Below are 71,405 nucleotides of genomic sequence, written 5' to 3'. Positions count from 1 at the left end.
TCTGGTCTGTCATTATGGCAGTACCATGGTTACCATCATGACTTGTGTTTCCATGGTCTGTCGTTATGGCAATACCATGGTTACCATCATGACTGGTGTTTCCATGGCCTGTTGTTATGGCAACGCCATGGTTACCATCATGACTTGTGTTTCCATGGTCTGTCGTTATGGCAATACCATGGTTACCATCATGACTGGTGTTTCCAAGGCCTGTTGTTATGGCAACGCCATGGTTACCATCATGACTGGTGTTTCCATGGTCTGTCGTTATGGCAATACCATGGTTACCATCATGACTTTTGTTTCCATGGTCTGTTGTTATGGCAATACCATGGTATTGCCATCATGACTGGTGTTTCCATGGTCTGTTGTTATGGCAATACAATGGTTACCATCATGACTGGGGTTTCCATGGTCTGTCGTTATGGCAATACCATGGTTACCATCATGACTTTGTTTCCATGGTCTGTTGTTATGGCAATACCATGGTTACCATTATTAGTGACTGGTGGGTCTATGGTCTGTTGTTATGGCAATACCATGGTTACCATCATGACTGGTGTTTCCATGGTCTGTCGTTATGGCAATACCATGGTTACCATCATGACTGGTGTTTCCATGGTCTGTTGTTATGGCAATACCATGGTTACCATCATGAGTGACTGGTGTTTCCATGGTCTGTTGTTATGGCAATACCATGGTTACCATCATGACTGGCGTTTCTATGGTCTGTCGTTATGGCAATACCATGGTTACCATCATGAGTGACTGGTGTTTCCATGGTCTGTCGTTATGGCAATACCATGGTTACCACCTTAACTACTGTTGTTATGGTAATTTTAATAACAGTAAAAGTCTAATATAACATGTCAGTGCGGTACCATGTCGTTTCTTATCTAATACTGTCATCTGACACAAATGTTTCCATGGCAACCAGGTGCTTCAGCCTGCCGTTGTGAATTGGTATCCACTTATCCTGAAACACACTCGAACACATCATCTGATGAAAGGCTTTTAAAGAGTGTGTTAGTCTCTCAGCGCTGTATGATGTTTATTTATTGATAAACACCGGAGGCACTGAGTGTGTGTGTGTGTGTGTGTGCGCACAGCAGATCCAGTTACTCTCACTGACCTTGTGCTTTTTCCACTGCAGATAGTCTGTTGTTGATTGGACACAGATAATACTGCATGTTCACTGAGAACAGAGAGTGTGTGTGTGTGTTTGAGACAGTGATCTGTAGCCTAACGTGTGTAATCCACTTATGCTATTACAACATTACACACACAAACACACGTTCAATTGTTTGTTGAGCTGTTAAATGCAACTAAGAGCATTTCTGCATTTCATAAAACAGACACACAGACCATAAACTCACTCCTCGTGATGCTAGTCATCTGAAATGCTTCTATAATGGCTCAAGATATTCCCGCAGATGTTTCTCAGTGTCTGATTGTTCTTTAACACACTTACATTTGTCCTGTCTGTGGCATCACAATTTCACGATTCAGTCCCATATTAATTTTAAATATATATATATATATATATATTAATGAGATAATTATGTTTCCGCTCCAGTTTATTATTGAAATGTAGAGATTAAAAAGTGGCTGGTGGTTTATTCAAACATTAAATAAAAATCATCAACAGATTAAATATAAATATAATGAATATGCTGTAAAATGCTCGAGTTAATGGATATTGTGTGTGTGTGTGTTTGACTCCCAGCTACAAGTTCAAAAGTACATCATTTATTTGAAATACACTGAACAAAATTATAAACGCAACACTTTTGTTTTTGCCCCCATTTTTCATGAGCTGAACTCAAAGATCGAAGACTTTTTCTGTGTACACAAAATGCCTATTTCTCTCGAACTGGGATTGTTTCAGCTTCCAGAAATTGTGTACAGATCTTTGCAACATGGGGCTGTGTGAATTATCTCGAAGTGCTCACTAACACAGATTTAGACAGATTTGAGAACAATATTTGAGAGAAATAGGCTTTTTGTGTACATACAGGTGCTGGTCATATAATTAGAATATCATCAAAAAGTTGATTTATTTCACTAATTCCATTCAAAAAGTGAAACTTGTATATTATATTCATTCATTACACACAGACTGATATATTTCAAATGTTTATTTCTTTAAATGTTGATTATTACTGACAAATAAGGAAAATCCCAAATTCAGTATCTCAGAAAATTTGAATATTGTGAAAAGGTTCAATATTGAAGACACCTGGTGCCACACTCTAATCAGCTAATTAACTCAAAACACCTGTAAATGGTCTCTCAGTCTAGTTCTGTAGGCTACACAATCATGGGGTAGACTGCTGACTCGACAGCTGTCCAAAAGACGACCACTGGCACCTTGCACAAGGAGGGCAAGACACAAAAGGTCATTGCAAAAGAGGCTGGCTGTTCCTGGAGAGGATTGTAAAACAAAACCCATTCAAAAATGTGGGGGAGATTCACAAAGAGTGGACTGCAGCTGGAGTCAGTGCTTCAAGAACCACTAAAAAAAAAAGGACTTGACTTCTGCTGAGTGGTCCACAGTTATGCTCTTTGGAATCCACGTTGCTTGAGGTCCAGTGTAGTTTCCACAGTCAGTGATGGTTTGGGGTGCCATGTCATCTGCTGGTGTTGGTTCACTGTGTTTTCTGAGGTCAAAGACTACGGCCGTATACCAGGAAGTTTTAGAGCACTTCATGCTTCCTGCTGCTGACCAACTTTATGGAGATGCATTTACATTTATTCATTTAGCTGACGCTTTTTATTCAACGCGACTTAAAATTGCTATATATGTCAGAGGTCGCGCACCTCTGGAGCAACTACGGGTTAAGTGTCTTGCTCTGGGACACATTGGTGTCTCACAGTGGATTCGAACCCGGGTCTCTCACACCAAAGACATGTGTCTTATCCACTGCGCCAACAGACTGATCGACTCCATGCCACGCCGCATTGCTGCAGTCATTCAGGGGAAAGGAGCCCCAACTGAGTATTGAGTGCTGTACATGCTCATACTTTACAGTTGGCCAAGATTTCTAAAAATCCTTTCTTTGTATTGGTCTTAAGTTATATTCTAATTTTCTGAGATACTGAATTTGGGATTTTCCTTATTTGTCAGTAATAATCATCAAAATTAATAGAAACAAACATTTGAAATATATCAGTCTGTGTGTAATGAATTAATGTAATATACAAGTTTCACTTTTTGAATGGAATTAGTGAAATAAATCAACTTTTTGATGATATTCTAATTATATGATCAGCACCTGTAGAAAAAGTCTTAGATCTTTGAGTCCAGCTCAAAAACAAAAGTGTTGTGTTTATAATTTTGTTCAGTGTAGACTTGTAACATTGTAACAATTATAAATGTGTTTACTGTCACTTTTGATCAATTTTATGTATCCCTGATGAACAAAATTATTAATTTCATAAATGAAGATATAGTGATGAAGGCATCAGGTTTGCAGTGTGTGTGTGTGTGTGTAACTCACAGCTGATCTGAACTCATGTTCAAACACGTGTTTATGTTCACGATCTGTTCTGTGCATTTCAGGACTGTTTTGAAGATGCTTTTGATCGCATTCCAGTGTGAGTAAAACACAGATCATCCGTCAGATTGCTGCTGGTCTCACTGTGTGTGTGTGTGTGTGTGAGAGAGAGAGAGAGAGAGAGAGAGGGCGTAAGTGAATGTGAGGTGAGTGAGTGTGTGTGTGTGTGTGTGTGTGTGTGAGAGAGAGAGAGAGAGTGGGCGTAAGTGAATGTGAGGTGAGTGAGTGTGTGTGTGTGTGTGTGTGTGTGTAAGTGAATGTGAGGCGAGTGAGAGTGTGTGTGTGTGTGTGTGTGAGAGAGAGAGAGAGAGAGTGGGCGTAAGTGAATGTGAGGTGAGTGAGTGTGTGTGTGTGTGTGTGTGTGTGTGTGTGTGTGTGTGTGTGTAAGTGAATGTGAGGCGAGTGAGAGTGTGTGTGTGTGTGTGTGTGAGAGAGAGAGAGAGAGAGTGGGCGTAAGTGAATGTGAGGTGAGTGAGTGTGTGTGTGTGTGTGTGTGTGTGTGTGTGTGTGTGTGTGTAAGTGAATGTGAGGCGAGTGAGAGTGTGTGTGTGTGTGTGTGTGTGAGAGAGAGAGAGAGAGAGAGAGTGAGCGTAAGTGAATGTGAGGTGAGTGAGTGTGTGTGTGTGTGTGTAAGTGAATGTGAGGCGAGTGAGTGTGTGTGTGTAAGTGAATGTGAAGTGTGTGTGTGTGTAAGTGAATGTGTGTGTGTGTAAGTGAATGTGAGGTGTGTGTGTGTGTGTGTGTGTGTGTGTGTGAGAGAGAGAGAGAGAGAGTGGGCGTAAGTGAATGTGAGGTGAGTGTGTGTGTGTGTGTGTGTGTGTGTGTGTGTCTGTGTAAGTGAATGTGAGGCGAGTGAGAGTGTGTGTGTGTGTGTGTGTGTGTGTGTGTGTGTGTGTGTGTGTGTGAGAGAGAGAGAGAGAGAGAGAGCGTAAGTGAATGTGAGGTGAGTGAGAGTGTGTGTGTGTGTGTAAGTGAATGTGAGGCGAGTGAGAGTGTGTGTGTGTGTGTGTGTGTGAATGTGAGGCGAGTGAGTGTGTGTGAGTGTGAGTGAATGTGAAGTGTGAGTGTAAGTGAATGTGAAGTGTGTGTGTGTGTGTGTGTGTGTGTAAGTGAATGTGTGTGTGTGAATGTGTGTGTGTGTAAGTGAATGTGAGGTGTGTGTGTGTGTGTGTGTGTGTGTGTAAGTGAATGTGAGGTGAGTGAGTGAGTGTGTGTGTGTGTGTGTGTGTGTGTGTGTGTGTGTGTGTGTGTGTGTGTGTGTGTGTGTGTGTAAGAATGTGAGGTGAGTGAGTGTGAGTGTGAGTGTGAGTGTAAGTGAATGTGAAGTGTGTGTGTGTGTGTGTGTGAGTGTGAGTGTGTGTGTGTGTGTGTGTGTGTGTGTGTGTGTGTGTGTAAGAATGTGAGGTGAGTGAGTGTGAGTGTGAGTGTAAGTGAATGTGAAGTGTGTGTGTGTGTGTGTGTGTGTGTGTGAGTGAGTGAGTGAGTGTGAGTGTGTGTGTGTGTGTGTGTGTGTGTGTGTGTGTGTAAGTGAATGTGAGGCGAGTGAGAGTGTGTGTGTGTGTAATTGAATGTGAGGTGTGTGTGTGTGTGTGTGTAAGTGAATGTGAGGTGAGTGTGTGTGTGTGTGAATGTGTGTGTGTGTGTAAGTGAATGTGAGGTGTGTGTGTGTGTGTGTGTGTGTGTGTGTGTAAGTGAATGTGAGGTGTGTGTGTGTGTGTGTGTGTGTGTAAGTGAATGTGAGGTGAGTGTGTGTGTGTTTGTGAGTGTGTGTGTGTGTGTGTGTGTGTGTGTAAGTGAATGTGAGGTGTGTGTGTAAGTGAATGTGAGGTGAGTGTGTGTGTGTTTGTGAGTGTGTGTGTGTGTGTGTGTGTGTGTGTGTAAGTGAATGTGAGGTGTGTGTGTGTGTGTGTGTGTGTAAGTGAATGTGAGGTGAGTGAGTGTGTGTGTGTGTGTGTGTGTGTGTGTGTGGTGTATTTATCTGTGTGTGTGTGTGTGTGTGTGTGTGTGTTCAGGGCGTCTAAGATGGATCTGCGTACATCTATAGAGGAGTGCAGCATGGCTCTGAACCTGGTCCTCAACAACAAGTTTTCTGAAGCGCTGGATCTGCTCAGACCCTGGTACACATTCATTCAGTTTAATTCTTAGTAATTTCAGCTCAGTTTTAGTTCATCTGAACACGTGTTTATTCTCTGTAAGATTCCATGTTTTTACATTAATTCATTGCAACAGTAATACTTTAATTAACTAACCTTAACGAAGACCAATAAATACTCTAGAAAACGTATTGCTAATGCTGTAATAATTTTAGTTAATCCATTATCCTAAGTTAACTAGTAGAACCTTATCGTAAAGTGTTACACTATTTTCATATATTTGTAAACGCTGTTCAATAAGATCTCATTTGATAGCGCTAGGTAAATTTAGTTAAATCAGTGAGATCTTTCTAACAGTAGAGCAGATACTGATATAAAATTATCTGAACATCGCTCTATATCTGCAGTAATGTGTCTCTCAGTGAGATGAGATGTAAATGATCTGCACATATAACACAGTGATTGAGAGCTGAAGAAATCAAGGCTCCTCAGAAGATGTGAGATGTTCTGGAGGCTTGTGAAGATCATTCCTCCGCTGAGGAACAGTGAAAGTAAACTCCTGATGTGTTCTGCAGGTGTAAGGACAGCATGTATCACGCTCTGGGCTACAGCAGTATTCTGGCCATGCAGGCCACCATGACGTTCGAGCAGAAAGACATCCAGGCCGGGATGACCACCATCAAAGAGGCCTTACAGACCTGCCAGAGGTGCGGCTCAAACACGACGTCCAGCGTGAGACGCTTCAGACGTATTCTGCTTCTGACGTCTTCTGTCTGTCCGCAGGTTTAGGAAAAAAAACTCTGTGGTGGGGTCCATCTCCAGCCTGATGTCCAAACAGTCTCCAGACAGCCTGAAAGCAGGTGAGCCATGATGTCTGAGACGCTGGAAACGTGTCTGAGTCGTGTTCTTACTCGTGTGTGTGTGTGTGTGTGTAGATGAGATGCATGCGGAGATCTGCTATGCTGAGTGTTTGCTGCAGAAAGCCACGCTGACATTCATACAGGTCTGTGAACACTTACACTCCAGTGTGCTAACCACTAGCCATTAATGTCTTCCTGCAGCACCAAAGCAGTCGCTGGGGATATTTGCAGCAATAACCTAAAAAAAAGTGCATGGGTCAAAATTATCGAATTTTCTTTGATGGCAATAATCATTAGGATATTAAGTAAAGATCATGTTCATGAAGATATTTTGTAAATGTCCTACTGTAAATATATCAAAACTTCATTTTTGATTAGTAATATGCATTGCTAAGAACTTCATTTGAACAACTTTAAAGATGATTTTCTCAATATTTAGATTCTTTTGCTCCCTCAGATTCCAGATTTTCAAATAGTTGTATCTCCGAACAAACCACACATCAATGGAAAGCTCCATTCATTCAGATTTCAGATGATGCATAACTCTCAATTTCCAAAAATGTACCTTTATGACTGCTTTTGTGCTCCAAGGTCACAAATACATTTGAATGAAATTCATGCTCGAAACAAGAAAAACTTAATGTTGCTTCTCAGTAAATCTTGTTTCAAGGACGTTTACTGGAAAACAAGATGGAAATATTGGATTATAAGAATTTTTTTTTTCTTTTTTTTGCAGTAAATTGAAATTATATTATCAATACATTTACCAAAATAATATTTATTTTTATTTTTACTATTGATCTGCTTTAAATAAGATAAAATATAAGAGAAATATACAAAGACACAATCTCATTCAATGCTGTTTTCTGTATTTCAGGATGAAAACATGATCAGTTTTATTAAAGGAGGAATCAAAATACGCACAAGTTATCAAATCTACAAGTGAGTCATTTATCCCTCATGCCTGTATCAAAAAATATCACATAATCTCTTATCTTTAAAAATAGTGTATTTGTATTGTTATTGCTTATTAAAACAATTTAAAAAATAAATACTTTAAAATAATTTTATATAATATTTTATATAAAAAATAAGTTCAGTACATAGACACAATATAGATTAGAACATGCAATGTAATAAAACCCCTCCACCCCCAATATTAATTTTCATTTATATCCACATGCAGAGAATTAGTATTAGTAATGATTTATTATATTGTTTATAATATTATATTGCATATTGCACATATATGTATATAGAAAATACTTGCTTATTTATATTTATTTCTTATTATGTTTTATAATTATTTTGATAATGTGTGTGTGTGTGTATGACTAATCTTGATTCCTTGTATTGAACTGATTTTTTTGATAAAGGAATAAATTAGTAACAATTGCATGTGTATATATCAATTAATAAATCGTTTCTGTTTTGTGTGCTTTAGGGACTGCCAGAGTTTATTGAACATGTCTCAGGGAGTGGGCGGAGACAGGGAGGCCTTCAGACAGTTTGAGGGCGGAGTCAAGCTGGGGATTGGCTCCTTCAACCTGGTCAGTCAGTGGGACAGGAAGTGTGCGATTAACATTAGAGTCATCGTTAATAATAACCTTTACAATCTTCACTGATGACTGTTTGCATGAAGCTGTAAGTGTTTAGTTGCTGTTTGGTGTCCCGTGTGTCAGATGCTGTCTTTACTACCTGCACGAATCCTGCGACTGCTGGAGTTTATCGGCTTCTCAGGGAACAGAGTGAGTGACACACCCTTCAGATCTCTCACACACACACACACACACACACACAGACACACACACTCACAGTAACTGCTGTTGGTGTCCGGCAGGAGTTTGGTTTGTTGCAGCTGCGGGACGGCGCTGGCAGCCACAGTCTCAGATCCGTCCTGTGTGTGCTGACGCTGCTCTTCTATCACACTTACGTCAGTCTGATTCTGGGTAAACATGCTGGAAACACACCACACACCTTTAATAACCTCACAGACATCATACACGTCCAGACTCAGGAAACGGTTACAGAGAAACAGGGGATAGTACTGTAATCCACTGAGTAGGGCTGAGCAATTTGGAGTAAAATTGATTCGCAATTTATCTTTAAAACTTGATTGTGATTTTAAAAAGTTTGTCCTTATACTCTGTTTTTTAGGCACTGGTGAGGGGAATCTGGTGGAGGCCGAGGCTTTATTAGAGCCCTACATAGAGCGATTTCCACAGGTGAAAACCTGAACACACTAGGGCTGCAACTAACGATTATTTTGATAATCGATTAATCTGTCGATTATTTTACGATTAATCGGTTTATGTACTTATATTTTAGTTTTTTCCATTTTTTCCCCCAAGTAAATTATTAATAAATGGTCTTTATCATTCAGCATAGATTTAAGAGATTTTAACCATTTTGCACTGTCATATCCTCATCAAAAATATACCTGGAGTTGTTTTATTGTGTTAGTAATCCTTTGTCGAACTCTTCTGCAATCAGAACACTGACCCATACTCAAATTTCACAAGGAGATTTAAAATAATGTTTTCACCATGGCAGTCCTTAGAGCTCCTAAAGTAGTTTAACATCCCGAACAAAGCTTATTAAGGAATCTTTCAGAACATATTTTCACGAAGAATAAGGATAAAACAGAATAAAATTGAAGTGCATTGTATTTTATTATTTACTGGGAAAAAGCTTTATAGCTTTTGCTGTGAAATTGTAAACAATCCTTCGAATAAAGTGCCAATGGCATGAAACCTGAATGGAACTCACAATTTAAAGTAAAATCCATCAGAAGGTTGTCCAGAAAAAAAAATTGGACACACACAAAAAACCTGCTGTGTGAAAAAGAGCAGTGAATAATACTTAGAAAAAAAAGTGCATTTCAAATATCTACATTTACCTCTCTCATTCAGTCATAATTAGGCTGCACGACTGAATTATGAACTGGTAAACGACAAACTGATCACAGTTTATAAAGCTTTAAATGTTAACTGTTAAAAAGCAATGTTATCAGCTTTTACGACTAAACATTTGCAAACAACATTGTACTGGAGAATCTGCACAAATGAAAGTCTTAGGGGCCATTCACATATCGTGCCTAAAAACGCGTGGAAAACGCTAGGCGCACCGCTTTCTCCTTCTTTCCAAAGCGCTCGGGCAGAAGCGCCCCTGAGGCGTCTGCCTTTGCTAAGCAACCATGACGTGCTCTCTCCTGAATGCTGCAGACATAGACATCATATGATGTCTATGGCTGCAGAGACGCTGCTCGGGAAGCACGTGACATAAAACAAGGCCAGCTATTGGCTATTCGCTACTTCTCCTGTTGTACTGGCTGAGTAAAACCTCCGGTGGCTCATTACTGCCACACTTTGGTCACCGCAGATTTGAAATATGCACGAAATGAGCCGCTTACGGCAAATAAAAGTTATTTAGCAACGAATAAATGACTAAATTAGTTGACAACTATTTTAATAATCGATTTTAATCGATTAAATCGATTTGTTGTTTCAGCTCTAGTGTGAGTGTAACTAAGTTTGAGTGAGAGAGTTTTGGAGTGTGTGTGAGTGATTTAGTGAGTGTTTGTGTGTGCGCGTGTGTGAGTGAATGTGTGTGCGCGTGTGTGAGTGAATGTGTGTGTGTTCTAGAGCTGAAACAACTAATCGATTTAATCGATTAAAATCGATTATTAAAATAGTTGTCAACTAATTTAGTCATCGATTCGTTGCTAAATAACTTTTATTTGCAGTAAGCGGCTCATTTCTTGCATATTTCAAATCTGCGTGACCAAAGTGTGGCAGTAATGAGCCATCCGGAGGTTTTACTCAGCCAGTACAACAGGAGAAGTAGCAAATAGCCAATAGCTGGCCTCGTTTTATGTCACGTGCTTCCCGAACAGCGTCTCTGCAGCATTCAGCGTGATGTGGGAGTACTATACTTTGAGCCTTCAAAAAAGGGGACGTTCACATATTGCGTCTTTTGCGCGCTCAAGTTCGTTATTTCCAACACCGCACCGCATCGAGTTAAAAACATTTCAACTTTTCAGAATGCAGCAAGCTTCATCCTTCCCTGTAACAACGTTAAAAGCTCAGTCAAAATGAAAGGAACAGCTGATCATAGTTGTATATGGATTTCCATTTTGAAATAAATTTAGTAGCAGAGCTACTGCAAGCGATATTTTGAGCTGCAAATCCATTTATCCTTTGCTGAAATTTCCGCGTCTTCAAGGAGAGAGCACGTCATGGTTGCTTAGCAACGGCAGACACCTCAGGGGCGCTTCTGCACGAGCGCTTTGGAAAGAAGGAGAAAGCGGTGCGCCTAGCGTTTTCCACGCGTTTTTAGGCACGATATGTGAACGGCCCCTAAGACTTTCATTTGTGCAGATTCTTCAGTACAATGTTGTTTGCAATTTGTTTAGTCGTAAAAGCTGATAACATTGCTTTTTAACAGTTAACATTTAAAGCTTTATAAACTGTGATCAGTTTGTCGTTTACCAGTTCATAATTCAGTCGTGCAGCCTAATTATGACTGAATGAGAGAGGTAAATGTAGATATTTGAAATGCACTTTTTTTTCTAAGTATTATTCACTGCTCTTTTTCACACAGCAGGTTTTTTGTGTGTGTCCTATTTTTTTTTCTGGACAACCTTCTGATGGATTTTACTTTAAATTGTGAGTTCCATTCAGGTTTCATGCCATTGGCACTTTTTTTTGAAGGATTGTTTACAATTTCACAGCAAAAGCTATAAAGCTGTTTCCCAGTAAATAATAAAATACAATGCACTGCAATTTTATTCTGTTTTATCCTTATTCTTCGTGAAAATATGTTCTGAAAGATTCCTTAATAAGCTTTGTTCAGGATGTTAAACTACTTTAGGAGCTCTAAGGACTGCCATGGTGAAAACATTATTTTAAATCTCCTTGTGAAATTTGAGTATGGGTCAGTGTTCTGATTGCAGAAGAGTTCGACAAAGGATTACTAACACAATAAAACAACTCCAGGTATATTTTTGATGAGGATATGACAGTGCAAAATGGTTAAAATCTCTTAAATCTATGCTGAATGATAAAGACCATTTATTAATAATTTACTTGGGGGAAAAAATGGAAAAAAACTAAAATATAAGTACATAAACCGATTAATCGTAAAAATAATCGACAGATTAATCGATTATCAAAATAATCGTTAGTTGCAGCCCTACTCACACACTCTCTTTCTCTCACTCACACTTACTCCCTCACTCTCTCACTCACTCCCACACTCACTCAATCAATCACTCACACACACTCACTTACTTCAACAATCACTCAATCAATCAATCAATCACTCCCACACTCTCACACACACTCACTTACTTCAACAATCACTCAATCAATCAATCAATCACTCACTCCCACACTCTCTCACTCACTCACTCCCACACTCACTCCCACACTCTCTCACTCACTCACTCCCACACTCACTCAATCACTCACTCCCACACTCTCTCACTCACTCCCACACTCTCTCACTCACTCACTCCCACACTCACTCAATCACTCACTCCCACACTCTCTCACTCACTCCCACACTCACTCACTCCCACACTCACTCAATCACTTACTCCCACACTCACTCAATCACTCACTCCCACACTCACTCAATCACTTACTCCCACACTCCCACACTCTCTCACTCTCACACTCTCTCACTCACTCCCTCACTCACTCAATCACTCACTCCCACACTCTCTCACTCACTCACTCACTCACTCCCACACTCACTCACACACTCTCTCACTCACTCAATCACTCCTACACTCTCTCACTCACTCACTCCCACACTCACTCACTCACTCCTACACACACACATACACTCACTCACTCCCACACTCACTCACTCCTACACACACACTCACTCACTCACTCACTCACTCCTACACTCTCTCACTCACTCCCACACTCTCTCACTCACTCACTCTCTCACTCACTCACTCCCACACTCTCTCACTCACTCACTCCCACACTCTCTCACTCACTCACTCTCTCACTCACTCACTCCCACACTCTCACTCACTCACTCCCACACTCACTCACTCTCTCACTCACTCACTCCCACACTCTCTCACTCACTCACTCTCTCACTCACTCACTCCCACACTCACTCAATCACTCACTCTCTCACTCACTCACTCCCACACTCACTCAATCACTCACTCCCACACTCTCTCACTCACTCACTCTCTCACTCACTCACTCCCACACTCTCACTCACTCCCACACTCACTCAATCACTCACTCCCACACTCTCTCACTCACTCACTCTCTCACTCACTCACTCCCACACTCTCACTCACTCACTCCCACACTCACTCACTCTCTCACTCACTCACTCCCACACTCACTCAATCACTCACTCCCACACTCTCTCACTCACTCACTCTCTCACTCACTCACTCCCACACTCACTCAATCACTCACTCTCTCACTCACTCACTCCCACACTCACTCAATCACTCACTCCCACACTCTCTCACTCACTCACTCCCACACTCACTCACTCACTCCCACACTCTCACTCACTCACTCCCACACTCTCTCACTCACTCACTCTCTCACTCACTCACTCCCACACTCTCTCACTCACTCACTCTCTCACTCACTCACTCACTCCCACACTCACTCAATCACTCACTCCCACACTCTCTCACTCACTCACTCTCTCACTCACTCACTCCCACACTCTCACTCACTCACTCCCACACTCTCTCACTCACTCACTCCCACACTCTCTCACTCACTCACTCTCTCACTCACTCACTCCCACACTCACTCAATCACTCACTCCCACACTCTCTCACTCACTCACTCCCACACTCTCTCACTCACTCACTCTCTCACTCACTCACTCACTCCCACACTCACTCAATCACTCACTCCCACACTCTCTCACTCACTCACTCTCTCACTCACTCACTCCCACACTCTCACTCACTCACTCCCACACTCTCTCACTCACTCACTCCCACACTCTCTCACTCACTCACTCTCTCACTCACTCACTCCCACACTCACTCAATCACTCACTCCCACACTCTCTCACTCACTCACTCCCACACTCTCTCACTCACTCACTCTCTCACTCACTCACTCACTCCCACACTCTCTCACTCACTCCCACACTCACTCACTCCCACACTCTCTCACTCACTCACTCTCTCACTCACTCACTCCCACACTCTCTCACTCACTCCCACACTCACTCACTCCCACACTCACTCAATCACTCACTCCCACACTCACTCAATCACTCACTCCCACACTCTCTCACTCACTCACTCCCACACTCTCTCACTCACTCACTCTCTCACTCACTCACTCACTCCCACACTCTCTCACTCACTCCCACACTCACTCACTCCCACACTCTCTCACTCACTCACTCTCTCACTCACTCACTCCCACACTCTCTCACTCACTCACTCCCACACTCTCTCACTCACTCACTCTCTCACTCACTCACTCACTCCCACACTCTCTCACTCACTCCCACACTCACTCACTCCCACACTCTCTCACTCACTCACTCTCTCACTCACTCACTCCCACACTCTCTCACTCACTCACTCTCTCACTCACTCACTCCCACACTCACTCAATCACTCACTCTCTCACTCACTCACTCCCACACTCACTCAATCACTCACTCCCACACTCTCTCACTCACTCACTCTCTCACTCACTCACTCCCACACTCTCACTCACTCACTCCCACACTCACTCAATCACTCACTCCCACACTCTCTCACTCACTCACTCTCTCACTCACTCACTCCCACACTCTCACTCACTCACTCCCACACTCACTCACTCTCTCACTCACTCACTCAATCACTCACTCCCACACTCTCTCACTCACTCACTCTCTCACTCACTCACTCCCACACTCTCACTCACTCACTCCCACACTCACTCACTCTCTCACTCACTCACTCCCACACTCACTCAATCACTCACTCCCACACTCTCTCACTCACTCACTCTCTCACTCACTCACTCCCACACTCACTCAATCACTCACTCTCTCACTCACTCACTCCCACACTCACTCTCTCACTCACTCACTCCCACACTCTCTCACTCACTCACTCTCTCACTCACTCACTCCCACACTCACTCAATCACTCACTCCCACACTCTCTCACTCACTCACTCCCACACTCTCTCACTCACTCACTCTCTCACTCACTCACTCCCACACTCTCACTCACTCACTCCCACACTCTCTCACTCACTCACTCTCTCACTCACTCACTCCCACACTCTCTCACTCACTCACTCTCTCACTCACTCACTCCCACACTCACTCAATCACTCACTCCCACACTCTCTCACTCACTCACTCCCACACTCTCTCACTCACTCACTCTCTCACTCACTCACTCACTCCCACACTCTCTCACTCACTCTCTCACTCACTCACTCCCACACTCTCTCACTCACTCCCACACTCACTCACTCCCACACTCACTCAATCACTCACTCCCACACTCACTCAATCACTCACTCCCACACTCTCTCACTCACTCACTCCCACACTCTCTCACTCACTCACTCCCACACTCTCTCACTCACTCACTCTCTCACTCACTCACTCACTCCCACACTCTCTCACTCACTCCCACACTCACTCACTCCCACACTCTCTCACTCACTCACTCTCTCACTCACTCACTCCCACACACACTCACTCACTCCCACACTCTCTCACTCACTCACTCCCACACTCACTCAATCACTCACTCCCAGTCTCTCACTCACTCAATCACTCCTACACTCTCACACACTCACTCACTCACTCCTACACACACACACACACACACACACACACTCACTCACTCACTCTCTCACTCACTCACTCCCACACACACTCACTCACTCCCACACTCTCTCACTCACTCACTCCCACACTCACTCAATCACTCACTCCCAGTCTCTCACTCACTCAATCACTCCTACACTCTCACACACTCACTCACTCACTCCTACACACACACACACACACACACACACACACACTCACTCACTCACTCTCTCACTCACTCCTACAATCTCTCACACTCACACACACACACACACGTTTGTTTTTGTGTAAAGTTTGTTCATCCCATAGGTGTAATGGTTTTTATACTGTACAAACTGTATATTCTATGGCCCTACACCAACTCTACACCTAACCCTAACCCTCACAGGAAACTTTCTGCATTTTTACTTTCTCAAAAAAACTCATTCTGTATGATTTATAAGTGTTTTGAAAAATGGGGACATGGGTTATGTCCTCATAAGTCACCCTCTCCTTGTAATACCTGTGTCATACCCATGACATTATACAGAGTTGTGTCCTGATATGATACAAAAACAAGAGCACACACACACAGACACACACACACAAATGAAAAATTAATGTTTAGCATAATTCTTCCAAAATGAAAGATGATCATGATTTATTAAATATGAATCTTCAATTGTGTTCCTTAATGAAATGTCAATGTTTTTCCCCAGGGTTCAATCATTCTGTTTTACTCGGCTCGCACCGCGTTACTGAGGGGAAACTTTGAGAAGGTGAGGGATTTATGATGACTTTACACTTTTACTCTAATAGTATTTGTAACGAAAATAAGTCTCTTCTGCTCACTAAGGCTGTATTTATTTGATCAATTATTCTAATGTAAATCATCTGTTTTCTGTGTGAATCTGTGTTAAAGTGTAATTTATTTCTGTGATGCTCCGCTGTATTTTCAGCATCATTCCTCCAGTCTTCAGTGTCACATGATCTTCAGAAATCAGAATAATATGATGATTTACTGCTCAAGAAACATTTCTGATTATTATCAATGTTGAACACAGTTGTGCTGCACAATATTTCTGTGCATTTTATCTTTCAGCATTCACAGATGAATAGAAAGTTCTAAAGAACAGCATTCATTTGAAATAGAAATAGTTTATAACATTATACTCTTAATGTATTTTGATAAATTCATACACCAATTTTCATACTAGTCCCTTATGTTGTGATGTGTGTGTGTGTGTGTCTCTGTGTGTGTGTGTGTGTGTCTCTGTGTGTGTGTGTGTGTCTGTGTCTCTGTGTGTGTGTGTGTCGGTGTCTCTGTGTGTGTGTGTGTGTGTGTCTGTGTCTCTGTGTGTGTGTGTCTGTGTCTCTGTGTGTGTGTGTGTGTGTGTGTGTCTGTGTGTGTGTGTGTGTCTGTGTCTCTCTGTGTGTGTGTGTGTGTGTGTGTGTCTCTCTGTGTGTGTGTGTCTGTGTCTGTGTGTCTGTGTGTGTGTGTGTGTGTGTGTGTGTGTGTGTCTGTGTCTCTGTGTGTGTGTGTGTGTCTCTCTGTGTGTGTGTGTCTGTGTGTGTCTCTCTGTGTGTGTGTGTGTCTCTCTGTGTGTGTGTGTCTGTGTGTCTCTGTGTGTGTGTGTGTCTGTGTCTCTGTGTCTCTGTGTGTGTGTGTGTGTGTGTGTGTGTCTGTGTGTGTGTGTGTGTCTCTCTGTGTGTCTGTGTGTGTGTGTGTGTGTGTTTCTGTGTCTCTGTGTGTCTGTGTCTCTCTGTGTGTGTGTGTGTGTGTGTGTGTGTGTCTCTCTCTGTGTCTCTGTGTGTGTGTGTGTGTGTGTTTCTGTCTGTGTGTCTGTGTCTCTGTGTGTCTGTGTCTCTGTGTGTGTGTGTGTGTGTGTGTGTGTTTCCCTCTGTGTCTCTGTGTGTGTGTGTGTGTGTGTGTGTGTGTGTGTGTTTCCCTCTGTGTCTCTGTGTGTGTGTGTGTGTTTCTGTGTCTCTGTGTGTCTGTGTCTCTCTGTGTTTGTGTGTGTGTTTCTGTGTCTCTGTGTGTGTGTGTGTGTTTCTGTGTCTCTGTGTGTCTGTGTCTCTCTGTGTTTGTGTGTGTGTTTCTGTGTCTCTGTGTGTCTGTGTCTCTCTCTGTGTGTGTGTGTGTGTGTGTGTGTGTTTCTCTGTGTGTGTGTGTGTGTGTGTGTGTGTGTGTGTGTGTGTGTTTCTCTGTGTGTGTGTGTGTGTGTGTGTGTGTGTCTCAGGCACAGGTGAAGTTCCAGGAGTGTATCTCCACACAGCAGCAGTGGCGTCAGATCCATCATCTGTGTTACTGGGAGCTGATGTGGTGTCACACGTTCCAGCAACAGTGGAGAGACGCGTATCGATACGCAGACCTGCTGTGCCGAGAGAGCCGCTGGTCTAAAGTAACACACTTCATATTCACTAACATCACTGATTGAACTGCACTGACACCATCAGATAAAAACAGCACTAAACTCATCTGAATAATGACTCAGCTCAAACTGAATTTGATTCATAACTTAGGAATTTCATAACATTAATATTATTGTTTTCCTGTTTATTAATGTGCAGATGCATGAAGTGCTCTGTGTAAAGTAAGGTGACTAGATCTGGGTTTTGAACACAGTCTTCACAGCTTACCTTTACCACGTTTGGTAAAAATACAAAAGAGATGCATGAATAAAAATAATCTACTAAACAATAAAACTTTGAAAGCACATGCTTTGTCTCAACATGAGCCTAGAATCCAAAAGCAAAAACATAAAATACCAAAAAAAATTCATAGATTGTGGAAATAACTGCATTTAGACTTTAAAAAAAAGTATTTAAAGTTTTAGCATATTTATTTTGTTTTAATTTTAAAGGTAAATGTATGAAAACTATAAGTATAAAATAAATATTTGATACTTAAAAAGTAAACATTTTACTTAAAACATAAAAGCTATATATAGTATAATAGAAGTACAAATACAAAAACTATGAAATGATAAAAGATACGTAAATGTAGATGTCAAATATAAAAATATTAACTGATCCAAAATATTAATAAAATAGTATGTCAGTTATAGTATAATAGCGAGATCTGCTGGCTCTAGTATGAAGCCCTGCAGGAATAACAGCTGATCCGTGTTTGCTGTCGCAGGCCATCTACGTCTATCAGAAAGCTGCCATCCTGAGCATGATGTGTGAGGAGGAGCTGAAGACGAGCGGAGAGGACGTGGTGGAGCTGTTCAGGTGAGTCTGCTCTGATCTCAGCTCACTTCCTGTGTTTGCTGAGGCTGACTTCCTGCTGTGTGTGTCGTAGGCAGGTGGAGGGACTGAAGCAGCGGCTGGCCGGGAAATCCATCCCTACAGAGAAGTTCGCTGTCAGGAAATCACGCAGATACTCGTCAGCCACACCTGTTAAACTGGTGATTCCTGCGCTGGTGCGTCTCTCTCACACACACACACACACACACACACTACAAAAACAGAGAGGAGGAAGTGATGCATCTGTGGTTCTTCCTCACACAGGAAATGATGTATGTGTGGAACGGCTTCACTATAGTTGGAAAACGTGCAGATGCCACTGAGAGTTTACTGATCACCATCGAGAGAGCAGAGGAGCAGCTGCGCAACGATCCCAGTGAGAGACCAACCTGTCCTCCAACCAATACGCCCGTATAGGTCGTTTGTCCAAATCCCTGAAATACGACCCATCAGAGCGTATCCTACAAGTGCGCCCCTGTCGGCAAAACGTCGTTTTCATATTAATGTTTTGTACTATTTTATTTGCACTCTGGTTTGTGTTTCGTGTAGCTCAGTTGGTAGATTATTGCGCTATACATTGATATGTAATCATGCTATCATGGGTTCGATCCCAGGGAAACGGGTGTGCACGAAAATGTATATGCTCAATAAATCATAATTTAGCATGATTTCTGTGAGGGTTAGGTTTAGGGGTGGGGTTAGGTGTGGTCATTCGAACGAATAAGCCACCTAGTAAAATATGTAGGAAATAATGTGAGATTGGTGTAAAAAGCCCACACATTGCATTTAAATAAATGTGTGTTTTGATTGGTAATGACGTTATACGTCATTTTATGACGACAGACGCAACGCGATAAGGGCGCTTAACTTTAAGACATAAATAAAGGTCGTAATAAGGTGCTTGCACAAACGACCTATATGGTCGTTTTTTGTTGGAGGACAGGCTCTGAGAGACACGCACACACACACACATACAGACACACTCACGCACACACACACACACACACACACATACAGACACACTCACACACACACACACACACACACATACAGACACACTCACACACACACACATACACACACATACAGACACACTCACGCACACACACACACACACACACACATACAGACACACTCACACACACACACACACATACAGACACACTCACGCACACACACACACACACACATACAGACACACTCACACACACACACACACACACACACACACATACAGACACACTCACACACACACACACACACACACATACAGACACACTCACGCACACACACACACACACACACACATACAGACACACTCACACACACACACACACACACACATACAGACACACTCACGCACACACACGCGCACACACACACATACAGACACACTCACGCACACACACGCGCACACACACACACACATACAGACACACTCACGCACACACACACACACACACACACATACAGACACACTCACGCACACACACACACACACACACACATACAGACACACTCACACACACACACACACACACACATACAGACACACTCACGCACACACACACACACACACACACATACAGACACACTCACACACACACACACACACACACATACAGACACACTCACGCACACACACGCGCACACACACACATACAGACACACTCACGCACACACACGCGCACACACACACACACATACAGACACACTCACGCACACACACACACACACACACACACATACAGACACACTCACGCACACACACACACACATACAGACACACTCACGCACACGACATGTTAATCCTTTGCTAATCATGCTAGCAAAATGCTAGTCACTGGCTAGTAATTCTAGCAACATTCTAGTCACTTGCTAATCATGCTAGTAACTTGCCAATCATGATAAAATAGTATGCTAAAATATGCTAGCAACATGCTAATAATGCTAGCAACATGCTAGAAACTGGCTAATCATGCTAGAAACATGCTAGTCACTTGTTAATCATGTATTCGTTGATTCGTCATCAACTCTAGAAGTCCATGCAAAGTCTCCAGTGAGATACAAAAACAAACGTGTGTGTGTGTGTGTGTGTGTGTGTGTGTGTGTGTGTGTGTGTGTGTCAGACCCGTCTGAGTTCCACCCTGACGATCAGTGTCTGGTTCAGATGTTGAAGGGTTTGTGTTTGAAGCATCTGGGCCGACTGCTGCAGGCTGAGCTCTGCTTCACACAGGTGCTGAGCAGGTAAACACTCCACCTTTTGATCTTTTTTAAAGCCACTGTAAGTCAGTGGAGTGTCTTTTTGCTGTGAGTTGAATCAGCTAGAAGTTTGATGATGACTGTGTGTGTGTTCACAGTGAGAAGCGCATCCGTTATGATCACTATCTGATCCCCTTCACTCTCTATGAGCTGGGCTTACTCTACAAGCAGCAGGGCGATTACATCAAAGCCACGCGCTACATCGAGGACGCCAAGTGAGTTCACTTTCATAGTGAGATTAAATGACATCAGATCTCTTAAATAACACAACACTTCCTTTAGTCTATGGTGCTGCACACAATGTTACAGTTGAGTGGAGTGAAATATAAAAGGAGTTTACTAGAGTCACTGCCTTATGAAATCCAAGTTTTGAGCACTTTTAGTCACTTGTCAGTTTAAACTTGACATATGGGAAAAAAATTGCTCAAAATTTGGATTTTGTTACAGCATTAACTCTAGTATTAATTTGTTAAGTCTGTTGTAATGCATCCTCTGTAACGGCTAAGAAATAGTGCAGAAAATTGGGCTGATGGTGCAATACGGCTCAGTGTGCATTGTCCCACATGCCATGTTTAAGGGTCCAAAAAAAAAGATTGGTGAAGCAAAAAGTGCTTAAAATGTGGATGTCATTAGGGCAGTAACTCTAGTATAAAGGCCTTATGTCTTCTTTAGTGCCTCCTTTGAAGCGGCTGAGAAACAGAACCATGAATTGGGCTGATGGTGCAATAGGGCAGTGTGCATTGTCCCACATGCCAAGTTCAAGGATCCCAAAAAAAACATTGGTGCAGCAAACAGTTTTCAAAATTGGGATTTTGTTACAGCAGTAACTCTAGTATTAATTTGTCAAGTCTGTTGTTATGCATCCTCCATAATGGCTGAGAAATAGTGCAGCAAATTGGGCTGATGGCACAATACACCAGTGTGCATTGTCCCACATGCCAAGTTCAAGGATCCATAAAGAAAGATTGGTGCAGTATACAGTGTTCAAAATTGGGATTTAGGTAGAGCAGTAACTCTTATAGCAAGACCTAATGTCATCTTTAACACATTCTCTGAAGTGGCTGAGAAGTAGCACCACAAATTGGGCTGATGGTGCAATATGGCTCAGTGTGCATTGTCCCCACATGCCAAATTCAAAGGCCAAAAGAAATGTAGTAAAATGTTCAAAATGTGTATTTCACTAGATTATTACATTCCTTATCAAACTACTTAGTGGGATTTAACACATAAGTACAGTTGGTGGAGAAATTAATTTATTCTTTCAATTTTAACAGTGCATATTGCGAGAAGCATCAGAGGACTTAAAAAAACGCCTTGTTATTTAAAGAAGAGGTTCATTTTTGGTCATATTAACCACCTCGAAAATCATATTTAAATAACACTTGATGAGTCTGACTGTATTTGTGTGTTCGTAGGTTGAATTATAAGGACTATTCAATGGAGTCTCGTCTTCATTTCCGCATCCACGCGGCTCTCAGCAGTCTGAAGGGTTCTCCGACAAACTCTCCGTGATGAGCCGACGATCAGCACTGACTCCCGAAGAACACAAGCACATCACGACCGTCACCGAAGCACCAAAGCTAGTGTACCTCGAACCGGAAGATTTGAACTCTTATTTGTCCTCGTAGTTTAAATACAGTCTTACGTTTGTTCAGCTAATCAGACGGCTGAAGAAAGTCGCTGACGTCCAATCAGAAAACAGATGCTGTAATGAATGTATCGTTATATTTTAAAGACCAAATATGTTTGTCTGCTTGTGTGTCTTACATTGTGTGTGTGTGTGTGTTTCTGCAGCCTGTAGATGTCAAGTGTCTTTGTACATTCATCGTTCACATTAATTACAGTCTTATGAGATTATTATGCTGATTACAAGTTTAGACGCTTCAAGCAATTCACAAAATTCATATTCATTTGAAAGCAATAATAATCAGCCAACAATCAAGCTGAGAGGAAACTGTAAAATATTCTAGTTTTTTTTTTTTTTTCTAGAAATGGGTTGTTTTGCTCACTTTAAACTGTAAGTATAAAATATTATACTTACTTCATTCAATATTTTGAATGCTTTAAATGTAGCAGGTGGGACTGATTATTTTATTTTTTTTGCATGTTCTAGTTTTAATGTTTAAAAGCAGATATTTAGTACAATAATCAAATACAGTTGATACTATTTTGGAAACAGTTTTTTTTCTGTAATTCTCAAGTACACTGAAAAAAAAAATCCACGTTTTTGTCATATATATATATATATATATATATATATATATATATATATATATATATATATATATATATATATATGGAAAATGACAAAAATACTGAAAAAAATAGTTTATGAATTATGTACATAATAATAAGCAGGTTTCTGCTTTAAGAGTGTTGCCTGCTTATGTTAAATGATTATGTGCTTTTGAATATGAATTCTCATTAAACAAGCTCTTGACAAGTGGACAACGAAAAAACATTTTAAAAGACTTACTGCATGAGCTTGTTTTCAGAGAATGAATAATTATAATAGACCTCTATAATGTATACATGTATATATAAAGATAAGTGCACAGTTTCCTGGTTTCTTCTAAACTGGGATGCTCTTGACTGTTTCTTCAGGTCATCTGTGTAATCTAGTTCTGACCTGTATGCAAACCTCTCTTTAAAACGATAGACTCGTGGTGTCACGCCTGGTTATTAATGTGACACAGTTGGTCATGTTAGCGTGTGTGTGTGTGTGTGTGTGTGTGTGTGTGTTTGGACAGATGGGTTGAGTTCAGAAGTTTGTTGCTCTTTGGGTTTTATTTACACTTGGGTCAGAATACTTGGCCACACAACACTTATTTACTCTTTCCAGTTGTGTTTCGACTGATCAGTGTTTTATTCCACTGTCATCTGTTTAGAAGTATTCCTTTTTCATTCCTGTTTCTTTTTCATTTGCACAAATAAAATACTGAGAAGAACTTGACATTGTTATTACAAACAAGTGTTACAGGTTTTATTTAATGTCTGAAAAATTCTGTGACTTGTTATCAAGTGTATGTTTGGCAGATTTGCATGTGAAATAAACCTTTAGTTGACATGTTATTGTCAGGATGTAATTTTGGAAGAGCTGAAACAAAACGTGAAAACAGATTTTCTTACAATTTTCAAAAACAAAACTTTGTTCAAGAACTCTTCTCTTCAAAAAAAACTTGAAAACTTATCAAACACATTTTCCTCTCCTAGAAAGAATAATCAATAAAAAAAAAATAAACAGTTTTTATAGAGGATAAACAGTTTGGGGAAAGAAAAATAATTTTTAGGACTTTGGCTCTGAAAAGATCTGAAACACTTTTTTTTGTAAATCAGGAAAAATATTGGGGGAACTAATTGGAGAAAGAAAAAGTTGTTAAAAGAGAAAAAGTTTTTTAAGCCAAAAAATGTAAATAAATGGAGAGAAAAAAATATAACAATTCGTAGGACTCTATATATATATATATATATATATATATATATATATATATATATATATAATAAAGGTAACATGGTTCCCTTTATTTATTTATTTTGCAGTATATAGATAAGTCCTGGTTTAGGGTTTATTTAAGTAGGTCCTAAAAATGAGTAAAACTCATAAAATTATTATAAAATATACTTTAAAAATTAAAATGTTTTGCAAAATCAAATGAATTGAAATTCATTCTATTTGCATTATTTCCATCTTAGCTGTTGGAAACATTTAAAGGTATTCATTTATCATATATAATATTCATAATTTGAAGAATATTACAAGTGAATCTGCTTATGATCTGTTTATGTTTGTCCTTTGCTATCAGCTCAGTCCAGAAGTATTGGTTTAGTTTGAGACTGAGATTGAAATGCAGGTTAATGATTAAACAAACTCAATGCATGTTTATTTAGTGTCCTGTTTCTGTTCAGTTTTTCGCTCTTATTTTAATGAAACAGCAGAATACTTGCACACAGTTCTTCTGTCACGACCGGTGGCTTGAATTGAGAAATACTGCTGCATTTCATGCACAAATAACATCATTGTGCAATTCATGAACGTTCCTCATTTAACATTTGCAGACAAGATATTCAAACTAACTACTGATAAATAAATACAGAGCTAATAAACTATCTGCACAGACTGATATCGGTACACTGTAAAATTGTTAGTCTAAAAAACATATATATATATATATATGGAGAGAAATATATTTAACAAAACAATATATGTAAGTTTGGTAACACTTTACAATAAGATTCCATTAGTTAAAGTATTAACTAACGTGAATGAACAATGAACCGTGCATTTATTACAGTCCACTGTATGAAAATGCAGTAGTTCATGTTAATTCCCAGTGCATTAACTAATACTTGCAAGCACAACTTTTGATTTTAATAATGCATAAGTAAATGTTAAATTGACGTTAAGATTAATAAATGCTGTGTTCATTCTTAGTCCATGTTAACTAAAGATCCTTATTGTTTTCAATTGTAAACAATAATAATAATAGTACAATTAAATTAAAGGGATTGCTAAAGTTTGGGGTTAATAATACTGGGTTTTTTGTCTTTGAAAGAAAATAATTTTATTTATCAAGGATGCATTTAATTGATCAAAAGTGCCAGTAAAGACATTCATAATGTTACAAAAAAACATTTATATCTCAAATAAATGCTGTTCTGTTGAACTTTCTGTTCATCTGTGAATCCTGAAAAATTAAATGCATCACAGTTTCCACAGAAATATTGAGCAGCACAACTGTGTTCAACATTGATTATAATCAGAAATGTTTCTTGAGCAGTAAATCATCATATTATCATGATTTCTGAAGATCATGTGACACTGAAGACTGCAGGAATGATGCTGAAAATACAGCGGAGCATCATAGAAATACATTACACTTTAACACAGATTCACACAGAAAACAGATGTTTTAGATTATAATTATATTTTACAGTTTTTACTGTATTTCTAATCAAATAAATGCAGCCTTAGTGAGCAGAAGAGACTCTTTCATAAACATAAATCTTACAAACCCCAAACTCTATAAATATATATATAAGATTTTGGACATTTATACATGATTAAAGTGTCAATAAACCAAGAGTTGTGACCTCTCCGGGCCGAAGCGCTCGTTTCTCCTCCCACTGGTGTTTTTCTCCTCCTTCACTGATTCATTAATCATTGCTCGTCTGAATGTGTGTGTGATGGAGGTGTTTGGGTGAACTGAGCTGACAGGACAAAGATCAAAACACACACAGAGAGAAAGAAAGATCTGCAGGAATCATGAAGGTCCTCAGTGTTTTATTCTTCATGTATCTTCTCCTCCAGACCACCGTGAGTTTCTGCTTACTTCATCTGATCACATAACATTAATCACTGATGAATTCATCTGTTGAAAGATAAAAAAAATTATAATTATTCAGTCAAGTGTGTGTGTGTCTTGGAAACCTGCATGAAAACAGTCATTATTTGCGCTAAATCTACTGGCGCTAATAGAGCACCAAAGACACTCTTCTAATAAAATTGCTAAAAAAAATGTATATGACAGATCTCATAAATTAATACTATTATAATTCTTAACTTCATGTGATTCACATTTGCTATAAAACATTCAGCGTTAGTTTTGTTTTCAGGGTGGGACCTTTAGTTTGTCATGTCCTCTGTTGCATCAACGTGTAGCTGAATTATTGCAAAATGTTGTATTTGGCAACTCTGATGAAATTTGGCTCACCTTCTCATCTTCACACTTCATCTGCTTTGATTGTGACGTATTTCCAAACTACTGTTTGTTTCAGCAGATGAATGAATCGCACATTGTTGTTTTTAACTGCTTCACCTTGTCTTCTGTCTCAATGTTAATTTTCAGAAGGATAAATTAATAAAATATAATAAAGCATTATTCAGATTGATGGAGTTACATTTACATTCATAATTTTAATCCTCAGTTGTTGTTCAGTAATTTTCGACCGACAAAATAAATAAATAAAAAAAAGTTTGGAAATTTTAAAGATCACTACTTCATTGGAATGATACAAAACTCATTGACATTTATGGCAGTAGCTATGTAACCACAAAAAAATAAAAATAAATAATAAATAAATAAAATAAAATAAAATAAATTGTGGACTTGATTCCACAAAAGATTAAATATATAATAATAATAATAATAATAATAATAATAAATTGTGGATTTGATTCCACAAAAATAAATAAATAAATAAAAATTTTGGACTTGATTAAAAAAAAAAAAAGTCAGACCGTTTGCGGTCAAAAATTACCACCATTGGAAATAAATGGGAAATATACAAAAATACAGATATTTTTTTTTTGTACAATCTGCAAATCATTCACGATGCAGAAAAATTATCTAAAATATAAAAATCTCTAAAATATAATGAGTGCAAAAGAGGTTGATTAACCTCTGATAATGTTTTTTTTTCTTTCTTTTTTTAAGTATATGTGAAAAATGTATTTCTTTTGTCAGGGGCGCCCCTAGGATTATTTACAGTGGGTCCTATTAATTTAAATGCAGAATGTAAATTCACAATAGTTTAAGAAGTGAAAAAAAAAGTGCAGCACCTGCTGCAGCCACAGTTTTGCGTCTCTGAAAGGGCCGGCCCGCGGCAGGCGGTATAGGCAAATGCTAAGGGCGCCACTCATCCATAGGGGCGCCAGGATGAGTGAACGAGTGAATTTTTTTTTTTATAATAGGCTACTATTTAAAAACCATTAATTCGAAATACTACCAAAAAAAAAAAAAAAAAAAGTCCGGCTATTCAATCTTCCCCTATCCATCGAGTGCTTGAAGTGCGTCAGAAACAGAGCGCGCGCACGATCAGTTGTTGGTAATTTGTTGTGTAGCGTGCGCGACGCCGCATCCAATGTAGACAGCACTGCTTTTGTTAACACACAGCTCGTAGAAACGGGCCTGGCAGCTCGCGCCAGTTCTAGACACGGTGAAAGTTTCCTGATTGTGACGGAAGGCCGAATTTACATGACACATTATAAATGAGCATAGTCTGCGATAGATACAGTGCCAAAAAGAAGAGAAGAGGATAAAGACAGAGGTAAAGAGATGTAGTGAAAGAACAATTTATTGCATAGGAGTAAGATAATATAATTTCATGGCAGTTATTTTTACCTTAAACTTAATGTTAGCAGTTGTTCTGAGTCCCCAGACTGTGATTTTGTACAATCATGTCCGTTTTAAGACGCATTTTTTATTATCACTTTTTTATTAATGTTTTACTCTACAGTTGTGCAGTTTTGGGGGGATACAGTACAGGCCAAAAGTTTGGAAACATTACTATTTTTAATGTTTTTGAAAGAAGTTTCTTCTGCTCATCAAGCCTGCATTTATTTGATCAAAAATACAGAAAAAAATGTAATATTGTGATATATTATTACAATTTAAAATAATTTGTTTTCAATTTATTATACTTTAAATTATCATTTATTTCTGTGATGCAAAGCTGAATTTTCAGCATCATTACTCCATTCTTCAGTGTCACATGTGACATCCGGTCTATCACATGATCCTTTAGAAATCATTCTAATATGATGATTTATTATGAGTGTTGGAAACAGTTCTGCTGTAATGTGTGTGTGTGTGTGTGTATATATATATATATATATATATATATATATATATATATATATATATGCTAAATCATGAACACAATGACAGGGTGAAATGGGCTGTGATGCATGGGGCGCTAGGTAAAATCTTTCCTAGGGCAGCAAATTGGTCAGGGCCGGCCCTGTCTGAGCAACATTACAGTGTTTCGTTCCTGAATGAATCAACCGTTTAAATGATTCGGTTCAATCGCAATGACTCACTTATTAACAGTGACTCGCTGCCACCTATTGGCGGTTTTAATTTCACATTTAATGGAACCTTTTCATTTTTTAAATAATTTCAAACATCAGTTTTCAATGTTTTATCTTTAAAATATTAAAACATTATTTATTCATTTGTAACTGCAGGTTAAAGTATTCCATGTTCCACAGAGCTGCATTAAACAGTGTGTAAAAACATCTAAATGGCACTTCAGATGCAGCTTCTGTTTTATCTACATTGCAAAGATCAATTTTGTTGATACTGATTGCATTTGCTTGGTAACAGCCCAAATGCAAGTATTTGACCTAAAATATGGTGCACACTTTTAGAAACAATGGTGTAAAGGTAAAAAAAAAAAACTCAGGTGTCAGCACAATTAAAAATAAGATATCAGCACAATAACACTCAGCAAAATAGTGTAATTATCGTTATCGATAAATTCCTAGAACTCACAGAGATATAACTTTTTGTCTATATTGCAAACCCTTAATTTTTTTTCTTTATTTTAATGTGCCACCCCCAAAATTTACTGTGGCCTCATTTGGCCACCCCTGTTAACATTTTCTGGGGGCGCCACTGTCTTTTGTGTTCAGGTTTGGCTGTAGTAAAATTAATGGAAAAACGGATAAAAAAAATCTAAACCATTACAAAACGTTGTCTAAATATAAATCCAAATCCACAAAAAAGAAAAAAAAAAGAAAAAAAATTATCTCTAAAACAGGATTTATACGCCTTTGCTATAGCGCTCTATAAGAACCTAGTGGCTAAAGCACAGAATTGCAGATGTTTTTATTTTTTAACTGCTACCTGATGGCACTAAAAAATGTGGATTAACAGCTCTCTATTTTAACATTGAATACTGCTTTAATTGAAAATATACACATTTTAGAATTTTTAATTTTATTATTTTCAGTGATACATACAAAAATGTATTATAATTATTGCATAAATATTAATTAGTATGATTAAATAATATACGAGGATGTGTAGATGTTTTTACTGAGAAAAAAATAAAGAAAAAAAAACAAGAAAAAAATAAGATATTCGTTTTTTGCAGTGCATGCAGAATTCAATGCCACAACTTCTCATTCATTCCCACTTAGGACCTTAATTTGTGGAAAGATGAATTAAGACTTGAACTGTTGTAAAGTTTCCATTTGATTAAAGTTTATTTAATCTGATTAGAGTCTGGGTGGACAAGAAAAGTCTGGGTCACAAACAAATCCAATGGAAAAAACAGATACAGACTTGAAGCAAGAACAAGAGTTGAGAAACCAAAGTGGGGAAACACAACCAGACATGGATCACCAGTCAGAGCAGAAAACCGAAGAAAATGGACCATTAAACTCTGAACCAATAGCAAACCAAACAGAATCACATGTTGTACCATTGGCATCTACAGAATCCGAAACCTTACCAGAACCAACAGAATCCAGGCGTGACTTAGAGTCCAAATCTGATTCAAATCCCAAAGTCTCAAAAGAACGTGATGAGGATTTCTTGGGTACAGCCCAATGTCTGAAACAGAAATACACATGGCTGTCTTGCTCTAAAGTGTTTTGTCCTCCATGGAGGCGATGCATCGAAGGACAGTGTGTCTGTAAGATGCCGTACAAATGTCCACGGCAGCAGAACACCTGTACTCAGGAAGGACCCGTGTATTACTCCATGTGTCAGGCCAACGCCATCTCCTGCAGAACCAAGACGCCCACTTTCTCACACTTCAGCCCATCCTGCAAAGGTGAAGACAAAAATATTACCTTATCAATATCAGTCTAGTATGGCATTAATGGATGAACCATTTTTTTCATAAGAACCAAGTTCTTATGTTGCTATATGGTTCTTTGGAGTTTAACAGAAGTTCTTGATGTGTCTTTATAGGTCCTACATTGGCATCTAGGTTCATTTATCGAAACCTAGATGCTTACAAGAAATAGAATAAATAATTTTGGGGTTCTTGTTTGACATGAGATGGATCAGGTCTAATGGGGACATTTATTCTTAACCCTTGTTTTATGTTAAACTTCTAGGTACAATTGTTATGATCCAGGTCTAAATGACCCTAATTGGATTCAACACAATTCACCAAAAATCACACTAACATTAATACTTTTCCCATATCTTTATCCCAATTTTTAAAACTATTTTTAATTGCTATTCACAAAATGTGAAAATTATTAACAGTATTGTCAAATTTATTTGATTTTTATATGTATTTATTTTTTAATTTAGTCATTTGTGCTTTGCAGAAGTGCTAACAGTGAGTATGGCAACGCTAAGATCATGGGTTCGATTCCCAGCAAAATTCACACACATGAACTGATTAAACATTCAATGCAATGTGCATTTCTTCAAACACAAATGTCAGCCAACTGCATACATGTAATTGTAAATAGTCAGACAACAGTTGAATCAAGGATGACATAAAACTCACCATTTTCAAAAATTATTTTAGGTCTGTGCAGTTAATTCAATTAATCCATTAATTCTGCAGGTCAAAATGACTTGCTAAAATCACTTTCGGGAATAGAAATGTTGTATGCATATTCCACAACACTTCGGAATGCAAAAACTTTGCAGGCCAAATGAGAAACAATTATGAAATTTCAAGAAAAACTAATCCTCGCTTAACCAGAATTTCCAACAACTCAAAAAGGTGTTCGGGTCAAAATTGACCCGGAATATAATACAATGGTTAAGAATGTCAGATGATTTGGTGTGGAATTAGAAAGTATTCAATTTTTCCATACATGTTTGTGTCCAGCGACAGACAAGGTAACCGTGAGTGTCTCTGACTCTCAGAACGTGGTTGTGATAAACACTGGTTTGGGGAAAATGCTGGTATGTGGCAAAGGCTGGAATATGGCTGCAGCAAATGTGGTTTGTCGAAACCCTCTGAAAGTTGAAAGGTAAACACACCTGCGCACAAGACATCCTATCTCTCGACTCAGCATGTACTGATTGCTCATCTTGTTCCTTCTGTCTCTCAGAGGTGCAGAGAAGGCGGATTCTATCCAATATAAATCTGTTAATAAAGATACTCAATGGGAAAATCAGTGTATGAGGGTTCGCTGCATGGGATATGAGCTCTCACTGGCTGAGTGTAGGATCCATAATCCAGAGGAAATCACAGAAGATACTATGGTGGCCGTCGCAAAGTGCTATGAGGAACCTCAAGGTGCTGTTTCCTCTCATATGTCGTCACCATGTTAATGTTTAATGATAATCTGTTGTTTTGACACTTCTCTCACTCTCAATGATGGGTTTTCTCTGAGTAGGCGAATGTAAGAAGTTCATCTGTGCGAACGGGAAGTGTTTATCCAGTGGAAAACCCTGCAATGGTGTTGATGACTGTGGAGACAACAGTGACGAGATGTGCTGCCAAAGTGAGTCTGACATCATCATTCCTCTTCCTGTTTTCATGTCGATGTTTAAAACAGGACACTGTAAGTGAAGTGCACTGATAATCCTGATTTTACTGTTTCTGCTGTGTGAAGAATGTCGAGTCCAGGGTTTCCTCTGTAAGTCGGGTGTCTGTATTCCCCGTTCTGCCATCAAAGATGGAATCAGGGACTGTCTGGGAGGAGATGATGAATACACTGGTCAGTGAACTCTTCTGAGATCTCATTACTGTTCAATATATAATTAGGATTCAGTTTCTGAATGCGGAAACAACTTCTCTTTTCCTTTAACTCGAGAAGCCTTAATGTTCATCAAAGGTCCTAGTCAGACGGGACTCATTTTTCTTGTGGAGAGAAATCTGTGTGCATTTAATTGCAAAAACAAAAAAATAAACAAATTCTGTTTTCTTCACACAATCTTGTTACAATTTTATTGCAAATTACTTCCTGTTTTACAGCTCTGCAATCAAAACTCATCTGAATAGATTTGTCTGTGATCTATATATTTTTTCCCCCACAATGTTTCTACTTATCTGATGGTCCTTCATTACGAATTAAGAACCTTTTGCCAATTTTATGAGAACAAATTTTGGTGCAATTGTAAGGTTTGATTGCTGCTGGAAAACCAAAGAAAGAGAGAATGAGAGGATGACAGAAAAGAATGAAAAAGAATGAGAAAGAGAGAACAAAAGAAAGAATTGTAAATTTTGTTTTCTAGAAAACAGATGAACCAAAGAACAAACGAACTAGAGACAGAAAGAACAAGAATAAGAGAATAAGGAAGAACAATATTGAAAGAAAGAACAAGAACGAAACAACAGAGGACAAAAGAAAGAACAAGAAAAAGAAAGTGCAGAAAGAAATAACGAGGTTGAAAGAATGAGACGGAATGGATGATTGAAAGAAAGAACTAGATGAATAAACAAGAAAGAAAAACTAATTAACAATAACAAAAGAAAGAATGTCAATTTGTCAATTTTCGAGCCCAGCGATAATAATTGTTAATAGTATTTTTGTTACACAGTTAGTTTTGTAACACTTTTCTGCCCTTCCCTTTGTGTTTCAGAAATCGAAGTAAAACCGAAAAAAAAAGAAGAATTGTTTTCCGATCCAATGTCAGGTAAGAAAAACGTCACATCTAATGTCTGTCACTTTAGCAAACAAAACTCTGGAGGATCCCCTTCTAGATCTGGTCAAAGTCTAAAGTTTAGTAATTGTAATCTGTGTCTAGAGCGAATCCACAGGATTCAGAGACTCGAGCTGATGTGTTTAGTTTTGAATCATACAGCTGAATCAACATCTGCTCACACTCCCTCCATCATGTTGTTCCAGAGATCAAAACGATCCGCTCGACTGCAGAGGACCAGCTGCAGTGCGGCATTCCCAATAAGGAGTATGTGTACAAACAGGAGGACGATGCGACTTCCCATTCGCGCAAGAAACGCTTAGTAGGAGGGGAAGAGGCCTTACCGGTCAGTCTTGAGAAATAAAAAACTTCAGAAACACAGAAAAGTTGATACATGATGATATATATCGCTATGACGAGATAAAGTGTATGTTATTGATTCTGAATGTGTATATCGTAGAAAGTAACTTAATAATTGCGCAACGCAGAACTGATTAAAAGTTTTCGACGTGTTGAGTGATAAAGAAATATGAACAAATAAAAAAAAGCGCGGGCGAGCATGTGCATGTCAATGAGCACTCAATGACGCATTTAAATCTTTTTTGCGGCTTTTTGCGCTTGAACGGTCAAAACGCCAGTCTTGGCAGGTTTTCACGTAATCTACACACATCCTTAAAGTTAAATAAATACAGGTGTAGTAAGAAAGCAAAAGTTAAAATCACTCTTTGCTCTTTACTAACCAACTTTAGTAGCTATAATTAAGATCAACACATATTTCATTCACACAGATAAAACTTTGCAGTTTTATTTTACATTTGACTATTCAATTTCTGTAGTGTTTTATACCTGCTGTTTGAGAGACGTTTTATTGTATTTGTCCTCATTTTATTATAATAACTACCACTTTTTCACTAGCTCTATAGCATCGTTGTTGGCTAAGTGGATTTACGTATTGTAAAGTTAACGAACGTTATCTTGAGCAATAATGTTCGAAGTGGATGTCAAATGTCAGTAGACTTGGATGATTTTAAAATGACTGGTTTATTCATAAATTCTCCAGACAACAAGCACAGTGCTGAAGAGGGGCGGGGCTACATAAGTTCTAAATAAATGATGTTTTTATTAACAAGATTCGGGAGGAGCGCGTCAGACACTTAGCCTAATCGACACAGGTGGACCATAATCAAGTAATCAATCCCATAGTATAAATATCGTCGACTTACCTCTATCCATTGACGGTTTATCAGCATCCCTCCTCCACCCCATCTCCTCACTTTGAGTTCACTTTATAAATAGACGGGGAAGGGGGGGTACTCTAGGTTCAGGCCATTCCTGAGCTCGGAGCCCTTCCCGGAGCCCATTTATGTTTTAGAATAAATGTAAAACTGACATCTTAAAAACATCTGTCAGATGTTTGTACTGTACACATCAGATGCTTTCCAGATGAAGCGATCTTTAACAGAGGTTTTGCAGACGTACCTGTGCTATCTGGGAGGATTGTAATTTAACTGCCTAATGAATAAAAATTCACCACATAAAGAATTATTATTATTTTTTAAATGTCCATTTGTTTTGAACTTTTTTTTTAATTTAATGCCAACCAGTAAGAAATGACCTCTGCGTGTGACTTATGTAGACTCAGATACAGTGGCAGGTGGCTATTCAGGATGAAGGTTCGATTCACTGCGGAGGGGCGTATTTGGGCGGCTGCTGGGTTTTGACCGCCGCCCACTGTGTCAGGTACAACCAATCACCACACGTTTTGATCAACCTGTACTGAACCTCTACTGAAACACAACATGTTTATGTGTCTCTAGGCCTAAACCGAGGTCCTTCCGAATCAAGTTCTCTCTCTGGATGAAGCATCGTAAGCAGTCGACAACGGACAGCATCCCAGTAAAGAACATCATCATCCATCATAAATATAACCCTCAAACCTACGAGAACGACATCGCTTTGGTGCAGCTGGAGGAGCTGAATCTTTCAGACAAGTGCATGCAGGACAATCCCGCGGTCCGAGCCGTCTGCGTGCCCTGGTCAACCCAACAGTTCCAGCCCAATGACACCTGCACCATCTCCGGCTGGGGTCGCGACAGAGGTTCGGCTCTACATGTCAAATTACACACAAAATCTCCATATACTCACTAAAGAAGTTATAGAATTATGAATTACCAGTTTTTCTAACTCTGGATTTGCATTCATAAGTTTACATCTGGTTAGAGAGAGAGAGAGAAACTGAAAAATGAAGAGTTGCACTCATGTGGAAGTCATAAATATTGCATAGAAAATAAGAATGCACCATGCATTTACGTAAAAGCATGACGAATGAAAACATTCTAAAACTAGCTCAAAATATGAAATATATCTGAAATCCTCCAACTGGATGGAATCATACACTCTTAAAAAAAAATGCTGGATTGTTTCAACCTAACTTTGGGTCAAATATGGACTAACTCAACTTTTGGGTTAAAAATGTAACATAAAGATTTAACACAATTGTTGGGTTAAGCCAAATTTAACCCAAAGTTGGGTTGAAACAATCCAGCATTTTTTAAGAATGTACTAGTCTGAGACTAAATAAAAATCTGATTCTGAGGCGTTCATTAACTTTCGTCATCCCTTCCAGACTGCAAATCTGAGCAAAATTTGTGTCATGTTTTTCATCCTTAAGATAAGTTTGAGAGTTCTGTTTCCTGACATTCTAAATCCTACTGCATTCAACTGTCAAGTTCATAATGTTGGTGTTTTATTGTTGCAGCGTTGTTAAATGGTCTTATATTGAGTTTTTTAACTCTAAAGGTGGTAAAGTTGAGGTTTTCTTATCTCTCAATCTGTCTGTTTGAAGAGGGGATATCAGCAGCGATTCTAAAATGGGCAAATGTGACGATTATTAGCGACTGCCAGAGTTATTACAAGGACCGTTTCTTTCCTGGAATGGAGTGTGCAGGTATGTGTGTGTGTGTGTGTGTTTGTGTGTGAAAGTTGTAATTCTGAATTTGTAATTGCGAGGTTTTTCACGTTCAAGCACTTTGTGAAAAAGAACAGGGATTGTAGAGAATGGGTCATTAATTAATTAATTTTTGCCTATTTATTGGGGAAATCTTATTAGAGCCTAAATGTATTAGTCAATGTCCAACAGATTTTTAATAAAATGCAGCCTCCCATTCATTGGTAACCATATAAACATTCAAGCTTGCTAATGATGCTGAAATTATCCATTTTTATTTTCTTTTCCTCAGCTGTTTAAATATGACCCACCCAAACTCAGTAACACACTTATCTTAATTTTAAAGAGTATCAAGAGTTTCCCAGATGTAAAAACGATAGCACGTGAAAGCAGCCATAACTTCAGAGATGTTTCACAATACATTTAGAACATATTTTCAAATTAATTAGTACCTTACAGTTTGAATACAAATGAGCAAATACATAGCAATGCATTGTGTGTAATTTAATGGTTAAGTTTTAGTTTAATCAAATAAAGAGTAACATGTGCTAAGTGACTCTTCGTTCACCTGTTCCTGTGCCGTCATTGGTTGTTTTCTGTGTCAGGTGACCTGGAGGGGAAGGTGGACTCATGTCAGGGTGACTCTGGAGGACCACTGGTGTGCACAGACGCGTCTGGTTTGTCGTATGTGTGGGGAATAGTGAGCTGGGGTGATAAATGTGGCGAACCCAATCATCCTGGCGTTTACACTAAAGTGGCGCACTATTTCGACTGGATCCGCTTCCACACAGGCTGGCCGGCTGTTACCAAATTTAACCAGTGAAATGAAGCAACAAACCAGTTCAAATTCGCTGATCGATGTTACTTTATGTGCTATTTGTATGTTGCTATTAAAATGCTGATTATCAAGAAATTTAAAAGCTTAGTCCAGTCTCTTTTTTGGTAGTTTGTGGTGCTTTTGTAAAATTAAATCTGTTTTATGTTGCTTTCACACAGCACACACTTATGATGTGAAACCAGATTTTAAACTACATACAGTATAAATGTCATTAAGACTATATTTGCAAAAGGTATATTTATCTTGCAAATGCAAACATGTTTTTGGATTTTCTCATCACAGGCCTGGATTCTCATCACATTAAATAAAATAAAAGAAAATTTGAGACAATTTTCTCCATACAGAAATTAATTGTAGTTTAGAAGTCATTTAACGCAAACCCCGCTAACTAAATATGTTCTGAGAATGTTTTGCCAATGTACCCATTAAGTTATGAAAACACTATTTCTAAATGTTAGAAAGTAAAGTAAGGAAAGCATTTTTGCAGCATGGATGAATGATTTAAACATCGCTTATGCTTTAAAAAGGGATGGCAAGATGGAAATAAACTCTGGGTTTAACAAGGAACAGGTTGGGTTCATAGAGCATGTTACCATGGTAACTGAGTATAAGTCACTTCTCTTTCAGAAAAAGGCTTTGACGTTTTCACTAAAGTAAAGATAACTTTAAAGAACACTGTGATACAGGAAGACATAATGTTGAGCGAAGAGAACCTTGCCAGAATGTTCTGAGAACACAAGCACACAAACAAGAACTTAAGGGGATCTGTGACTATTTCAATAATTCATTCTCGGTTCATTGAGGAAACATCTTTAATTCATAAAAAAATGGTCGGAAATACTAAATTGATTCAGTAAAGTTTTTAGGATTGAGAAATTATTTTTCCTCTGATTGCTCATCTTATGCACTTACTACACTTTCAGTTTTCCTTAAGTTAAAAACATGTATGAATATTGGGGTGTTTTATCACATTTTACATGATTTAGTTCATGTTTGTTACTTGGCTCATGTAAGTAGCTATCTTTCTGTAGCCTTGTTTTTATTTACTTAGTAAACAGTTTCTTTGACTATAGAGCAAAAGGGACAATGACGCAATATCCACGTCTTTGACCTTTCCGGTAAGAGGCTGCTGTGTTTATCCTACCTGTTTGTCTGGTTCAGTCTGATGTCAGACGTCTGTTGAGAAGGATTGTGAAGTGTAATGTGAAGGACTGCAAAAGATATCAAAGTAATCAGGATCACTTTAATGTCACCCACTTATTACACGGCAGCTTATCAAATAAATACAAAACATTCACATCAAACTTTGATTTGCAGCCAGGGCCCTAAGCAGAATTGTATTGTTGTGCCCCTTCCCCAAATTATTATAAAAGTAAAAAAATAACAAAAAATAAATAAATAAAAACACCTACTATAGTAATAATATTGTAATAATATCTAATGTACATACATTTTTATTTTGTCTTACATTATGTATTTTAACAGTGTTATTCAGTGAAACCATACGATAATTATTAACTAACCAATCATTATTGCCTCATTGATTTTATATAATTAATTTTATGGCATCTTAAAGGTTGTTGTTCGCTTAGGTCCGTTTTTATTAAAACACAAAAATATTATCTGAATACTTTATAAATTATTATTTGAAGTGATTTGAAGTATCAAAGCCATGGTTAATTTGTAGTTACCATTGCTACAAGAACCATGTTTTTTTTTTTTTTTTCAAAGTAAAATGATGGTTAAAGGGAACATGGAAACTGTGTGTGTTTGGATTGTCAGCAGCGACTCTGAAATGTGAAAATGTGACACTTACTGCCAACTGCGAGAATTATTACAAGGACCATTACCTCCCTGGAATGTGCAGGTATGCAAGTGTTTCGTAATCTGTGATCATGTATTATCTGTCTTAGAGTTTTTAAGTTATGTTCAGGTTTTAAAGAGTTCTGATTAGCTCATTCTGTGCACCTGTTGTCTTTTTACTTACCTTGTTAGTCCCTATGTTAAAAATACCTCTTAGTCTCGGTCTGTCCTCGTTTACAATTGTGTTTGGTAGTGCCTAACCCTGTTCTCCAGTGAGTTTGATATTAAACAAGTGTTCCTGAACTTTGTCCTTCATCATGCTACTGTTTGAGACAACCATTCTGTAACATTTAACCCCTTCCTGTTTGCTACATTTTGTCAAATACTGTACATCAAACTCATTGACACAACTTTGTTCAGTCTTGAAGTGAATATTTGCCTGTTTGGCAATTAGATCAACTGTTTTTGAACTGAACGTGATGTGTCCGTTCAGTGTTTCCACATAACAAACGTGCCTTAAATGCTTGTCTAACTTTTGTTTTCATCTAGGGAGTAGTTCTCTCAAAAATGAAGCTCACCCTCAGGTCCTTCCAAACCTGTATGACCTGTATGTATTTTCTGTAATATAAGTCACAGATTTTATCACTTGAAACGTGCTACGAGTCATATTCCAATGTGATTTATATAAAGCATTTATATACACATTAGGATTCGTCCATTTGAGAATGCAGCTTGTCTTGTTTTAGCTGGTTTATGTTGGTCACCCAGCTAAATAATCCTCTCTAAAATCAGCAATGACCAGGCTGGGAAGCGGCTAAAACCTGGTTTATTTCTTTAACACATTCCCCACACAATGCTAGTTTCAAATAAATTAATTTAGGCTTGGCGTTTAATATTAACTGTTGTTTATAATGAATGCCAGCCACTATAATTTATAATTTGTATTACACCTACATATTTAATTCCCTTTCTGTTCTGTTACAGTTAAATGTAAAAGATTTGTTATGAAGTGAAAACTAAAATGTTTATTTGCATACATTTAGTTTTATTTAACAGTATTTATACATTATTTATACATTAGAATGCAATCCTAAAATGTGACTCTTACACAAAAGTGACTTTTTCTTGACCCGGTGCAATTTATTTTCCGTAAAATGCAGTACTTCCTTTACTTTTTAATTTCTTTACTGTTACTTTTCCAGGCAATTTCAATGAATATTGATTCAAAAAGACACCAGAAAAGGGGTTTAAACAACTCTAGTTCACGACTTCATTGGCCTTCATTAAACAAGCCCTACGATGTAATATTATACAGACACATATTTAATGTTATTAGATGATTTGTTTATTGCATTTAATACATTATAATAAACCATTTGGATGTTTGGTGTTCTTATGCATGTTTGGGCTGAGTTTTTGTTGCATTGTCAAAGTTTTGTCCAGCATGTGGTGCTTTGAGCAAACTCTTTTTGTGAAGCAATTGATTCAAAGTTTAGAAAAAGCTTTTTTTCTCCCGTCACTTCCTCTGGAAGCAGGACGCTGTTGAATAACACTGATTTAACGTGATTTAAGAACGCTGTATATGACATACACCATAAGTAATAAATAAAGAAACACTGCGTATACACATGTATAAGAAATGCAAAAATATATTTACAGTATATTTACAGTGGAGAGAAATGCCTATGTAATGGTATTGTGGCGAGTGGGGCGGGGCCGAGGGACGTCGGAACAAGGAGGGAGGCCGGCAATGATTGGGAAATCAGTGACACCTGCGACCCCCACTGCCGGTCTCGAGGCCCACGGAGGAGATGGAAGGATATAAAACTGGAGCGACGACAGTGAAGGACGAGAGAGGACCAGGCCTGGGCTTTTAGTTGTGTTTTGGTTTTTATTTGAGCGAACCAGTCGTCCGTGAGGGGCTGGTGCTCTGTTTTGTGTTTATTTTGTATTATTAAAATGTTATTGGATTGTCCGCCGGTTCCCGCCTCCTTCTTCCCGATGACTATGAAGGTTTAATTCATTACAGGTATGTTTCGTTGTATTTTGATTATATATACTAAAAATAAATATAATGCCAGTCCAGCCTCAACAAAGCATGTTTTCTTTTCTACACAAGCTTGGTATTTGTTTGTAGAGATGAGGGAATTCAGAAATCAGCCACACTTACAACAACCTCTTTTTTTTTTTTTCAAAAATGTAATTTTTTAATACATTTAATATTCAAAATATCAAATTATTCTAGTTTTTCTTTTTTTTCTTTTTTATCTCTGCACCATTTTTTAAATCTGTGTTCTATTTTGTTTTAACCTGCCATTTTTTCATCTTTTTGTCTGTTTTCCCCCCCTGTAGCTTTAGTTTTCTCTGCAGCACAAGGTCGGCATTGAGGAACGCCAGGTGCTTCAGATGGCCGAAATAGGGCTTGATGCATCTCACTTTTATGACATGATCAATGGCTTCCTCCACCATCATGTCATGGCAGATCATCAGATAAGCCAGAAACAGAGTCGCCGAGTGGCTAAGGCCCTGTGTGCAGTGAATCAACACCTTACCTGAGGAGAGAAAAACAGAACGATGGTCAGAAAACTCATTCCCAGACTGTAGAACACTTGATAAAAGATGAGAATTGAGTGTGTGTGTGTGTGTGTGTGTGTGTGTGTGTGTGTGTGTGTGTCAGCTCTTACTCGTTGGGTTCCTCAAGGCCTTATGGATAAATTTGGCTGCTGGCAAGAAGTACTTGCTGATATTGGCCCAGTGTCTGAACGAAGGCAGGCCACAGTAAGTCATGTTCATGCCTCTGTAATATCTGGACCCTGTGTTGACCGTTCCTAGTAGGTCTTTCTCGCTTGCCATTCCCAACAAGAACTTCAGGTCCTTTTTTGGCGCTGCAGCATTAAGGATATGAGTAATTCCCATCTCCTTCAGTTTATCTCGGTCCCATGCAGTCTCTCTGGACAAAAACACAACATCCTAGGTTGGTCTTTCGATTTATAATGAAATGAAAGCACTTGTAAATCAATGAGAAAATATATCATTGTCTTTGGTACTCCTGCAATGCATTATTAATTCAATGCAGTATATTTATTATTAGTAGACTACTGTAGTAAGTCCGTGTGGGCAAGGAAGAGAACAAAGGGGTCGGCATGACTGCTGACGTATTTATTAAACAGAAAATAACTTAAACTTTGCAAACACCAAATGGTGACTTCTATTCTGACACATTGTCACAGCACTTTCGATTTACTCCTTCCGGTTTCCGTTTCCGGCTTCGCGTCAGCACTCCGTCTCTCTCTCACTTGCTTCCGTCTCCCCTGGCGTTTTATACTCTCTCCATGCCAATTACTGGAACAAGAAACAGGTGATGATAATTTCTGCCCAAACCACTCACTTACCGCTCATCTTCTGATTCTCTCTCCCGCTGCAGACTTCGCTAAACCACGCCCCCCTGCCACATACCCCCACCGCCCGACTCAGGCCGGGGAGCCATCCGGCCTGCAGCCCCCCCCCCCCTCCCATTTCTGGAGAGGAAGTCGGCCACCGCCATCTGAACACCCGGCCTGTGGACCACCTTGAACTTAAAAGGCTGAAGAGCTAGATACCAACGAGTGATCCACACGTTGGTATCCTTCATGCGGTGGAGCCACTGCAGCGGAGCGTTGTCCGAACAGAGGGTGAACTCCCGTCCCAGGAGATAATAGCGGAGGGTGAGGACGGCCCACCTGATGGCAAGGCACTCTTTCTCTATGGTGCTGTACTTAGCCTCTCTCGCCGTTCCTTCCCCTCTATCTCCTGGGACAGGACTGCCCCCAGCCCCCTGTCCGACGCGTCTGTCTGCAACAGAAAAGGGAGAGAAAAATCAGGAGAGTGTAACAATGGCCCGCCACATAGAGCCGCCTTGACCTGGGTAAAGGCCTGCTGACACGGCTCCGTCCACTGGACCATATCTGGCACCTCCTTTTTAGTAAGGTCAGTCAAAGGGCTGGTGAGGTCCGAATAATTAGGAACAAACCGTCTATAATATCCCGCCAGCCCCAAGAACTGCCTTACCTCCTTTTTGGTCTTGGGACGTGGGCAGAACGTGAGAAACGTGAGAAAACGTCGGCAAAATCTGCCTGTAACTTCGTTAAATCAGTGAGTTGGGATGGCGAGAGGTGATCTCCACCTGGAGCCAGGGCGAGGGATTGTGGTTTGATATTCGCCTCTGGACCGAGATCATCCTCCCCCCCAATCACCGTTGCCAACATCACTGATTCCGCCTCATTCCATTTTTTAAGGAGGTTGAGGTGGTAAATTTGACGGGCCCTGTTCCTATCGGACCGTATTACCTCATAATCGAGATCTCCGACTTGTCGTGCGACCTCAAACGGTCCCTGCCACTTAGCCATTAATTTAGAGCTCGATGTTGGGAGTAATACAAGTACTTTCTCTCCCGGTGCAAATTTGCGTAACCTAGTTCCCCTGTTATACAGCTGGCTCTGGCGGTCCTGGGCTTGTAACAAATTCTCCATTGATAGCCGCCCCAATGTGTGGAGTTTTGTTCTCAAGTCCAGCACGTATTGAATTTCGTTTTTGCCCTGAGAGGGTCCCTCCTCCCAAGTTTCTCTCAGGACGTCGAGCACCCCCCGGGGCTGGCGCCCATAGAGAAGAACCCCCGTGGAGGCTTGTGGGACCTCTCGCACAGTGAATAACAAGGGCTCTAGCCACCTATCCCAATTTTTGGCGTCTTCGTGAACGAACTTACGGATCATGGATTTAAGAGTGCGATTAAATCGTTCGACCAGACCGTCGGTTTGTGGGTGATAGACGCTAGTTCGAATCGATTTAATGCCCAACAACCCGTACAGTTCGCGTAGCGTACGTGACATAAACGCCGTGCCTTGAGCGGTGAGGATTTCTTTTGGAACCCCCACCCGGGAGATAAGACGAAACAGGGCATCCGCAACACTTTTAGCGGAAATGTTGCAGAGGGCCACCGCTTCAGGATATCGTGTTGCATAATCAACTATGACTAATGCAAAGCGATGTCCTCGTGCCGATCGCTCTAATGGCCCAATGAGGTCCATTCCAATTCTTTCGAAGGGGACCTGCATTAAGGGAAGAGGGCGCAAAGGCGCCTTTGGAGCGGCCGGTGGGTTCACCAACTGACATTCCGGACAAGACGCGCACCACCTGCGCACGTTGTCATAAATGCCCGGCCAAAAGAAACGGTCATGAGGCGATTTAGTGTTGTGGCCTGTACCAAATGGCCCGCCATAGGATTAGAATGAGCCGCACGGAAAAGCATTTCCCTGCGGCCCTTTGGAATTAACAACTGGGTTGTATTTACTTTTGTCCGAGCGTCTTGGGTCACTCGATACAACCAGTCTTTTAAGATGGCAAAATATGGATAGGAGAGCGGGAGGGCAGGTTGAAGAGACTGCAAAGATGGCGCGGACCTGTTGAAACGCATGTTTTTCGTGTCTCATCCTGAGACTGCTCCAGAGGAAAGTCATCACGCTCCGAGAGAATCAGTCTCTCGATTTCGTTCGGTTCCCCTGAAGCAGAACCCAGCGGTCCTGGCTCAGTTTCCCCCACCTGTACCCGCGTGGTCTCCTTCCGCGCCTTATTTCCCCAAGAGGCATCCGCACATAACGACCCCAATAAAACCTTAAACGCGGGCCAATTCGTTCCCAAAATTATCGGATGCCGGAGGTGGGGACTAACCGCCACCTCCACACTATGCTTTTGTCCCCGGAATTGAATCATAATTGGGAGGACCGGATACTCCACCACATCCCCGTGTACGCACCGCACCTTAACCACGCGGCTTGTATCCAATGCCCCCGGTTGAATCAGGCTTTGATGGATCGAGGTTTGGTTGCATCCTGAATCCACCAAGGCCAGATATGTACCCCCCTTGATACTCACAGGTATTTGGTACTCGCCAGCCTGACCGGGGGTGACCTGTGGGACGTCCGGGACCCGGATCATCGTCCCCACCTCCATCACTGGACACCTGTCCACGAAACGCTCCGGGTCCCCACAACGCCAACAGGCCAGCCCAGACCTACCACTGCTCGCGGGGCCACCCGCAGGCCTCCGCCGATTTCTCGAACAGCTCCAGGAAGGCCTCCGGATCGTCCTGGGCCCCCATCTTGTGCAGTGGCAGGTGGAAGGGGGCGGCGGGCGGCGGGCGGCCCGGCGGCCTCGGCGCGAACCTCCCGATCAATCCAGCTCCGAACCTCTCGCGGTCCTTCTGCTGGGCCTGAACGATGGCCTGGAATCGTCTCTCCTGATCGGTCCTCAGGTCCAGCAGGGCCTGGTGTTGTTCGCGGTGCAGGACCGCGAGGGAAGCGATAACGTCCTCAAGCGGCGTGGAGGACGGGCTTTGCATGGCGGCGGTCCTACTTCCTTCCCGGGTTTCGGCACCAGTGTAGTAAGTTCGTGTGGGCAAGGAAGAGGACAAAGGGGTCGGCAGGACTGCTGATGTATTTATTAAACAGAAAATAACGTAAACTTTGCAAACACCAAGTGGTGACTTCTATTCTGACACGTTGTCACAGCACTTTCGATTTACTCCTTCCGGTTTCCGTTTCCGGCTTCGCGTCAGCAGTCCGTCTCTCTCTCACTTGCTTCCGTCTCCCCTGGCGTTTTATACTCTCTCCACGCCAATTACTGGAACAAGAAACAGAAACTGGCTCGGGAACGCTTGGACCAGGTGCACAGGATTCCTCTGGATCAACAAGATCCACATCAGGTCCTGGATCAGGAATGCTGGGATCTGGGACACACGATTGTTCAATATCGACCAGATTCATTTCAGGATCTGGCTCAGGAATGCTGGGATCTGGCACACATGATTCCTCTGGATCAAGAAGATCCACTTCAGGTTCTGGATCAGGAACACTGGGATCTGGGACACATGATTGTTCGCCATCGACCAGATCCCTTTCAGGTTCTGGGATACATGACTGCTTGGTATCGACCAGATTCATTTCAGGATCTGGTCAGGAACGCTGGGATCTGGGAGACATGATTTCTCTGTATTATGAAGATCCACTTCAGGTTCCCCAATAGCATTCAGTGCATTTGTCTGGAAGATTGCAGTCAATTGTTGGAAGACTGCACTTATTTTCTTGAACATCCACCCAGCAGTGCTTTCTAAAAAAAAGAAAGAGGAAAACAAACAAGGTAAGTAAAGGTTGATGACAAACTTATTCAAACCATTGTCTGTCAAATTAAAATAAAATCTTGTAGTTTAAATGTTTTACTCCGATAATTCAGTGAAAATCTAAATCATACTTTTAACCCCATTAGACATCATCTGACTGCTAAGAAACCACATCAAAAACCAATTATACCTTTACATACAACTATGAGTCCTCTGCTAGCTGTTGATGGCATGTATCCAACAATGTTTACCAGATAGATAGATAGATAGATAGATAGATAGATAGATAGATAGATAGATAGATAGATAGATAGATAGATAGATAGATAGATAGATAGATAGATAGATAAACACTAAATGAGCCAAATTGAAATTTATCAGCCTTTACGCTTGTTTAGAAGCCAGCTAGAGGAATTCTGTAAGTCAGATCAGTTAGAAAAGATATAGCAACAACATTCAGATCAGCCAGAAGGTCCCTGCCAAATTTGATAGTCGTAACTTGAAAGCTCACAGAGATTTTACTTTAATCAGGGTGTCAGAAGAAATGAACGAATAATAGGAACGCATTATTACGTCTTTGTTAAGCCAACATAATAATACACTACGATGGCTCTGTCAAAACAACGGGAGAAGGAGGAATCATGGGATTGAGTGAGTATAATGAGTTTATGTTTGCAACTGTAAAGCTTTTTTACTTAACTTGTACCAATTGTGATGGATCTGACTGACTGAAAAACATGATTTAAGAACGCTGTATATGACATACACAATAAGTAATAAATAAAGAAACACTGCATATACACATGTATAAGAATTGCAAAAATATATTTACAGTATATTTACAGGGGAGAGAAATGCCTATGTAATGGTATGTTGCATTTTATTTTCATTAAATATAATGCAAGTCAAGCCTCAACAAAACATGTTTTCTTTTCTACTCAAGCTTGGTATTTGTTTGTAGAGATGAGGGAATTCAGAAATCAGTCACACTTACAACAACCTCTTTTTTGTTTTTCAAAAATTAATTTTTTTAATACATTTAATATTGAATAATACATTTCAAATTATTCTAGATTTTTTTTTTAATCTCTGCACCATTTTTTAAATCTGTGTTCTATTTTGTTTTAACCTGCCATTTTTTCATCTTTTTGTCTGTTTTCCCCCCCTGTAGCTTTAGTTTTCTCTGCAGCACAAGGTCGGCATTGAGGAACGCCAGGTGCTTCAGATGGCCGAAATAGGGCTTGATGCATCTCACTTTTATGACATGATCAATGGCTTCCTCCACCATCATGTCATGGCAGATCATCAGATAAGCCAGAAACAGAGTCGCCGAGTGGCTAAGGCCCTGTGTGCAGTGAATCAACACCTTACCTGAGGAGAGAAAAACAGAACGATGGTCAGAAAACTCATTCCCAGACTGTAGAACACTTGATAAAAGATGAGAATTGAGTGTGTGTGTGTGTGTGTGTGTGTGTGTGTGTGTGTGTGTCAGCTCTTACTCGTTGGGTTCCTCAAGGCCTTATGGATAAATTTGGCTGCTGGCAAGAAGTACTTGCTGATATTGGCCCAGTGTCTGAACGAAGGCAGGCCACAGTAAGTCATGTTCATGCCTCTGTAATATCTGGACCCTGTGTTGACCGTTCCTAGTAGGTCTTTCTCGCTTGCCATTCCCAACAAGAACTTCAGGTCCTTTTTTGGCGCTGCAGCATTAAGGATATGAGTAATTCCCATCTCCTTCAGTTTATCTCGGTCCCATGCAGTCTCTCTGGGCAAAAACACAACATTCTAGGTTGGTCTTTCGATTTATAATGAAATGAAAGCACTTGTAAATCAATGAGAAAATATATCATTGTCTTTGGTACTCCTGCAATGCATTATTATTTCAATGCACTGTATTTATTAGTAGACTACTTACTCATTTCCAATGAAGACCCTGGGCCAGACCTCAGTGACAGGAGTCTTGGACAGTGTACATTCCCTCAAACGATCCTCCAGCTTGGACACATTAAGACGGATGCAGTTTTCCAAACTTAAATGCTCTGATGACACTTCAGGTTCTGGCTCGGGAACGCTTGGACCAGGTGCACAGGATTCCTCTGGATCAACAAGATCCACTTCAGGTCCTGGATCAGGAACGCTGGGATCTGGGACACATGATTGTTCAATATCGACCAGATTCATTTCAGGTTCTGGCTCGGGAATGCTGGGATCTGGACCACATAATATCTCTGGATAAAGAAGATCCACTTCAGGTTCTGGATCAGGAACACTGTGATCTGGGACACATGATTGTTCAATATCGACCAGATCCATTTCAGGTTCTGGGATACATGACTGCTTGGTATCGACCAGATCCATTTCAGGATCTGGCTCAGGAACGCTGGGATCTGGGAGACATGATTTCTCTGTATCATGAAGATCCACTTCAGGTTCCCCAATAGCATTCAGTGCATTTGTCTGGAAGATTGCAGTCAATTGCTGGAAGACTGCACTTATTTTCTTGAACATCCACCCAGCAGTGCTTTCTAAAAAAAAAAAAGAGGAAAACAAACAAGGTAAGTAAAGTTTGATGACAAACTTATTCAAACCATTGTCTGTCAAATTAAAATAAAATCTTGTAGTTTAAATGTTTTACTCCGATAATTCAGTGAAAATCTAAATCATACTTTTAACCCCATTAGACATCATCTGACTGCTAAGAAACCACATCAAAAACCAATTATACCTTTACATACAACTATGAGTCCTCTGCTAGCTGTTGATGGCATGTATCCAACAATGTTTAGCAGATAGATAGATAGATAGATAGATAGATAGATAGATAGATAGATAGATAGATAGATAGATAGATAGATAGATACACTAAATGAGCCATTACTGGCAAATATTTTTACCCCCACATTGAAATTTATCAGACTTTACGCTTGTTTAGAAGCCAGCTAGAGGAATTCTGTAATTCAGATCAGTTAGAAAAGATATAGCAACAACATTCAGATCAGCCAGAAGGTCCCTGCCAAATTTGATAGTCGTAACTTGAAAGCTCACAGAGATTTTACTTTAATCAGGGTGTCAGAAGAAGTGGACGAATAATAGGAACGCATTATTACGTCTTTGTCAAGCCAACATAATAATACACTATCAGAAACATCTCTAACAACACAAATAAACATGATTAAGACATATAAATGTATGTCTTCACCTGTCGGGCTGTTCTCCTGAACATCGCTGTCTTCCACTGAAGGTCCTGCTGGGTCTCTCAGATCTTCAGACACCAGCGCAGGCCCCTTCAGCTCTGAGACGCTGACGTTCCTGTTCATCTCCAGCTGCAAGTCTTTCACTTCACAGACTGAGATGTTCTGATTCTCTTCAGCCTCCAGCTCCATGTGCATCTCTCCTGGACTGCAGTGACCGACTGAGACGTGATCGTCCGTCTCAAACTCCAGCTGCACATCTATCTCTTGAGATGCGCTGCAGCCGAGAAGGTCATAGATGGCATCGGTGATCTCAAACTCCAGCTGCACATCTTTATCATCTGATGCCCAGTAACTTTCCCTGCAGTAGAAGGCACCGTTGAGGTAAACCTCCAGAAGCACCTCTCTGACCTCTGTGGACATTGTCTGGTGTTCTGAGACTGACAGATCAATAATCTGTACTTAACATTGTACAGTAATCAAATTGATTGTCTGTTTGTGTCTATAAACTGTATCTAGAGACTCAATAAGGACTGGCTCTTGTCTATAGCAGTAAAATCACCCTCAAACTCTCCAAAGCTCTCTGTCGTTCTACTGACTCGCATCAATTTATATACTATGCCCTGTGACGTCATCGCCACGTCACAAATCTACAGTTGCCATGGCAATAACGGAACATCAGCTAACGGACGCGGAGCTCCTGCGCAGCGCACTGTAAGTTTTCTCCGATTCCTCTCAGAAATGAAAATCTTTAAAAACTTTAATTGTCTTAATCATATTACACGTACAGACTGGATTTCAATCGCGTTAGCGGTTATCGATGCACTGGTTTTTAACTATTCTTAGCAGTTTGTTGCGTACTCTCCGGCACCACAACATTAAAAACAAAATTATATTCCTGATTTATGAAAGTAATTTTCCAGTCTGAACTGTTCGATTCATCAATTTGACTCATTTGAGCAGCGTCTGGTCGTGATTCATTTGCACTCACGTTCCTGGTTTGAATCAGATTAACGAATCCCTGAATGAATTCTTCAGTGGTTACTGAATCAACATCAGAGCTGAACTACTCCGTTTCGAAATTTACTCGATTTTCGACAATGAAGGCTCGTGAATCTTCCCGTCTGACTAAATAATCACCTCAAGAAATAAGGATAAATATCTGAATTAACCACGCGTTTGCGTCAAGTAATTGCCCAACCTCAAAAAAAGTTTTCAGTATATACTAGGAAAGGCTGTTTAAAACTTGAAACTGGTCAAAATCTTTGATGGAGACCCTTCAGACGTTAATAAAAATGTCATCATGTTCAACTAGAACGAAAAAGATTCAATATTAACGATGGGGAAATAATGGAGAATATTGATAGCACAATCACGGAGACTGCAAGATGTATTTTTTAGTGTTTTATCATCTGCTATACGTCCAAAACTAGCATATGCTGTTTTTTTAACAGGGTCTATAGGACTTTCATGTCAGATGTCAAATAGACGTTTAGAAGATGTCTTTAAGATGTTTATGTTTTCGAATGAATGTAAAACTGACATCTTAAAGACGTCTATCAGATGTTTGCACACAGCAGATGCTTTCCAGATGAAGAGATCTTTAACAGAGGTCTTGCAGATGTGGGTATTAGATAAAACAGTAAAGTATTGTGTTTTTTATGACTATTTAAAATTCACATTTTCTGTATGTATCTTTACCATTACTTTGGAAACCCAGCCGCACACGCTCTCAGTTACAAAGCAACTTATTCAGTCATTTTGTCGTTTTTACATCAGTCACATTATGCACATAATTCACATTCGTATAAAATTTAACGAAATAGTATTTATTTTCTGACATTCATTAAACAAATACATTTCTTTCACAAGGTACAGAACAAATAAATTAAAATAAAAACAATACAATTGTGAACAATACATATTTCATAATCCTTCACTGAGAAATACGAATAAACATTTGAATAATGTCTTAAGTACAGTGTGAAAACAATACTATAAGGAACAAACCCATGGCAGCATGTCTCTACGTTCATCAGGAACCGCACAAAAACATATTCTTCAAAGCATGTAAAAAGCTGTGCTCAAGTAAACAGGATCATGATTTGCAGGCGTAGTGTTTGTGGCGTCATTCGTCTCATGCGCTCTGCACTTTTGAGTAGCTCTTGCAAGGGTTCTTGAAGACAACAGATGGAGGCAACAGCGGACTCGAGAACGAGCAGGGAACCGTCGTCTTAACGTTCTTCTCCAGGAAGTTAAACACGCGGTTCCACCAAATCCGGTTCAGATAGTTGTGAGGAGATCCTCTCAAGGCCTACAAAATCAGGAGAGCAATCCGCAACATTTAATCAAAGTAGAATTCATGAGGTTTAGCTTTTGGTCCAACTTAGTAAGAAAACAAATTGTTAGCTTTTGTTTCAGCAGCTTCAAAGATGACGTATAAAGAAACAAAATGGCAAAACTACTTGAAGTCAAAAGTTGCGAGAGCCGTGCTCTTACTTTTTGAGCTTAGGGAAAGCACACAGAATAAATGCTTCTTCATACTTCTGTTTTAAATGCTAAAACATGTTAATGTTTCAACCTCAAAATATTTTTTTTGTTATTTGTTTTTTTGACTATTTTACTATGATTTGTTACTATTAATGTTAAAGGTCTACTGTTTTCTATGGAAACCCATTTCTGCCACAGAATAAAAAAATTAAATGGAAACTGCAACAATTCTCACTTTCTTCCTCAAATATTCTAATATATATATATATATATATATATATATATATATATATATATATAATTTGATTAATTAATTGATAAATTATTGACTTATCTAACAATTACAACTTTTCTCATCAGAATTTTTTTATCTTATTAGAATCTCACAATTCTGAGTTAATATCCTGCAATTCATGCTTTTACCACATTTAAAAGTTGCTGTTACGTCCCCAGAGTTCTGGGTTCATTTTGTAGTCATTTTGTTCTGGTATTGCTTGTGGTTTGTGTATTTGTTTTTCTACCAGGTAAGATGGCTTCTGTGATTTGTTCCAGCAGCTGATTGGTGGTTCAACGCAAAGACAGTAAAAGAAATGGACACAGCGACCCCATTGGAACTCAATTGAGACAAGTGAAGCCCATTTTTAGCGATTTTTAGCACTTCCGTTTCTGACGCGCAGACTCAAACTAAGCTTGATGACGTCAGCAACCTGTCTGACAGATGTAAATCTTCTAGTAGCTGTGCGTGCAAACTGCCATCGTTAATCTTGCAGAGACGGCGAGCTTGAGCGGGGAGTTCTTTGGCGTGAGTGAGCAGGAGTAAGTATTCTGATTAATTATTTTGTATAGTATTTTAAAATGTAACGCCAGAGCTTGTATCTATGGGCTTCTCTCTTGACATCTCTCCGATTGCCTGCGAGCTTCTCCTCCTGTCTGTACGGTAATTTCTCTACTGTGCGACAGAGAGTCAAGTGGTTATGACACAATCGTTAGCCTATTTTTACAAAAACTGTTTTTACGGGGCCATAATGTAACATAGAAGGTAATGGAGCCATTTATACATTGTCGTGTATCTTTAGAAATAAATAATGGACTAATGGAGTCTTTAAACGCCTCAGATGTAAAGTTATTCGCTGTCAAAGTGACGCCAAAATGAATGGGAGTCAATGAAATGCTAACGCAAGTGAAGTTCTGCTACAAGATGGCGGCACGCGGCCGACTTCAACTTCCGGTCGACTTCCTTCCCGCCTGGTTCAACGGCTGATTGGAACTTGGAACTCCGCCCACTCATCAGTGGCTGGGCTCTTTAAAAAGCTCAGTCTTGGATCAGTTTGGTCTCTCTGTTCCTGTTTTTGGTTTGGTTTGTACCCTGTGTGTGTTTTGGTTTTCTGACTTGATATTTGAGTGAAATATTTGAGAATAGTTTTAAACTATTTCTGTGTGTTAGTAAACCTAACTTGTGTTCCATTTTTGGAACTTGTAGTAGGCCAGGCCAGAGCACTTGTGTTTGTGGATTCTTATAATTTGTATTAACTTGTTTTTCTTTTCTATCTGTTTATAGGGAGTTGTGGAGTAGATTTAGAGCTACCCCGGGGTAAACATGTATCACCCGTAGGTATATTTCTCTGTCTAGAAACACCAGCTAGACCTGGGCGGACCACCAGCTGTAAGTTTGGTTAGGGCGCCTTGATCGTGTGCCAGATAGGGATTGTATTTATTATTTGTGATTTAGTATAGATTAGGGGTGGGGTCCTTTTTGTTTATTTCTTTGCTTTGGTCCATCCAATCCTCCCCTTTTCCCAGAATATTATTGTTTATTTACAATATTACCGTGGCTAAATAAAAGCTTTGTTTTTATACGGTATTTGGTGTTTGTGTCCTTTTCTCACACTGCAGCTCCATACCTCCTTTGCTGGCATCGGTGGGCCCGAGCAGTGGGTTGTCAGGCTCCCCTCCCTTTGAGGAGCTAGAACGTAACAGTTGCAATTAACTTTATTTAATTTTTTTTTTTTTTTTTTTTTGCATCGTGTGAACAAGCGTGCACAGTGTGTTTTAGACTATACTGAATCCAATTAGGGTTAGTTTGACCTGCACCATTAAGATTTTTAAGATTTTTAACATAGGTGAATATTTATCCAGGCTGTAATGCTCAAAATGTCAAAACATCAGCCAATATTGATGAAAATAACCATAATGTTGCATACGTGCAACTGGCATCTTACAGTGAAGTAATAAAATCTGACACTGATCTGAGTTTGATTGCATTCATTTTGAATGAACTATACTTGTATAAAGATGCTTTACAGCAGTATTTCATGACTTTTATTTGCACACTGCATGATAGTTCACTCATCCGTGTGTGTTAGTGTTGATTGAGCGGCACTCACCTTCGGGGCGCAGTGCATGTGCATGCTGGGAACAGGAAGAGTTGTGATGTACATGGTCACCATACGGTACAAATACAACATTCCCTGCAGGAAGAAAAACCTTCGGCCCACGATGGCTCTGTCAAAACAACGGGAGAAGGAGGAATCATGGGATTGAGTGAGTATAATGAGTTTATGTTTGCAACTGTAAAGCTTTTTTACTTAACTTGTACCAATTGTGATGGATCTGACTGACTGAAAAACATGATTTAAGAACGCTGTATATGACATACACAATAAGTAATAAATAAAGAAACACTGCATATACACATGTATAAGAATTGCAAAAATATATTTACAGTATATTTACAGGGGAGAGAAATGCCTATGTACGGGTATGTTGCATTTTATTTTCATTAAATATAATGCAAGTCAAGCCTCAACAAAGCATGTTTTCTTTTCTACTCAAGCTTGGTATTTGTTTGTAGAGATGAGGGAATTCAAAAATCAGTCACACTTACAACAACCTCTTTTTTTTTTTCAAAAATTAATTTTTTTAATACATTTAATATTGAATAATACATTTCAAATTATTCTAGATTTTTTTTTTAATCTCTGCACCATTTTTTAAATCTGTGTTCTATTTTGTTTTAACCTGCCATTTTTTCATCTTTTTGTCTGTTTTCCCCCCCTGTAGCTTTAGTTTTCGCTGCAGCACAAGGTCGGCATTGAGGAACGCCAGGTGCTTCAGATGGCCGAAATAGGGCTTGATGCATCTCACTTTTATGACATGATCAATGGCTTCCTCCACCATCATGTCATGGCAGATCATCAGATAAGCCAGAAACAGAGTCGCCGAGTGGCTAAGGCCCTGTGTGCAGTGAATCAACACCTTACCTGAGGAGAGAAAAACAGAACGATGGTCAGAAAACTCATTCCCAGACTGTAGAACACTTGATAAAAGATGAGAATTGAGTGTGTGTGTGTGTGTGTGTGTGTGTGTGTGTCAGCTCTTACTCGTTGGGTTCCTCAAGGCCTTATGGATAAATTTGGCTGCTGGCAAGAAGTACTTGCTGATATTGGCCCAGTGTCTGAACGAAGGCAGGCCACAGTAAGTCATGTTCATGCCTCTGTAATATCTGGACCCTGTGTTGACCGTTCCTAGTAGGTCTTTCTCGCTTGCCATTCCCAACAAGAACTTCAGGTCCTTTTTTGGCGCTGCAGCATTAAGGATATGAGTAATTCCCATCTCCTTCAGTTTATCTCGGTCCCATGCAGTCTCTCTGGGCAAAAACACAACATCCTAGGTTGGTCTTTCGATTTATAATGAAATGACAGCACTTGTAAATCAAAAAGAAAATATATCATTGTCTTTAGTACTCCTGCAATGCATTATTATTTCAATGCACTGTATTTATTAGTAGACTACTTACTCATTTCCAATGAAGACCCTGGGCCAGACCTCAGTGACAGGAGTCTTGGACAGTGTACATTCCCTCAAACGATCCTCCAGCTTGGACACATTAAGACGGATGCAGTTTTCCAAACTTAAATGCTCTGATGTCACTTCAGGTTCTGGCTCGGGAACGCTTGGACCAGGTGCACAGGATTCCTCTGGATCAACAAGATCCACTTCAGGTCCTGGATCAGGAACGCTGGGATCTGGGACACACGATTGTTCAATATCGACCAGATTCATTTCAGGTTCTGGGATACATGACTGCTTGGTATCGACCAGATTCATTTCAGGATCTAGCTCAGGAACGCTGGGATCTGGCACACATGATATCTCTGGATCAAGAAGATCCACTTCAGGTTCTGGATCAGGAACACTGGGATCTGGGACACATGATTGTTCGCTATCGACCAGATCCATTCCAGTTTCTGGGATACATGACTGCTTGGTATCGACCAGATTCATTTCAGGATCTGGTTTAGGAACGCTGGGATCTGGGAGACATGATTTCTCTGTATCATGAAGATCCACTTCAGGTTCCCCAACAGCATTCAGTGCATTTGTCTGGAAGATTGCAGTCAATTGCTGGAAGACTGCACTTATTTTCTTGAACATCCACCCAGCAGTGCTTTCTAAAAAAAAAAAAAAAAAGAGGAAAACAAACAAGGTAAGTAAAGTTTGATGACAAACTTATTCAAACCATTGTTTGTCAAATTAAAATAAAATCTTGTAGTTTAAATGTTTTACTCCGATAATTCAGTGAAAATCTAAACCATACTTTTAACCCCATTAGACATCATCTGACTGCAAAGAAACCACATCAAAAACCAATTATACCTTTACATACAACTATGAGTCCTCTGCTAGCTGTTGATGGCATGTATCCAACAATGTTTAGCAGATAGATAGATAGATAGATAGATAGATAGATAGATAGATAGATAGATAGATAGATAGATAAACACTAAATGAGCCATTACTGGCAAATATTTTTACCCCCACATTGAAATTTATCAGACTTTACGCTTGTTTAGAAGCCAGCTAGAGGAATTCTGTAATTCAGATCAGTTAGAAAAGATATAGCAACAACATTCAGATCAGCCAGAAGGTCCCTGCCAAATTTGATAGTCGTAACTTGAAAGCTCACAGAGATTTTACTTTAATCAGGGTGTCAGAAGAAGTGGACGAATAATAGGAATGCATTATTACGTCTTTGTCAAGCCAACATAATAATACACTATCAGAAACATCTCTAACAACACAAATAAACATGATTAAGAAATATAAATGTATGTCTTCACCTGTCGGGCTGTTCTCCTGAACATCGCTGTCTTCCACTGAAGGTCCTGCTGGGTCTCTCAGATCTTCAGACACCAGCGCAGGCCTCTTCAGCTCTGAGACGCTGACGTTCCTGTTCATCTCCAGCTGCAAGTCTTTCACTTCACAGACTGAGATGTTCTGATTCTCTTCAGCCTCCAGCTCCATGTGCATCTCTCCTGGACTGCAGTGACCGACTGAGACGTGATCGTCCGTCTCAAACTCCAGCTGCACATCTATCTCTTGAGATGCGCTGCAGCCGAGAAGGTCATAGATGGCATCGGTGATCTCAAACTCCAGCTGCACATCTTTATCATCTGATGCCCAGTAACTTTCCCTGCAGTAGAAGGCACCGTTGAGGTAAACCTCCAGAAGCACCTCTCTGACCTCTGTGGACATTGTCTGGTCTTCTGAGACTGACAGATCAATAATCTGTACTTAACATTGTACAGTAATCAAATCGATTGTCTGTTTGTGTCTATAAACTGTATCTAGAGACTCAATAAGGACTGGTCTTGTCTATAGCAGTAAAATCACCCTCAAACTCTCCAAAGCTCTCTGTCGTTCTACTGACTCGCATCAATTTATATACTATGCCCTGTGACGTCATCGCCACGTCACAAATCTACAGTTGCCATGGCAATAACGGAACATCAGCTAACGGACGCGGAGCTCCTGCGCAGCGCACTGTAAGTTTTCTCCGATTCCTCTCGGAAATGAGTCTTTAAAAACTTTAATTGTCTTAATCATATTACACGTACAGACTGGATTTCAATCGCGTTAGCGGTTATCGATGCACTGGTTTTTAACTATTCTTAGCAGTTTGTTGCGTACTCTCCGGCACCACAACATTAAAAACAAAATTATATTCCTGATTTATGAAAGTAATTTTCCAGTCTGAACTGTTCGATTCACCAATTTGACTCATTTGAGCAGCGTCTGGTCGTGATTCATTTGCACTCACGTTCCTGGTTTGAATCAGATTAACGAATCCCTGAATGAATTCTTCAGTGGTTACTGAATCAACATCAGAGCTGAACTACTCCGTTTCGAAATTTACTCGATTTTCGACAATGAAGGCTCGTGAATCTTCCCGTCTGACTAAATAATCACCTCAAGAAATAAGGATAAATATCTGAATTAACCACGCGTTTGCGTCAAGTAATTGCCCAACCTCAAAAAAAGTTTTCAGTATATACTAGGAAAGACTGTTTAAAACTTGAAACTGGTCAAAATCTTTGATGGAGACCCTTCAGACGTTAATAAAAATGTCATCATGTTCAACTAGAACGAAAAAGATTCAATATTAACGATGGGGAAATAATGGAGAACATTGATAGCACAATCACGGAGACTGCAAGATGTATTTTTTAGTGTTTTATCATCTGCTATACGTCCAAAACTAGCATATGCTGTTTTTTTAACAGGGTCTATAGGACTTTCATGTCAGATGTCAAATAGACGTTTAGAAGATGTCTTTAAGATGTTTATGTTTTCGAATGAATGTAAAACTGACATCTTAAAGACGTCTATCAGATGTTTGCACACAGCAGATGCTTTCCAGATGAAGAGATCTTTAACAGAGGTCTTGCAGATGTACCTGTGGTATCTGGGTATTAGATAAAACAGTAAAGTATTGTGTTTTTTATGACTATTTAAAATTCACATTTTCTGTATGTATCTTTACCATTACTTTGGAAACCCAGCCGCACACGCTCTCAGTTACAAAGCAACTTATTCAGTCATTTTTGTAGTTTCTATATTAGTCACATTATGCACATAACCAAAAATTCACATTTGTATAAAATTGAACAAAATAGTATTTATTTACTGACATTCATTAAACAAATACATTTCTTTCATAAGGTACAGAACAAATAAATTAAAATAAAAACAATACAATTGTGAACAATACATATTTCATAATCCTTCACTGAGAAATACGAATAAACATTTGAATAATGTCTTAAGTACAGTGTGAAAACAATACTATAAGGAACAAACCCATGGCAGCATGTCTCTACGTTCATCAGGAACCGCACAAAAACATATTCTTCAAAGCATGTAAAAAGCTGTGCTCAAGTAAACAGGATCATGATTTGCAGGCGTAGTGTTTGTGGCGTCATTCGTCTCATGCGCTCTGCACTTTTGAGTAGCTCTTGCAAGGGTTCTTGAAGACAACAGATGGAGGCAACAGCGGACTCGAGAACGAGCAGGGAACCGTCGTCTTAACGTTCTTCTCCAGGAAGTTAAACACGCGGTTCCACCAAATCCGGTTCAGATAGTTGTGAGGAGATCCTCTCAAGGCCTACAAAATCAGGAGAGCAATCCGCAACATTTAATCAAAGTAGAATTCATGAGGTTTAGCTTTTGGTCCAACTTAGTAAGAAAACAAATTGTTAGCTTTTGTTTCAGCAGCTTCAAAGATGACGTATAAAGAAACAAAATGGCAAAACTACTTGAAGTCAAAAGTTGCGAGAGCCGTGCTCTTACCTTTTGAGCTTAGGGAAAGCACACAGAATTAATGCTTCTTCATACTTCTGTTTACAATGCTAAAACATGTTAATGTTTTGACCTTAATTATTTAATTTTTTTGACTATTTTACTATGATTTGTTACTATTAATTTTAAAGATAGGGAAGTCGTGGCCTAATGGTTAGAGAGTCGGACTCCCAATCGAAAGGTTGTGAGTTCGAGTCCCGGGCCGGCAGGAATTGTGGGTGGGGGGAGTGCATGTACAGTTCTCTCTCCACCTTCAATACCATGACTTAGGTGTCCTTGAGCAAGGCATTGAACCCCCAACTGCTCCCCGGGCGCCGCAGCATAAATGGCTGCCCACTGCTCCGGGTGTGTGTGTGTGTGTGTGTTCACTGCTCTGTGTGTGTGCACTTTGGATGGGTTAAATGCAGAGCACAAATTCTGAGTATGGGTCACCATACTTGGCTGAATGTCACTTCACTTTCATTAAAAGTCTACTGTTTTCTATGGAAGCCCATTTCTGCCACAAAAAAAAAATTAAATGAAAATTGCAACAATTCTGACCTTCTTCCTCAAATATTCTAAAAAAAATAATAAAATTTATTAATTGATTAATTATTTGATATAAAGTCAGAATTATTCTATTTACACTATTGGTTTTTTTTTCTGAAAAAAGTTGGACTCATCTCACAATTCCAACTTTTCTTATTAGAATTTTGAATCTTAACAGAATCTTACAATTCTGAGTTAAAATCCAGCAATTCTGGCTTTTTCCACATTTAAAAGTCGCAATTAACTTTATTTAATCTTTTTGCATGGTGTGAACAAGCTTCCACAGTGTGTTTTTAGACTATTGAATCCAGTTAGGGTCAGTTTGACCTGCACCATTAAAGGGATAGTTATTATACAAATAGCAAAATTATGCCAAATAGCAAAAACATAATTTAGATTTTTGGGTGAACTATCCTTTTAAGATTGTTCCCAGATTTTTAACATAAGTGAATATTTATTATTAATCGTGTCATCACACAGCTGACTCTCAGCAAATTTGCAATCTTCCACATGAGTTTCCATGCAAGAATATGGAATGGATGTTAAACAAAGCAGTTTTTTAAAATCTCTTACCCGGTTGTTGGCCATGGTGTGGTACCAGTAGAAGAGGCGTGAGGTGATGAAATATGCCACCACTACGTCCAGGCTGTAATGCTCATGTGCCATCAGGATAAAGAGCACACCCACCACACTTAGCAACCAGCAGATCAGGTGATAGCAACGCCACAGTAGCGAGCGGGGCGAGTCTACCACACAAAACAGAACCAATCCTTAACAGTGTGAATGCAAGTGGACTGAGAGCCGATAGAAATGATGATGATGGTTTCCTCATACTCACATTCCTGAATGAAGAGGAAGGTGAGGGTCAGCATGACCGTGTGGCCGCTGTACAGGAAGTCACCGCACATGAGATGAGAGCCAGTGATGGACAAACCTCCTCCAGACACCAGCTGCAAAACACGCTTGATCTTGCCCCGAGAATCACCGTAGAGCTACAGACAGAAGCAGACCAATCACAAGAAAGACATGAAATAAAACACCAAAGCTTCCCATGAATGCATGCTGTAATTCAGTATTGCACGCAAAAAAAAAGAAAAATTATACATTAACAATGAATTAACATCTCAAAATGTCAAAACATCAGCCAATATTGATGAAAATAACCATAATGTTGCAGATGTGCAACGGGCATCTTACAGTGAAGTAATAAAATCTGACACTGATCTGAGTTTGATTGCATTCATTTTGAATGAACTATACTTGTATAAAGATGCTTTACAGCAGTATTTCATGACTTTTATTTGCACACTGCATGATAGTTCACTCATCCGTGTGTGTTAGTGTTGATTGAGCGGCACTCACCTTCGGGGCGCAGTGCATGTGCATGCTGGGAACAGGAAGAGTTGTGATGTACATGGTCACCATACGGTACAAATACAACATTCCCTGCAGGAAGAAAAACCTTCGGCCCACGATGGCTCTGTCAAAACAACGGGAGAAGGAGGAATCATGGGATTGAGTGAGTATAATGAGTTTATGTTTGCAACTGTAAAGCTTTTTACTTGTACCAATTGTGATGGATCTGACTGACTGAAAAACTGCTAAATTTTTGTGAACAGGCTGAATTTATTTATTTGTATTTGTATTAAAAAATACAGTAATATTTTTTAAATATCATTCCAGTTTAAAATAACTGTTTTCTATTTTAAAGTAATTTATTTCTGTGATGCTCCACTGTATTTTCAGCATCATTCCTCCAGTCTTCAGTGTCACATGATCTTCAGAAATCAGAATAATATGCTGATTTACTGCTCAAGAAACATTTTTGATTATTATCAATGTCGGAAACAGTTGTGCTGCACAATATTTTTGTAGTAGTGATGCTAAAAGTTCAGCTCTGCATCAAATAAATAAATTACATATTCACACAGAAAGCAGTTATTTTGAATTGCCATCATATTCCACAATCTCATACTTTTTTTATCAAATGAAATGCAGCTTTGGTAAGCAGAAGAGACTTCTTTCATAAACATTAAGAATATAAAGGAATAATAAAAATATCAAATAAAATAAGAAAATTACTAGTGTATAATTTCAAATAAAAAAAGCATTTAAGTAAATTACACTAATATTTATGGCTTTAATGGTCTTTAATATCTTTATTTCCATACATTAAACTACCAAGCTTTTATTTTAAACCTTAAGGAGCCCTTAAACCTCTTTTTTGTTTACAACATCCAGTTTATAAGTTCATCTTATTACAAGTTTGTGAAGATGTTTGGTGCATGTTGCGTTTCTAAATGCACATTATAAGTGACTTAGACTCAGATGCAGATTGAGTTTATGTAAAGCAGCATTTACTGTGATACTAAAAGCACTGAATCATGAGCTGCTCAAGTGTAAATGAACACAATGACACAATGAAATGTTTGTATCTGAACAGTTGAGTAGGGAAAAGTTCATTGTTAAGTTAAATGCTCACCTGTGCTTGAGGAAGAGCCACTGGATGAACCACAGAGCCACCAGGATCATCCCGTTCACCTCGGTGATGGAAAAAGCCCACTCCAAACGCGGCGCGTAATCAAAGAACTTGTCCGGTAATGGTGGGCTGATGGACTTGTCCGGGACTCTCTCGTGGACAATGGTGATCATGACCGTAGTGAGGACGAGGTTAAATGCAGCCCAGATGAAGGCGATACCCGTCTTCCACCATTCTGACGGCAGGTGGGAGTCGATGGACCTTGAGACAGGGATGCGGATGTAGTCCTGGTTTTTCTGCAAGGCTTTACTGAAACCTCTCGCCAAACGTGTCGACTTGCTGTCATCAACCTGATCGCCACTGGAAGTGACCGGAGAGGGGTGTGGCCGGCCAGTGGGCGTGGTCTGGGGGCGTGGTCTATCCTCTATCGTCACCATCACATGGTAGCCACTGCTGTCATCTTCTTGTTCTTCCAGAAGATGAGATGCTGCCATCACTCATACACTTAAACTAAGACAAAATTTAACACAATATTTAATAATTCATGTAACATTAAGTGTAAAATATTAAAGATACAGTACATGCATACTACCATACAAAAGTTTGGGATCAGTTAGACTTGTAATGTCTCTTCTGCTTATCAATGCTGCATTTATTTTATCAAAAATACAGCAAAAAAACCTGTAAAATGTTATTACAATATAAAATAATGGTTTCTATTTTAATATTCTTTAAAATATAATTTATTTCTGTGATGCGCAGCTGAATTTCCATCATCGTTACTCCAGAATAAAGTGTCACATGATCTTCAGAAATCATTCTAATATGATTTATTATTAGAATTATCAACAGACAAATATTTTTTTGGAAACTGCAATGCTTTTTTCAGGATTCTTTGATGAATAATTTTTTTTAAAGAACAGCATTTATTCAAAATATAAATCTTTGATATCACTTCTTATCAATTTAACACATTCATGCGGAATAAAAGTTTTCATTACTTTCAACAAATAAAAGAAAGAATAGAAATGTACTGACCCCCAACTATTGAACTGTAGTGTATACTGTTACAAAAGATTTCTATTTTTAATAAATTCTCTACTTTATAACTTTTTATTCATCAAAGAATTTGAAAAAAAGCATCATAGTTTCCAAAAAAATATTAACTGTTGATAATTCTGATACAAATCATATAAATCATCATATTAGAATGATTTCTGAAGATCATGTGAGTCAAGTCAAGTCACCTTTATTTATATAGTGCTTTAAACAAAATACATTGCGTCAAAGCAACTGAACAACATTCATTAGGAAAACAGTGTCAATAATGCAAAATGATAGTTAAAGTCAGTTCATCATTGGATTCAGTTATGTCATCTCTGTTCAGTTAAATAGTGTCTGTGCATTTATTTGCAATCAAGTCAACGATATCGCTGTAGATGAAGTGACCCCAACTAAGCAAGCCAGAGGCGACAGCGGCAAGGAACCGAAACTCCATCGGTGACAGAATGGAGAAAAAAACCTTGGGAGAAACCAGGCTCAGTTGGGGGGCCAGTTCTCCTCTGACCAGACGAAACCAGTAGTTCAATTCCAGGCTGCAGCAAAGTCAGATTGTGCAGAAGAATCATCTGTTTCCTGTGGTCTTGTCCTGGTGCTCCTCTGAGACAAGGTCTTTACAGGGGATCTGTATCTGGGGCTAATATGGTCATACTTCCTGGTTCTAGTAAGAACTCTTGCTGCTGCATTTTGGACTAGCTGTAGTTTGTTTACTAAGCGTGCAGAACAACCACCCAATAAAGCATTACAATAATCTAACCTTGAGGTCATAAATGCATGGATTAACATTTCTGCATTTGACATTGAGAGCATAGGCCGTAATTTAGATATATTTTTGAGATGGAAAAATGCAGTTTTACAAATGCTAGAAACGTGGCTTTCTAAGTAAAGATTGCGATCAAATAGCACACCTAGATTCCTAACTGATCATAGGCGTCGATTTCGGGGGGGGACGGGGGGAACGTGTCCCCCCCAGATTTCGTCATGAGTCATTTTGTACCCACCACTTTTTTTTTTTTTTAAACCTCGAGTTCTGCTGCTGCGCTGGCTACACGCTTTTCTGTTCATTAAAACTGCAACAACTGTAACATTGGGATACGTTCTAGGTTGGGGGAGGGGGAGTCATCGTGTCACTGTTATTATTTTCTCTATATGCCGGTTTCAACGGCAACAACATAAACAAACGTTACAGCGCATGCGCGCTTTTGCGGACCTAACTTAACTTCCGGTAGACTTCCAAATAGAATCAATAACATCAGCCAAGTCCCTCTAGAGTAGATATTTTTTGATAACAAACAAAATATGTTTGCTGCATGGATCAGGCGGACTTAATGAGAATGCAAATCCATTCTTTGCCAATAGGAGATGTTTTAAAGCATAGACATAAAGCGCGAGAAATGGAGGTTTCCCCAGTAACAGCTGTAAACAAAGTACGCTCACACACGCTGCTTTATCAGGCATATAACATGCAAGTCTTCCTTCAGAAATACAGCGATATAAAAAACACCTGTGCCTCGTTTTGATATTTAAACATATAAATGTAAGGGATTATTATTATTAAACGTGCAGTACATAACGTTACTCATGTTTATTCAGCGAAGCCTTTTTGAAAATCGATCAGTTTTAAAATTGTGGTGAGTTTCCAAAAATAAATAAATGTATGGGAAACACATCCCGCAGCACAACCACCTGAGCCCTCAGTCTACTCATCGCCTTGACTTTAACCGCGTTTGTAGAAGGCACTGCAGCCAGACCGATATACACAACACAGACCGGAAGTTAACTTAGGTCCAGGCGCGTGCGCCCGATGAAACCGTCTATATGACTATCGCGCTTCTTTTTTTTAAAGAATGTTTTTCAAATGAGTTGACAGTTTGGAATGGACAGTGAACGAGCGGGAACGAGGCTACCTAGTCTTTGCTGGGATTGGCCAGAATTTCTGGCGAATGTATCATAGACGAGCAAGTCATTTAGCCTTCATACAATATCACAAGGTTGCATCCTAGTGCCATGGACTATAACATATCAAAGTGATAACCTGTAGAACAAATGGATGTTGTTGTACACACAGCATGGGTCTGCAGACCATTGACACAAAGGTAAGACGCGATAACTTATGTTTATTAAGATTTGCTGGTATTATGGCTAGGTCTTGTGCATTTGCACACAAGGGATCGGCTGTTTTAATTCTTCTCTTGCAATTAATGTTACGTTAGACTTCCTTAGCCACCAACTTAATTAGCTAGTTACGGTTTGCGTTCATACAGCAAGTGTTGGGGGAGATGATTGTTGAGTAGTCAGTATCTTGTTTAATTATTGCTTGAATCTATTGCTGAATTCTGAAATAGTTGTGATGATGATGATGATGATGATGATGATGAGGAATGGATCAAGTTTTAGTCAAAATGCCTGATGTAGATTGGATGGATGCATGTTGTTGTGAATTGAGAGCAGTCAGATCATGGTGTGATAGTCAATAGTGTTCATGTGCTACACGTATTTTTGCTTTTTCAATCTTGATAAAATTTGTAGTGCTTAAGTTGTGTTGTGTGTAGATATGGTAAATTGTACTGGGAATTAAATCAAATTATTACATGGCTTGGTTGAATTCCACTGTAGAATGAAGTCTGTTATTTCTTGATAATAACACAGTTGCCATGAAAAACAGAGCGTTGCTATGGACGCGGCAGGATTCTAATCGTAGAGACGGAACTATTTTCTTTAGAGGAAGTAATACAATCGTGTTTAAATCAATAAACTCTTTTTAAATCAATATTTTGTGTCAAATTATTGATTTATTTGGTGGGTAGCCATGTAATAAGCGGGATAATGTAGAGCGAGGCCCGATTTTGGGTTAGATTTTTTTCCCCGTTTTCAGTGGTTATAACAAAGCAACATGAAAGAGAAATTTGGTAATCATTGTTTAGGTACATTAAACCACGTCATGGCCATGTCATATTGTCAACATGGTACTTATATGATGATATGAAGCAGATTAGTGGGTCATATATCATATGTCTAATGCTTTGTACGGCTTTCTTCTTCATAAAACGAGTCGGACATCATCACATTTTTGTATACATTTTTATTTATTTAGATTAATAAGATACAGGACGTCTTTCAAAACATGACCTGCGCGAAAGAGAGAAAAAAAAATGCATCATTGTACCCACCACTTCTGAAAATGCACTTCTGAATGCGTCTCTGTCCCCACCACATTTCAAACCAAACTGACGCCCATGTAACTGATGACGAAGAATTGACAGAGCAACCATCAAGTCTTAGACAGTGTTCTAGGTTATTACATGCAGAGTTTTTAGGTCCTATAATTAACACCTCTGTTTTTTCAGAATTTAGCAGTAAGAAATTACTCGTCATCCAGTTTTTTATATCGACTATGCATTCCATTAGTTTTTCAAATTGGTGTGTTTCACCGGGCTGCGAAGAAATTTAGAGTTGAGTATCATCAGCATAACAGTGAAAGCTAACACCATGTTTCCTGATGATATCTCCCAAGGGTAACATATAAAGCGTGAAGAGTAGCGGCCCTAGTACTGAGCCTTTAGGTACTCCATACTGCACTTGTGATCGATAGGATACATCTTCATTCACTGCTACGAACTGATGGCGGTCATATAAGTACGATTTAAACCATGCTAATGCACTTCCACTGATGCCAACAAAGTGTTCAAGTCTATGCAAAAGAATGTTGTGGTCAATTGTGTCAAACGCAGCACTAAGATCCAATAAAACTAATAGAGAGATACACCCACGATCAGATGATAAGAGCAGATCATTTGTAACTCTAAGGAGAGCAGTCTTGTGTGGTGGTGTTGGCGCGGTGGATAAGACACACGTCTTTGGTGTGAGGGACCCGGGTTCGAATCCACTGTGAATCCACTGTGTGACACCAATGTGTCCCTGAGCAAGACACTTAACCCCTAGTTGCTCCAGAGGCGTGCGACCTCTGACATATATAGCAATTGTAAGTCGCTTTGGATAAAAGCGTCAGCTAAATGGATAAATGTAAATGTCTCAGTACTATGATACGGTCTAAATCCTGACTGGAAATCCTCACATATACCATTTTTCTCTAAGAAGGAATATAATTGTGAGGATACCACCTGTTCTAGTATCTTGGACAGAAAAGGGAGATTCAAAATTGGTCTATAATTAACTAGTTCTTTGGGGTCAAGTTGTGGTTTTTTGATGAGATGCTTAATAACAGCCAGTTTGAAGGTTTTGGAGACATATCCTAATGACAATGAGGAATTAATAATAGTCAGAAGAGGATCTATGACTTCTGGAAGCACCTCTTTCAGGAGCTTAGATGGTATAGGGTCTAACATACATGTTGTTGGTTTAGATGATTTAACAAGTTTATACAATTCTTCCTCTCCTATGGTAGAGAATGAGTGGAACTGTTCCTCAGGGGGTCTATAGTGCACTGTCGGATGTGATACTGTAGCTGACGGCTGAATGGTTGCAATTTTATCTCTAATAGTATCGATTTTAGAAGTAAAGTAGTTCATAAACTCATTACTGCTGTGGTGTTGGGAAATGTCAACACTTGTTGAGGCTTTATTTTTCGTTAATTTAGCCACTGTATTGAATAAATACCTGGGGTTATGTTTGTTTTCTTCTAAAAGAGAAGAAAAGTAATCGGATCTAGCAGTTTTTAATGCTTTTCTGTAGGATATGTTACTTTCCCGCCAAGCAATACGAAATACCTCTAGTTTTGTTTTCCTCCAGCTGCGCTCCATTTTTCGGGCTGCTCTCTTTAGGGTGCGAGTATGCTCATTATACCATGGTGTCAAACTGTTTTCCTTAACCTTCCTTAAGCGTAAAGGAGCAACTTTATTTAAAGTGCTAGAAAAGAGAGAGTCCATAGTTTCTGTTACATCATCAAGAATTTGAATTTACAATTTTGGCTATATGAAGTTTGCACAGAACTAAATAATGATCTGAGATATCATCACTTGGCTGAATAATTTCAACACCATCAACATCAATTCCATGTGACAGTATTAAATCTAGAGTATGATTTTGACAATGAGTAGGTCCTGAAACGTGTTGTCTAACACCAATAGAGTTCAGAATGTCTATAAATGCTGATCCCAATGCATCGTTTTCATTATCAACATGGATATTAAAATCACCAACTATTAAAACTTTATCTGCAGCCAGAACTAACTCAGATGTAAAATCACCAAACTCTTTAATAAAGTCTGTATGGTGCCCTGGTGGCCTGTATACAGTAGCCAGTACAAACATAACAGGGGATTTATCATTAACACTTGTTTCTCTGGATAATGTTATATGAAGCACCATTACTTCAAACGAGTTATACTTGTAGCCTGCCCTCTGAGAAATCCTGAAAATGTTGTTATAAATTGAAGCAACACCTCCACCTTTGCCTTTTAGACGTGGCTCATGTTTATAACAGTAATCTTGGGGGGTGGACTCATTTAAAATAATGTAATCATCAGGTTTTAGCCAGGTTTCTGTCAAACAGAGCACATCTAGATTATGATCAGTGATCATATTATTTACAAAAAGTGTTTTCGTAGAAAGGGATCTGATATTCAATAAGCCAAGCTTTATCATTTGTTTATCCATATTGCTTCTGTTTTTTATTTGTTGAACCTCAATTAAATTGTTAATCTTAACTTGGTTTGGACGTTTTTTGTATTTTCTAGTTCGGGGAACAGACACAGTCTCTATAGTGTGATATCTAGGTGAAAGAGTCTCTATGTGCTGAGGATTAACTGACCTCTGTGACGGGAGGCAGCTAGCAGACGGTCGGTTTAGCCAGTCTGTCTGCTTGTGACACTGAATAATTACTGCATAATTACTCCAGTCTTGTGACACTGAAGACTGGAGTAATGATGATGAAAATACAGCTGCACATCACAGAAATACATTACATTTTAATGTATATTAAAATAGAAAAATTGTATTTTACACCATAATAAATGTTCCTGTATTTTTGTATTGTAAACATTGAAAACTATTGTCACATGATCTCAATTTATGTTGCATGTTTAACTCAGTTTGGTTATTGTCTCAACACTTATTTGCCATTTTCGATAACATATTTAGCAAAGATTTCAGTAGAAAAAATTAGATGTGTTGGTAAATATACTTTTTTAAATTGAATGCTTAAAAAAAGTGCAAACAACGCATATAGTTAAAGCACTGAAGATGATAAATCCTTTGCCTCTCAACAAATAATTATGCAGAACAACAAAACGTGTATATATATATATATATACACAGACGTTTTGTTGTATATATATATGTATATATATATACAATTATTTGTTGAGAGGCAAAGGATTTATCATCTTCAGTGCTTTAAATATATGCGTTGTTTGCACTTTTTTTAAGCATTCAATTTAAAAAAGTATATTTACCAACACATCTAATTTTTTCTACTGAAATCTTTGCTAAATATGTTATCGAAAATGGCAAATAAGTGTTGAGACAATAACCAAACTGAGTTAAACATGCAACATAAATTGAGATCATGTGACAATAGTTTTCAATGTTTACAATACAAAGATACAGGAAAAAAATGTATATAGTGAAATATTATTATGGTGTAAAATACAATTTTTCTATTTTAATATACATTAAAATGTAATGTATTTCTGTGATGTGCAGCTGTATTTTCAGCATCATTACTCCAGTCTTCAGTGTCACAAGACTGGAGTAATTATATATATATATATATATATATATATATATATATATATATATATATATGTGTGTGTGTGTGCAGTCTGTCTGTGCTTCCAGTTCTAGACTGGGATTACAGTCTTTGCATGTGTGAATAAACGCATGCATGCACATGCATCTTTAGGTAGGTGTGTTTATTAACTTCAGGCCATAAACCTTTAGGCAGTTTAGCATGAATGTGTGTGTTTGTTCAGTTCACGCCTCACCAGAACAGGCGTTTCAATGTGAATGTGTGTGTTTGACACACCCTGAAACCTGTAACACACAGATATGTTTGTTACACCTCGCTCATTCATGTCTCTGCTGACCCTACAGCCGTCAGACCTGTTTCTGTCATTCTCATGTGAAATGCTGGACTGGCAGAATGATTTCCTATATATTTATTTATTAGTATGAATACCCTGATAGCACACATCCATCTAAAAGACGTATATTTGACGTCTGCATTACATCTACAAGACATATTTTTTTAGAGAGTTTGCTATTCTGCTATTCGTTTCCTATCAGATGTCAAATAGACGTTTAGAAGATGTCTTCAAGATGATTTAGAACGAATGTAAAACTGACGTCTATAAGATGTTTGTGCACAGCAGATGAAGAGATCTTTTATAGATGTACCTGTGCTACCTCTAAAGGCACATCAGTATGCGTCTACAGAATGCTGGTATTAGATGGTAAAACCACAGTATGTTTAAATAGCACAGTACTGAAACATTACCATATGCAAATACCGTGTTATTTCAATGAATACCACTGTTTTGCCACGGTGCATGCAGAAAAAGCATCGTATTACAGGGATCGTGCAGACCTCAAATAGACGTCTTTCTATCAACATATTTTAAATTTCACCGTTTGTTCTTGAGACCATTCAAAAGTTTGAAATCGAAATCGAATCGCATAACCATGGAAAGAACGTCATGTTTTTATGAATTAATGCATGAGAAAATATTGACCATATTTTGTCAGCTGGGATGATAGTTTATATCAGTGCATTCTTTGAAAGTCACGGGATGTTTGACTCATTGTGTGTAAATGTTTGACAGTGAGTCTGACCTGACAGCATTGCTGAGCTGCCGAGGATGTCATCGACCTCTCACCTGTGCGCGCCCCCGAGACTTTCAGTAGCATCATCGGAGCATATAAAAAGATCCTGGACCATCCGGGTCATAATGGAATACTGATCGATCCGCGCGCGGCTGCCGGTAAAACCATCTCAAGATCCCGAAATAAACACAATCACCGAGAACGCGCCTCAAAACGTAGACGACGTCAAAAACGCTCCTGATCTGCCCGAAATGCTTTCTAGATAAGAAGCAACTTATTATCATTCATTTACTTATTTTTTAATCATGTTTACAA

The 71,405-nt window shown here is 39.3% G+C and overlaps 5 protein-coding genes across 5 annotated transcripts in view; 2 read left to right on the top strand and 3 right to left on the bottom strand.

Moving 5' to 3' along the window:
- The window catches only part of LOC132129185 (tetratricopeptide repeat protein 39B), a 23,317-nt gene extending 728 nt beyond the window's left edge, over nt 1-22,589 (top strand). Inside the window, exons 2-19 of the mRNA XM_059540680.1 lie at nt 3,563-3,597; nt 5,570-5,674; nt 6,226-6,357; nt 6,434-6,510; nt 6,586-6,653; nt 7,388-7,452; nt 7,955-8,060; nt 8,193-8,258; nt 8,351-8,459; nt 8,668-8,735; nt 16,047-16,106; nt 17,568-17,729; nt 18,470-18,561; nt 18,632-18,752; nt 18,841-18,952; nt 20,706-20,823; nt 20,937-21,053; nt 22,254-22,589. Coding sequence (XP_059396663.1) covers nt 3,563-3,597; nt 5,570-5,674; nt 6,226-6,357; nt 6,434-6,510; nt 6,586-6,653; nt 7,388-7,452; nt 7,955-8,060; nt 8,193-8,258; nt 8,351-8,459; nt 8,668-8,735; nt 16,047-16,106; nt 17,568-17,729; nt 18,470-18,561; nt 18,632-18,752; nt 18,841-18,952; nt 20,706-20,823; nt 20,937-21,053; nt 22,254-22,350 — 1,710 coding nt within the window. The 3' untranslated portion in view covers nt 22,351-22,589. The remainder of the gene's footprint in view (nt 1-3,562; nt 3,598-5,569; nt 5,675-6,225; nt 6,358-6,433; nt 6,511-6,585; nt 6,654-7,387; nt 7,453-7,954; nt 8,061-8,192; nt 8,259-8,350; nt 8,460-8,667; nt 8,736-16,046; nt 16,107-17,567; nt 17,730-18,469; nt 18,562-18,631; nt 18,753-18,840; nt 18,953-20,705; nt 20,824-20,936; nt 21,054-22,253) is intronic.
- A 3,409-nt stretch (nt 22,590-25,998) lies between these two features.
- On the top strand, nt 25,999-37,052 carry LOC132129669 (complement factor I-like). The gene is made up of 12 exons (XM_059541312.1): nt 25,999-26,152; nt 29,844-30,399; nt 31,423-31,567; nt 31,649-31,836; nt 31,937-32,044; nt 32,156-32,260; nt 33,126-33,179; nt 33,392-33,531; nt 34,822-34,925; nt 35,003-35,283; nt 36,031-36,132; nt 36,738-37,052. The coding sequence occupies exons 1-12, from the start codon at nt 26,102-26,104 to the stop codon at nt 36,953-36,955; spliced, it is 2,052 nt and encodes a 683-aa protein (XP_059397295.1). The 5' UTR covers nt 25,999-26,101; the 3' UTR covers nt 36,956-37,052.
- Nucleotides 37,053-41,024: 3,972 nt separating this feature from the next.
- Nucleotides 41,025-50,404, bottom strand: LOC132129561 (uncharacterized). Its single transcript, XM_059541185.1, has 6 exons — nt 49,123-50,404; nt 47,839-48,448; nt 47,423-47,688; nt 47,053-47,294; nt 41,458-41,743; nt 41,025-41,325 (listed from the first exon to the last, which is right to left on the bottom strand). Exons 1-6 carry the CDS (start codon nt 49,535-49,537, stop codon nt 41,069-41,071), a joined length of 2,076 nt encoding a protein of 691 aa, XP_059397168.1. The 5' UTR covers nt 49,538-50,404; the 3' UTR covers nt 41,025-41,068.
- A 4,011-nt stretch (nt 50,405-54,415) lies between these two features.
- LOC132129308 (serine/threonine/tyrosine-interacting-like protein 2) lies at nt 54,416-57,182 on the bottom strand. The gene is made up of 4 exons (XM_059540850.1): nt 56,725-57,182; nt 55,401-56,055; nt 54,985-55,250; nt 54,416-54,864 (listed from the first exon to the last, which is right to left on the bottom strand). Exons 1-4 carry the CDS (start codon nt 57,137-57,139, stop codon nt 54,608-54,610), a joined length of 1,593 nt encoding a protein of 530 aa, XP_059396833.1. The 5' UTR covers nt 57,140-57,182; the 3' UTR covers nt 54,416-54,607.
- A 1,354-nt stretch (nt 57,183-58,536) lies between these two features.
- On the bottom strand, nt 58,537-70,284 carry LOC132129582 (phosphatidylcholine:ceramide cholinephosphotransferase 2-like). Its single transcript, XM_059541214.1, has 6 exons — nt 70,253-70,284; nt 62,253-62,759; nt 61,133-61,250; nt 60,609-60,762; nt 60,344-60,516; nt 58,537-59,048 (listed from the first exon to the last, which is right to left on the bottom strand). Exons 2-6 carry the CDS (start codon nt 62,741-62,743, stop codon nt 58,872-58,874), a joined length of 1,113 nt encoding a protein of 370 aa, XP_059397197.1. The 5' UTR covers nt 62,744-62,759; nt 70,253-70,284; the 3' UTR covers nt 58,537-58,871.
- Between the last annotated feature and the right edge of the window lie 1,121 nt (nt 70,285-71,405).

The sequence above is a fragment of the Carassius carassius genome, chromosome 46, assembly GCF_963082965.1.
Source record: "Carassius carassius chromosome 46, fCarCar2.1, whole genome shotgun sequence".
Classification (NCBI taxonomy): Eukaryota; Metazoa; Chordata; class Actinopteri; order Cypriniformes; family Cyprinidae; genus Carassius; species Carassius carassius.
The sequence above is the reverse complement of the archived record's forward strand: the minus strand, read 5'-3'. Positions and strand labels throughout refer to the sequence as shown.

Bases quoted from the DNA above. Each gene is read 5' to 3' on its own strand.
- LOC132129669 (XM_059541312.1), top strand. From the start codon at position 26,102: ATGAAGGTCCTCAGTGTTTTATTCTTCATGTATCTTCTCCTCCAGACC. The intron at 30,400-31,422 runs GTGAAGACAAAA...GTTTGTGTCCAG, and splicing joins CTTCAGCCCATCCTGCAAAG to CGACAGACAAGGTAACCGTG. The intron at 31,568-31,648 runs GTAAACACACCT...TCTGTCTCTCAG, and splicing joins AACCCTCTGAAAGTTGAAAG to AGGTGCAGAGAAGGCGGATT.
- LOC132129561 (XM_059541185.1), bottom strand. From the start codon at position 49,537: ATGTCCACAGAGGTCAGAGAGGTGCTTCTGGAGGTTTACCTCAACGGT. The intron at 48,449-49,122 runs GTGAAGACATAC...TTTTTTTTTTAG, and splicing joins TCAGGAGAACAGCCCGACAG to AAAGCACTGCTGGGTGGATG. The intron at 47,295-47,422 runs GTAAGAGCTGAC...TTCTCTCCTCAG, and splicing joins GGCCTTGAGGAACCCAACGA to GTAAGGTGTTGATTCACTGC.
- LOC132129308 (XM_059540850.1), bottom strand. From the start codon at position 57,139: ATGTCCACAGAGGTCAGAGAGGTGCTTCTGGAGGTTTACCTCAACGGT. The intron at 56,056-56,724 runs GTGAAGACATAC...TTTTTTTTTTAG, and splicing joins TCAGGAGAACAGCCCGACAG to AAAGCACTGCTGGGTGGATG. The intron at 54,865-54,984 runs GTAAGAGCTGAC...TTCTCTCCTCAG, and splicing joins GGCCTTGAGGAACCCAACGA to GTAAGGTGTTGATTCACTGC.
- LOC132129582 (XM_059541214.1), bottom strand. From the start codon at position 62,743: ATGGCAGCATCTCATCTTCTGGAAGAACAAGAAGATGACAGCAGTGGC. The intron at 60,763-61,132 runs GTGAGTGCCGCT...TTCTGTCTGTAG, and splicing joins ACATGCACTGCGCCCCGAAG to CTCTACGGTGATTCTCGGGG. The intron at 59,049-60,343 runs GTAAGAGATTTT...CTGATTTTGTAG, and splicing joins ACACCATGGCCAACAACCGG to GCCTTGAGAGGATCTCCTCA.